General features: G+C 41.3%; 5 protein-coding genes across 5 annotated transcripts in view; 2 read left to right on the top strand and 3 right to left on the bottom strand.

The window, feature by feature from the left end:
• Positions 1 to 4,018, bottom strand: part of LOC140341004 (urokinase plasminogen activator surface receptor-like) — a 13,931-nt gene extending 9,913 nt beyond the window's left edge. Inside the window, exon 1 of the mRNA XM_072426491.1 lies at positions 3,881 to 4,018. Within this exon, the coding sequence (XP_072282592.1) occupies positions 3,881 to 3,929 (49 nt within the window). The 5' untranslated portion in view covers positions 3,930 to 4,018. The remainder of the gene's footprint in view (positions 1 to 3,880) is intronic.
• A 10,221-nt stretch (positions 4,019 to 14,239) lies between these two features.
• On the bottom strand, positions 14,240 to 24,003 carry LOC140341429 (interferon-inducible GTPase 5-like). Its single transcript, XM_072427204.1, has 3 exons — positions 23,849 to 24,003; positions 17,521 to 18,176; positions 14,240 to 17,118 (listed from the first exon to the last, which is right to left on the bottom strand). Exons 2-3 carry the CDS (start codon positions 18,171 to 18,173, stop codon positions 16,005 to 16,007), a joined length of 1,767 nt encoding a protein of 588 aa, XP_072283305.1. The 5' UTR covers positions 18,174 to 18,176; positions 23,849 to 24,003; the 3' UTR covers positions 14,240 to 16,004.
• On the top strand, positions 23,869 to 30,722 carry LOC140341428 (uncharacterized). The gene is made up of 3 exons (XM_072427203.1): positions 23,869 to 24,089; positions 25,904 to 26,553; positions 27,752 to 30,722. Exons 1-3 carry the CDS (start codon positions 23,886 to 23,888, stop codon positions 28,797 to 28,799), a joined length of 1,902 nt encoding a protein of 633 aa, XP_072283304.1. The 5' UTR covers positions 23,869 to 23,885; the 3' UTR covers positions 28,800 to 30,722.
• A 1,886-nt stretch (positions 30,723 to 32,608) lies between these two features.
• On the top strand, positions 32,609 to 46,378 carry LOC140340746 (uncharacterized). The gene is made up of 3 exons (XM_072426116.1): positions 32,609 to 32,687; positions 39,968 to 40,072; positions 43,675 to 46,378. Exons 2-3 carry the CDS (start codon positions 39,997 to 39,999, stop codon positions 44,643 to 44,645), a joined length of 1,047 nt encoding a protein of 348 aa, XP_072282217.1. The 5' UTR covers positions 32,609 to 32,687; positions 39,968 to 39,996; the 3' UTR covers positions 44,646 to 46,378.
• A 14,311-nt stretch (positions 46,379 to 60,689) lies between these two features.
• FAM187B (family with sequence similarity 187 member B) lies at positions 60,690 to 62,377 on the bottom strand. The gene is made up of 2 exons (XM_072426844.1): positions 61,433 to 62,377; positions 60,690 to 61,311 (listed from the first exon to the last, which is right to left on the bottom strand). The coding sequence occupies exons 1-2, from the start codon at positions 62,329 to 62,331 to the stop codon at positions 60,984 to 60,986; spliced, it is 1,227 nt and encodes a 408-aa protein (XP_072282945.1). The 5' UTR covers positions 62,332 to 62,377; the 3' UTR covers positions 60,690 to 60,983.
• Positions 62,378 to 72,089: the final 9,712 nt, after the last annotated feature.

Below are 72,089 nucleotides of genomic sequence, written 5' to 3'. Positions count from 1 at the left end.
TAGCAAGGAAAAGTACAGCTGAGGCGGAATGCTGAAAATGCCAAACGCGACCATTGCGGAGCTAAATCTAATGAGTGGCCCACCGGTGAAACCCCCTCTTCATTGAAATAGCGCTGCTACTACAATTTTGTGCGTCTTTAAAACTGTCCAATGTGGGGCCACACATCGGCAGAGAGCCCACTGGTCAATAGACGCAAGTGATGCCGGGAATTGTAGTAGCGGCGCTATTTCAATGCAACGGCGGTCCAGCTGCAGTTCATATTTTGGATTCCTTTGGGGGCCAAAAAAAAGCCGTTGGGGGGCCATATTTGGCCCCCGGGCCAGAGTTTGACACCCTTGCTGTAGGGCTTTGCTCAGATTGACAGTGAGGTTGCAGTTTGGTTACAACTTCCTTACCCCCCCTGGACTGGGAATCGGAGCCCATTGAGAATGAATTTGGCACGGGGCAGTGATTGGCTCAGTACCCTCTGCTGCCACCTGCTGTATAATGTGCAAATAGAGGTTCTTTGGGAACCAGGAGGGCGATTGGCTGCAAGGGGATGCCTTATAATACCATGAGGATTTTCTAAATGCTGGAGGACTGCATATGGCACCTGGGCTACAGATTGGGCACAGAGTAGACAGAGGGATCTTTGCCAATGACCAGAACCTTTTATAAGGCGATGAATGGTAAAAATTTAAGTGCTGCCCCCTTTAGGCAAGGGGGAATGCTGTGCTTTTTTGGGGTGCACAGTATGGACTATTACTACCGCCCCTGCGGGGATTATTGATGTCATATACTTATATACAACACCAAATTTAGTTTCTACTGGCAGGTGATTGTTCATCAACTTTTCCCCAGGTTGCTCTGCGTTATTCAAGGTTTAACCCCCTTACAGATCTGAGAATCTATAAACATTGTACAGAGACATTCTTCATATTTAAAGGATATAATAGCTGCCCAGTGATTTCTCTATAAACGCCACCATTTTATTCAAACATGAGCTGGATAATTGTCTTCCTGGCAGCAGTAAGCAGTGCAAGCTTTCACAAACCGCAGATTGCTTTGCAGATCTTCAATGTAGGAAAGCAGAGAAGGAAATGTGTGCTGAGAGATGCCTGGGAGTGTCCGCTGCTTCTGTAAATCTCAGCTGCCTGGCTTTTATTCTGATCCAATTACCTTTGTTGCTGATATTGCATTGACTTTGTTAGCAGCAACCTTGTTCTGTGTCAGGCAGGCAGCTAGCATTTTCAGGAAGGTGATGGCTGCCTACATACTCCGGTCAAAACAAGGTTCCTATAAAGTGACAGGCATGAGAAAGTAATGGAGTTGCTATTGTTGGCCTTCTTGTTCTGTGTATGGAATCAGTGGTCACTCTTGGAAGGTCAAACACGCCCCCTGCTGAGTCAGAGCCAAAGCTCTCCAATCAACAGAGAGTGTGAGTTTTGACGATTGTAGCTATTGGTCTGATTCAGTAAGGGGAGTGTCATATCTCTGCAGAGAGACCTCTGCTTGCACACAGAGAGAAGGAATCCTTCTCTGCAGCATATTGACAATGGACAAGCTGTTCCACTTGGACTGTGGCAGTCCTCGTAATTTTCTCAATAAACATTCATTTTTGAACGGTCAAATATGTTTGTTCTATAAAGTATTGGGGTAGAGCACTCTGGCTTTTGCTCACAAATAAAAAATCAAAAGCAATTCACCAGAAACCATCAAATTAAGGATCCATTTCTAAAGCTCTGAATCCAACATTCACCGAAGAATTCCCTGGTGGAGAATCAATCAATGCCATTGAAACACATTCTTCATCAGGTTTCAGTGAATGTCAGATTCACTGTTTTATGAATTGACCCCTTAGGGCTCTTTTTATAAATTGTTTTAACGAGTCATTGTTTTAATAGGAGACCTGTAGAGAGATAAGACTATCAGCAAATTGCAGAGGAATTGACGGGGGGAATTATTTTTTATAATAATTATAATTAATTTTATGAACAGAGCCTTTAGTGTGAATTTACATGTGGTATACATGAAAGAAATGAAATATTATTTCTATTATTATTATTATTATTATTATTAATAATAATAATAATAATATTCTGTTTGTGTTGCAACATATAATATCAGATTGCAACATTTCCTGATAGTGGCTGACTGAGCAATCAAGGTGTCCCAACATGTTCCAATCCAAATATTAGGCAATCTGTCTGTGAAATCAAACCTTGGGTGAAAATGTATTACTTTTAATTGGAAATTATCAAACAGGTAAAAAAAATTTAGATAATTTTCAACAGAGTTGCAATGTTCGTGGTTTTATTATTTTTTCGTTCTTTTTTCTCTTTGATCTTGCGTGCAAAACAAATATTGCATGATGATTTATTGAGAACAGGTAAAAGGCGGATTGTCATTACAACATATCCAGATTGAATGTAAAAAATGCAAGACGAGCCAAATGAAAAAATCTTCAAAATATGTAAATATATGTAGAGTAGAACCATAACAAACCCTCAACTCCAACCCCCACCCTCCTCTGTATTCTGCAGTTCAGCTTTAACAGGGCATCAATGTAAAGGGACCCTTCTCCCAATGACTACCAATGTAAGGGGACCCTTTTTCCGATTATAACTGATCTAAGGGGACCCTTTTCCCAATTTACCACCAATCTAAGGGGAACATTTTTCCCATTGACCACAAAAGTAAAGAAGCCTTTCTCACACTGACCACTAAATGTAAGGAGACCATTCTCCCAATGACTAACAATGTAAGGGAACCCTTCTACCAATTACTACCAATGTAAGGGGGGCCTTCTCTGAATTACCTCCAATCTAAGGGGACCCTTTTCCCAATTACCATTAATGTAAAAGAACCCTTTTCCCAATGATTACCAATGTAAGAGTACCCTTTTTCCAATGATTACCAATGTAAGGGAACCCTTCTTCCAATGATTACCAATGTAAGGGGACCCTTTTCCCAATGATTACCAATATAAGGGAACCCTTTTTCCAATGGTTACCAATGTAATGGGACCCTTTTCCCAATGATTACCAATGTAGGGGAAACCTTTTCCCAATTATTACAAATAAAAGGGAACCCTTCTCCTAATGATTATCAATGTAAGGGGACCCTTTTTCCATTAACCACCAGTGTAGGGTGATCCTTCTTTGACTGGCCACGAATGTAAGGGGATCTCCCGCCATTGAAAGGGATCCTTCTCCCACTGAACTTCAATAAAAGGGGACCTTTTTTCCACTGAACACAAATGCAAGGGGAACATTCTCCCACTAACCACCAACGTAAGGGGGCCCTTCTTCCTCTGAACACTTTTGTAACGGGATCCTTCTGCCATGGAACCCAGAAATAGGAGACACCTTTCCCACTGAACACCAATGTAAGAAACCCCTTGAACAATGTAAGGGGAAGTATTTTCCACCAACTATGGATAAATAGGGTGATCCATGTGCACTGACCACAAAAGTAGAGGGACCATCGCTCACAGACTACCAAAGTAAAGGAACCTTCTCCAACTGGCCACCCATGTAAAATGATCCTTCTTCCACTCACTACTGATATAAGGGGATCCTTCTCCTCCTGGCCACCAGTGAAAGAATGGCCTTCTCCAACTAGACATCGATAAAAAGAGATCCCTTTTCTAAGTGATGGCCAATGAAAGGCAGACCATCTTCCATTGACCACCAGCGTGTTTGGATCTTTTTTCAGATGGGCAGTATTGTAAAAATCCTAAAACAAAGAAAGGGGGCCAACGCCAATGCTTGCAGTGAAATACGGATACTGCCGGGGCACACTTAGTGCACTGGGGTAGAATACAATAGCCAAGGTTACTTTTAAATAGAAGCATTGGACACCCTCAATACATTAAATAGAATGCATAGAGTTACTTACCTAAACACAGAAGGGCGCTGTAGAGCACAGTGTGGAGAAGTAGTCTCATGGTGCCGTGAAATCTGTATGACTGCGGAAGATGTGTGTGTCAGCTTTACAGAGGTGATGCTGCATATAAACAGGTCCTTCTGCTCCTTGTTTGGGAGGACCTGGGAGGGGTGACAACGAGGGCGATGGTTTTTCTACTGATACCTGCATGTCCAGGCTTGATAACCATATTGCAAGACTATTTCCTAAATGGCACCCTAATATTTAAATGTGGATTGTATCCTAAAGTCTTGTTTTTTTAGGTGGACCATAAACCCTTCTTTTAGCGGGGGTAGAACTAGGCTACCAGAGCCACATGCACAAACTTGTGGGGTAAATATATATATAATTGATAAAAGAATATCTGCTTACATATGAACATGACATACACAGTACAAAATAGCATATTTGCTACTAAATGCTATCAATTTATGGGTGAGTGTATCATCCATCAACTGATTAGGAATTATTACATTAATGCCCCCCCTTCAAATTTATACAACAGGTTGGAAAGAACTAAACTCGGCTATAGAATGGGCCCAAAGCTTGCAGCTCATGGCACCAATTATTGTGTCCTTGCTGCACCTGTACAATGTTACCTGCCAGTTACCGGCAGATCACATGACATTACCTGAGTCATCCCCACCGCCGCCTTAATCTTGTCTCTGAGAGATGCGGGGATAGAGGAAATGTTTTTATTCAACACCGAAACTCCTGATCATTAAATTATAGACTTATATCGAAGGGGATACCTGGGATTACCTGTTAGACAGCTTTATAGTTTAAGGGAATATCTAATAATTTAATATCTTTTCATGATATGAAGGTTGCTATTGCTAAACTTTCCTTTATAGGTTGATAATTACCTAGCTGTCGTAATCTTACTTTAATAATTGACCCAGAACCAATTTCTGAATTTGGCTTGACTTTACGGGTCATTGGTAAAGTACTGAAGGTATTGGATCAGTAGGGCACTAGTTGGCATGAACCTTTCCCTTGACCTAACACCAGTTGATCCATCCATTCCCAAGCAAGACAAGTACTTGTCTGCCAGTACTAGTTAGGGGTGGACATAGAATTGTGAAAAGTGTGCCACTACATGACGGGCCCTGACACTCCTTAGACAGAAGGGGCCCCCACAGCCGCTTATATGGTCCTAAATCTGCCTGCATGCCCATCATTACTCCCTAAGTGTTTGGCTTGTATGCCCACAGCCCAGCTATCCATAACTTGGCACGGGGCTGGGGAAACAATGTAAACCATAAACCCCCAGCCACTTCTTCCTTAAAGGACTGTTCAAGTTTGCACCTTTTGCTTTGCTGCTCACCACAGTGAGGTGTTAGGGGGGTCCTGGCCAGTTCTGCACATGAGCTCCACTGGTCGGTTTAGCACAAGGGTCAACTGTTGGTTGCGTCCACTACTGACTGAACTTGTACTCTCCTACCTTTTCCTTGTCAACTTGTATCCCCCACCTTCCCACCATCATCTTGTCATCCCTCACCAGTCTTCCCTTCTCTAGTCAACTTGCATTTCACCCACCGTTACCTCTCCTACCCTGTCAATTTGTACTGCCCTTACTAAAAACTTCCCCCCTTTATCTTGGACTACCTTCACCATTACCTCTGCTACATTACCATTACCACTATTACCATAGTGCTAGGTTCAAATCTCGTCCAGGACACTCTCTGCATGTTCTCCCCGTGTTTGTGTGGGCTTCCTCCTGGTACTCCAGTTTCCTCCCACAATCCAAAAACATGCAGTTAGGTTATTTGGCTTTCCCCAAAAATTGACCTTAGACTGTGTTAAAAACACATGACTGAGGTAGGAACATTAGATTGTGAGCCCCTTTGAGGGACAGCTAGTGTCATGACTATGGAATTTGTGCAGTGCTACATAATATATTGGCGCTATAAAAATAATACCTTGTACTCTCCTCTGAGTAATAAATCCATAACTATACCATCCATATATCCAATACCCAACTTCTCTGCTTCTTGGCCAGTAACCTCCCATCACCTCTGAAAATAAAAACCCAATAAACACCAGGATAAGGGAAAGATGCACCAATGCTGTAATCTGCTTGGAGAGAAAAACACGTTCTTTTTCAGAAAATGTATACATAGAAAAAAAAACATCAAATGTCCCATTGGAATGAAACCTACGAATGGCACTCCTGGGTATATCTAACCTAAGCCTTAAAGAACGTGTGTGCAGCTGTGAAAAGATTCTTGTAAGAAAAAAAAACTGATGTGAGTGCTAACCTCTGAGATTTCTGAACCAGGTGTTGGTTGCATGCTGTGGTTTTATGTCTAAGAAATTCTTACTTTTTTGAAAATACAGAAAAAGAGCACAAACTGCTGAAAAACGTAATGCCGGCAGAGAGAGAAAGGAATTAGTGCGTTACAGGTTGTTGCCTATGGAGCTGTATAACCCTAGACCAGTTGGAGCACCCAGGTTGACCCTTCTCTACCTACAATGAGCACCAGAACTAGACCAATGAAAGGAGGTGGACTGGTCTGATGAATAATGTTTTATTTTAGATCAGGAGAATGACCTACCTAATTTACCTAGGGAAGAGGTGGCAGCAGGTTGCACTATGGGAAGACGGAAGGCTGACCGAGGCAATCCAGTGTCCAGGTAAGCCATTCTCAACCATGGGTTCCTCCAAACGTTGGCAAAGGTTCCTTTAGCTTTGGCTGATTGACATCCCATAAGGTGCTGGCATGGTTCTGGAGCCAACACCACTTGGCAGAACCAGCTCCGTAAAACCAAAGACCTAATGTGCGGGGCATTCTTACCACTGGAATCCAACATTTTCCCCACTCATTGATTATAGTATGGGTCCCTGACACCTGAAACTTATTTTAAGGGTTCCTTAGGGGTAAAAAGATTGAAAAAGACTGGTCTAGGTGCTGGATACCACGGGACACCTTTCTGGAGCCATGGGCATGATTTATTAAAGCTCTTTGAGACTGGAGAAGATAGACTATTATGGTAAAAGATTATTTGCTATTAGTTTTCAATCCTGGTCCATTCCAGGTTTGCTGGATCACCCAGAATCATCAATGATAGTCTACCTTCTCCAGTCTTGAAAAACTTTATTAAAACAGACCATCTGGTCAGAGCTGCTTTGGTGGCACAAGGAGTAAGGTAGGTGATTTTAATAATTTGGCTGATCAGTAGATTTTTTAAAAATGGGAGGCTTTAGCTCTTCTATTTGGTGGGGTGGGGAAGAATCTTGCACTCCACAATCAGGTGTGGGGTATGGAAGCTGACCATTTTGAAGGCTCAAGGACACTATAGAAGAGTCACAGAGACCCCAAAAGCACAACAAAACCTCTCCATTGCCATGGTGTGTGCTATGTATACATGCAAATTGTTTTAGCAGAGCTCTAGACATTTTCTGCCTCCTATAAGTATAACTAAGGATAAATATTTTAAAACTTCATACAATTTCTGTCTAATGAGCCTCTTCTGGTAAAGAGAATATATTATCATCTCACTGGAGGTTTTCGCTGGGGAATACTTGTTTGCCTGGATCCATTCCTAGGCTTATTTTAATGTTAAGGCTTGAGATATTCCATATATCTGCACAGAGACATATCCGTTCTTCAGCAGTAAACACATTTTCTTTGGGGTTATTAAAAACACGTTTCTGACGTTTATCACAGTATGAATTTCAGATAAAGTTCTAATACACAAAGGGGATATTTTTCTGAACACATTTGACTTCCTCTCCAGTAATCCCAATAAAAGCAGTGACGGCTCCTTCTTCATATGTCGTGCTGAGCTACACTCAGAGGAACTACAATGACAAATGTTTTGTTTGAAGGTCTTAGATCTTTTAAAAAGGTAAATGTAACGGTTTGGAATTTTTAAGCTGTTACATTTCTTATGATCTTGTATATTGTTGTTTTCTTTCTTTTTTGTTTTGTATGAAAACAATTGTGCACCATGACATTAGCACGGCTGTTACATAGTTACATAGAAGATTAGGTTGAAAACAGACATAAGTCCATCCAGTTCAATCACTAGGGAAATAAACATATCCCAGATATAAAACCTTATAAGACATAGTTGATCCTGAGGAAGGCAAAAAAAACCCCGGGTACAATTTGCTTTAACAGGGAAAAATTCTTTCCCGATTCCATGAGGCAATTGGATGTTCCCTAGATCAATGGTCACTGTTATTTTTACTTTAAAGCCTTAATCCCCAGTTATATTCTGTGCTTCTAGAAAAACATCCAGCTTTTTCTTAAAGCAATCTATAGTAGTTGCCAGAAACTACTTCCTGGGCTTGGTTTTCTAAAGAGATTTCGTAGCAGGAGATGTTTGACTTCAGATGATTATTCTGTGTAGGGTGCAGAGATGGTAGATATCTGATTTCCCCTATTAACCCCCATAGCGGGTATTCCGAGCGTGAATTTACTTGCAAATAGCGGTATTTCCTGGTCACACTTGGGGTTGCTTTAACCTAAAAAAAACACTTACCTTGCTCTGTGGATGTCCCTAGGCATCCTGCTTGTCCCCGCAGGTCCTGGGGTCACGTCCGTCCTCTTCGATCACCAGCCGCGAAGTGCAGAGACGTTCTTTGGGGTTTCCTGGTGACATCGGTGCATGCGTAAGTGCGGGAGGAGTGGCGGGAAGTTTAAATAACTTTGTATTGGATTTAATACAAAATAGCTGTATTGAGTCCAATACAAAGAAATCTTCAAATAACAAATATATAATTTTATATATATATATATATATATATATATATATATAAATATGTATATATGTATATATCTATATATTTATATATATATAAATATATATAGAACGCTAGGGGGGTTAAAGAAGGCTTCCAAATTTCACCATAAACCCCCAGGAAAGGTGGGGAGTAATCCAGTGAGCTCCAACCTTCATGTGTGCCAGAGACAAGTGCCATCTAAAACATGTTGGACCATCGGTGTCCCTATGACCCCTGGTAGGCCAGAGATATTGTAGGGGAACTTTGCTCCTTTGGGGTAGATTCATGGATCCGAAGACCAGAACTTTCTTGAGATAGTAATTCTGTTCCAATTTCAATTTGCTAAAATGAATGTGTCATCTGCAAATTGTCACAGAAACCTTGAATTCTCAGAGGAATACAATAAAGTTAGTTCTTTTTGGGGGGCTAATAAGCTGCCTTCAGCCAAAAAAAGTTACGGAGAACAAGTCATTGCCATGTGCCATGGGTCCTCAAGCACAACGTTTGATACAGAAACCCTTAAAAACATGTCTAGGGGGTGCCTAAAATTTGTGAAAAAAGTGTTGGGTTCAACTTTAATTTCAGCCAGACCTTTATCTGGTCATAAAGTCCAGGTAGCTAGGAAAGAGGGGGCAGAAAGTGTGTGTACTCTTTCCCACAGGAGGGAAGGCTTGTTGGAGGGTTTAGGGTAGAATTTGAGGCCCTCTTTATTAAAGGACAATCAGATATCCACCCCTCACAGGGAAATAGAGGTACATAACCCCTTACCCATTCTCACAAAAATGTAAATGTAAGTTTTGCACACTGAAAAGATCTGTAAATGAAAACCTGGCATGTGTACAGACCTTTAAGGTCCTTACAGACAATGCAGAAAATCCATACAGACAATTGATAAATGTTGTACAAAAAGAACAATTTCCAATCCAATCTCAGATGTCCGTTTCGTTCAAAATCTGCCCAACAACATATAAGAATGACCCATGATGATTCAAGAAATTCAGCCAAACAGATTTGTTTTGATGATGATCATTCCCTTTCAAGCATGTGTACAAGTGAATGAGCATATACACATGCGCGACTGTTAATCATGTGTGCCATCTGTAATTAGTACAGCTAAGCTCTACGAATGCACACGTCACTGCAATAAGTATAGAATCATTGGGCCTGATTTAATAAAGCTGTCCAAGGCTGGAAAGGATACACTTTAATCAGTGAAGCTGGGTGGTCCAGCAAACCTGGAATGGATTTCTTAACAGTCATTTGCTATTTGTTAGCAGTCCTGGATCGGATCCATTCCAGGTTTTCTGGATCACCCAGCTTCACTAATGAAAGTGTATCCTCTCCAGCCTTAGGGAGCTTTAATAATCCGGGCCCATTGGATGTGATATGAGACTTCATCAGGAATCATTTATTCAAAAAGACTTTTATCTAACTTCTGTACAAAGCCGAAGTCCGCATCAAAATCATCACGACAGCCACAACAGGAAATCTCAGCAACAGCAACTTCTATTTCTATTTCAGCAAACAAATAAAAGAAAATCCATACAAAAACACAATCCATTCTCCTTAAATCCATCGCATTAGAAAAAAAATCCTCAGTCAATACCGCAAATGTTTCATTTGAAGAGAAAATGTATTATTTTATTATCATCTTCCACCGTTTTTATTGAAAGAATAAAAAGCAAGATGGATAAAATGTTTGTAAAAAGGAAAATAAAGTGTTTGGGTGACATAACAATCATGATGGATTGACGGTTCTATGTTTATAAAGGATTGCACCGTACATGGAGGTTGCCGGTTCTACATCGCCCCGATCTCAGAAATCTTAGTAACCTTTCCGCAAAGTCAATAAGTAAATATCATGTTGAGAATTCCGCTCCCGATGCCTTTATTTGCTTGATTTTGTTTTTATTTCGTTGCGGATTTGCTCTAGTCTGTCGGCTTATTGGTATTTATTCAGCTTGATCCCAGCAGCACTTACACGCTGTTATATCTTCCATGATAAAAAGTGAATCAGTGATTCTGGAGAATGGAACATGTCTGGATAATGAGGAAATATAGATACAAGTCTGGCTATTGTTTTCTACAATTAGATTAAAAACAATGCACTGCGCATGCAAGCAAAGCTGAAGTTGGAGCTGAACTAGAAGCCGAGTGCAGACAAAAGTCAAGCTTTTCTGATTCCAGGGAAACTCCGATTGCGTCATGGCATCATGAAGGTTTTTTTTTGCCTTCCTCTGGACCAACTATGTCTTATAGGGTTTTATATCTGAGATATGTTTATTTCCCAAGTGGTTGAACTTGATGGACTTATGTCTTTTTTCAACCTAACCTACTATGTAACTGAAGGAAACATTCCTATTTCCCTTATCTCTTTTCTGGAAAGTTGTATCTTTTACTAAGTCTCTATTCACTTAATAATCACACAGATCTTAAATATTTATTAACATAGAACAAGATTTAACGACTCTCTTCTCTACAATCTATCATGAATGCTGCAGCCAGACTCATCCATCCTTCCCTCCGCTCCTCTTCCGCTGCATCTCTTTGTAGTTCTCTCCATTGGCTTCCATTTCACCTTAGAATCAAATTCATCTCCTGTGCTTTGCCTTCAAATCCCTCCACAGTTCTTGTCCCACTTACATTTCCGACTTTGTAAAAAAATACTCCACTAGCTGCACTCTCTGCTCCTCCATTGACCTACTACTGACTTCCTCACTCATAACCTCATCACATGCACGGCTCCAAGACTACTCGACTACTAGAGCTGCCCCAACTCTCTGGAATGGTCTTCCTCCTACTTTCTGCTCATTTAAAAGAGCACTCAAAACCCATGTTTTCAAACTTGCCTACCCATCTTCTTCTGTCTTTTGAAACCATCACTACTTCCCACCACTAAATATCTCCCATCCTATTGTGTGTGAAATTCCCCCACCTCCTAGGGTCCTCTCCTCCTATATCACTGTCTATATTATTCTGTCATTTGCAATCCCTATTTAATGTACAGCGCTGCGTAATATGTTGGCGCTATATAAATCCTGTTTATTATTAATAACAAATAATCCCCAATCATTCAAATAAGCTAAATAATAATCACATAAAAAAAGCAAAATGATACATTACTCAGATTCCGTCGTCTATATCCTGTACCCTGGCTGGGTTCCATGAAGTTTGGAGAGAGAAAGAGTAAGTAAGAGAAAGAGATTTGGGAGAAGAGAGGTTTAAGCGGCATAGGATGTATATAAGAGGGAGAATTGTGGCTGTTGACCCTTTCTATATATCTCCAGGACCCCTGGTCACATCCAGCCTCACCCATGCATCCACCCCTTACTTGGGTGTCCTCCCACTTCCCGAAATACACTGCTCACAGGTGCCCGCTGATATTCTCCAATAGGTGTCACTGTTGCATTGGGGGCAAGTCCTCTGGCTTCTTTGGGGGTCATCAGATAGCAGGTATGTTTTTACACCAGGCAGGATGATTGGAGAAGTCTTTGGAGTAGATGCTTCCATGCACAACCCCCATACCTCACATTTGGTATGGTATGATCTTTCTGTTCAAGGAGGTGTTATCTTTCCTTCCAGTTCCTTGGATCCAAACCCCAGCTGGAGTCATCCTGCTAGATTTGTCTGCATTGACATTTCAACGGCAACCCCCATTAAGGCTGATTTTATATCATTCATGTTGCGCACTCCAACAGTAACTAAATAACGCTTGCAGTACAGTTCAGCTGGTCTTATAGTGAAGGTTCTTCAGCCTAACAGCACAGCTGGGTTGGTGACTTTATTATTTTGCTTTGAAGGCAAGTAATATAGCTTGGTCACCCACCCTCCATCTTCTGTGCAGACTATCACCCCACTTATGGTATTGCCATTGTTCAGAGGTGGACATAGTCAACAGTGGGCAGAATGGACTTGAGGACCCCCTGTTGAATTGAATTGGGGTCCTGGTTGGCTGGGGATGGTCCCACGTAACACAGCACACTTTGCACCTCAATATACCCACCATTGTCACTGTGCCCTCCCTGCCCTCTCCTTGGCTGCACTGTGCAATGCAGAAGAGCCTAAATGACCTCAATGGACCTTCCTTTCCTAAAGTCATGCTGCACGGATTACATTACATTACTTCTATTTTCATGTATTGAGCTGATAAAAGGTTTCTCTGCTTCACTGAAAGTGTTCTTTGAATGTCCTGCCTGAGTTCTCCCTAGCTTACTTTGTAAGGGGGAAATGTTTTGCAGTCTGGAATTGCAGAACTCAAAGATTAACAACAACAAAACATTTTGATTTTAGTGCAGCAGAGGCAGTGTAGTCAGTTTATTACAGAAATTATTACAGAGAAATTATTACAGCGTTCACCAGACTTCAGACGTATTTTCTAGATTTTTGGAAGATTCGGGATTTCTCTGTACTTGCAGTTGGGAAGCTTGAACTTTCTCACCGCCTTTTTAGTTTATAAATGAGAGGTTAATACGTTGACAATCATTTAATGAAAGTGTAATTTTGGTGTTTATATTACATTTCGGACATCTTTAAAATAATATTTAGATTTTTTTTTTGCAGTATTCAGAAGAAGGGGAACAACGGCCTCTTGATGAGCAGACTTCCTTTAAAAGGTATGCCCCAATCAAATATGAGTCTGCTTTTCATTGGCAAAAGCCTTCTCCTCTAGGGTGGTTTTAGGATAAAAGGCTGCATTTTATTGGTGGATGCTTCCTCCTCCTGGGTGGGTATAGGTTTATCTTCAAATTCCTCTACAGTCTTTTTTTGCCTTCACTGTTAGATTTGTATATCTAAACCCAAGTACAACACTGTAATATATTGCAGCTTACCAGTCCTGAAATGTAGTGGTTGCAAGTTTTCTATTTTCAGGATTTTTTCCCCTTTATTTCATCCTGACAATCCTTCCATAAACCCTTTTCTGTGTAACAATGCTCTCACTGTACAGAGCCGGATTTATGCTTCCTTCACCCCTGGGCCAGATAGCTACCTGTGGGATTGAGCACAGCCCTGCAGCAGGAATTTGAGGCTTTTTTGTATTTTTTCTGCACCTCCCACGGGTTTGAAGATGGCTGGATGCTCTATTTCCTCCTTTTGATAAAATCCAGGGCATATGGCCAGGGCATTGAAAGCAATGGACTGTGAGAGGGCATGGCTACATTGGTTTGTAGAGGTCCATGATGATAGCAGACAAAAGCTGCATAAGAGCTGGTGGAAATGCCACCCCAGTGGGCATTGCACCCCAGGCTATAGCCTTGGTGGCCTTGTAAGATATGTGTCCCTGACTGTACAATATTAATCATGCACAGGAGCTACATAATACCGGCCTGACCAATCAATATGGGCGAAGACATTGAACCCGTAATATCTGGTGGAGCATTGGAGTTGTGGACATTGGAGTGCTGAAGTGGACATGAATGTGTTTCATATTAGGGGTCAGATTTTGTTTTGTGTTGAGGGAAGGTTAGGTGTTCTGTCAAGATAAGAGGTCAGGGGATTTTGGGTCCAGGTTTTTGGTGACTGGTTCTCTTTAAACTAAATGATCCACAGCATAATTATGTATTCTAATCTGGACTTCGAAGAAAACAAAAAAAAAAAAACGATTTCTTGTATCATTTTCAGGTTTATTAGCTTTAACATTTACACAGCTTGCAATTTCATTTTACTATAGATATTGCATACATAAATAAGTTAACACATAATGGGCTTGTCAGACCCATTAAAATAGACAGTGCTGTGTTATATGGAAGGAAAGGCGAGTCTGTGCTGCACGGTGGAGGGAGGCAGTTAAGTGAACCATTTTTGGGCCCTTAACAGGCAAATCAAGTTTACTTTATGTTGATAAATAAGTAATAAAGAAGAAGCAACCAATGAATCCAGCTGCCAGATACAGACACCTTTACCACGGCCCTGTGCGAAGGGACTCAAACTACGGGCCGCTGGAGTCACTAAGATGCTGGCTGGCTATATAACCAACCAAAACCCACTTAAAATTTACACCTCAGTGCTCGGAACTTCTTCTTTCCATCCAGACATTACTTTTGTGCCGCAATCCACCCCCAACTCCCTTTATGGTCAGCAATCTAGTAATCTAAGTACACCCGTTAGCTATGCGGGAAAATGATTCTCAACCACACCTCGTTCAGGCTACTCCTTGTCTGAAAACCTAATAATATAATAAAAATAAATATACAGCACTCTGACAAAAGTCAGAATAAATATTACCCTGGAAATTTAAATGTGATTAGTAAAAGAGGAAGCTGAGAAAAGGTAGAATTTTGGAAAATACACCCCTAAGGGAGGTTCTCTGGGTATTGCCACTATGGGTCATAAAAAATTTAAATCAAAGAAACTGAAGAAATATTTTGGGCCCCAGCTAAAGAATCAATCAATACCCTAATTGCTTTTCATTGTTCCCTGCAATTACTCTTTAGGAGATCAGCTATGTCAAATATAATTGTAGAGCAAGGTGGTGTTGGTGGTGCCCAATGTCAGTGCCATCAAGGCCAATGTGCAGTCATACAAATTTCACTGTACCAAAATTCAGATATTGTCTGAATGGTGGTATTGCACTTTGAATACACATTATAGACCCCAAAATTAAGACAGATGGTATTAGCAGCAATACTGACTGTATATATGAGCAATGCTTTTCATAAATGCAACAAATAGCAACTCTGACTTATACCCTTCAGTCTGTGTTGGGTAAAGTTGGGCAGAGCTCAACCCCGATCAACCAATTTTATGGCTTTGATAAGCAATGTTCTTCATATATTACTATGGAGAATGCAACAGACAACCAGAGTACAGTGGGCATCTTCTGGTGGATTGTCCAGCCAACTCAATGCCGGTGATATGAGCAGCTCAGCTGAAAAAATTATTTAGGCAGCATGAAGTGATGAAAGATTTATTTTTGAACTCTTAGGTTGGCTACATAACAGCAGATCAGAAGAGCGAAATATTGTACACATGTCAGCAGTATTCTAGAACATGTTTAAATTATCAGATTGGTCTACTGAACACAAAATCTGCCTGTATGTACTAGCCCTTAGATAGGAGTGAAGCACAGTGAGGAATAATCACACCTTGCCCCACTCCAGACACTCAGCCAGCCCATCCAAAACGAATCTTTTGGATTTTATTACTGGGGATTTAAACCACTATAATTTCTTGGATACTTCATTGGTTTGGATGTTGGTTTTACACATTTGCTGCACCTAATATGAGGACTCCCTACTTTCTTGCTATATGTTTTACATTATATAGGAGCTGGAACACACAAATATAGACAGGAGCAGATGTTGTTAGAGTATGCTGGATTCAAAAAACCCAAAGTATCACTTTTGAGTGGACTAAAGTTTCAATAAACTAAGCAGATGATTGTGCTCTGGCAAGTACCCGCTGGGCATCTTCTGACATGGCCTTCAAGCAGCGGGTAAGTACTAAGTAACTGGCATGGAAAGCTATTCCTCCAGTGGCCAAAGGGCCCAACAGAGGGAATCTGTGCAAGAAAACTCCTGCAACTTCCAACCCAATACCTGTGGAAGAGCCAAGCATTTTCCCAACAAGCTCCCTTGTCACTCCTTTCCCAGCGGGGCTCTGAATCTCTAACATTAGTTTGGGCACTGGAACCCCTGACTTATGAGACAAAATAGCTAAAGAATCAGCGTCTAGGCCCAATTCTTGACGATAAGTGTCCAGGCGTGCAGTCAGTAAAGATAGATCACATGCAACTGCCACTCCAGGGACCGGTACGCTAGCCACCAGGCTGGACAGCAAAGCCACTTTCCATACTTCTTGGGAAAGCGCCTCCATTTTTTTCTGAATTACTTCTGCAGAGAGGTTTGGAAGTGAAAGCATGAAAGCCCGAAACTTCTGGCTGGAGAGCTTCTTCTCCAGAAAACCTAAAAACCTATGGAATTCAGGACCAGGAATTTCATCAGGAGACAGGACAAAAACATCACTATCCTTTGCTCCTTGCTGGCTATCATCTTCCCCACAGTCCTGGACAAAAGCACTTTTCCTTCCTTCCTTCTTCAGCTCAAGAACTAAGGATTTGTAACTACTTGAAGCCTCTTGCCATGGTGTAAGGAACAGAAGAATGAAGTCATAGTGGTTCATGTGAACACTTTCTAGGTATTTCTTCGGCTGTGACTCCAAACTCTCCATCCCGGGGAGGTCCCACAGGCTGGCCTTGGGGTATTTAAGACAAGGATATTCTATAGGGTTTTCGGGGTTTCCACCATGAGCTGCTCCATCTTCTCTATCAATCAGTCCCCGAAGGGTGTTTAAAATTGAGTGACGGAAAGCAGGGTTACCACCCATCATGGCAAGTTCAAATCTAGTGTCCAGCAGAGAGTCCAGGCTGCTTTGGATGAACCTAACCATCTCTGAAATCCCTCCTCTCTCCAACGCAGACTGCAACTCTGCTATTTCTTCATAGCCAATTACTTCATACCCTTGCTGGGCAAGACAAAGGGGTCTGTGGGGAAAAGAATGTTGATGGAGATTAGTAGGGTGTTTTTTTTAAATTTTCCAGGCGATACATGGGGCAAACTGGAAAAATGTAATACAATTTACAAAATGTAATACAATACCAAGAAGAGTTTTGGAGACACTTGCTTACCATAGAATTGTGGTTGTCACTTTGCTTCCCTAAAGTGGTGGGGTCATGAATGTATGAAAAGGATTGCTGCTGGCATTAAAGTGGACAAAGCACAAGGAAACTTAAAAAAATGACCTTTAATGTTGATTGTTTATTGTAAGTAATCAATGGTAAAGCCTATATCAGGCAAAAATTGATCTGTAGGGCATGTTTGTTTGACCTTTGACGTGTGATTTAATTGTAAATTCAGATTTAAAATGTAGCTAAACAGCTTCTTACCTGCCACACTCTCTTGATGTCTTTTCAACCTCTGCCTTCAGCTTTGATATGTCCAGTTTATTTTGCTCAAAACCTGACACCAAGAACAATGGTGAAGCCTCTTCCCTGTTCATTTTGCTGAATGGCTGTATGGTGATCATTCGTAATGCAGACAACACTTCCACCCGATTGTATTCTTCCTTCATCCTCCTCTTCAGGGTATGCAAGTTGCAATCCACTTTTGTGCGTACAAGACAAAGCTTTTTGCCCTGGTTCAAAGCACTGCTAGCCAGATCGACATGAGCTTGTGAGAATTGCCTATCGGTAACCAGAAGAAGAAGGTCTGCTTCGGAGATCCACTTTTCAGGAGAGCCATCTTCTAGAGGAAGCTCCCAGAGAGTCAGACCCGGGTGGGAAGGATGAAGGTACAGTAACGGTCCATCAGGTTTGGTAGGATGCAGAAAAGCTGCTCTTGAATGTTGACCATTCTCATTGAAGCCAAGAAGAGCCTGTATCAAGACTGTTTTGCCCACACCAGGACCACCGGCAACCGCCACTGAAAAGTCCCAGCAATCTTCAGGAGGAGAGCCATCAGGATCATCAGATTCTTCTCTGTTAGCCACGACTATCTCCACTTCGTGTTCTGTAAGGCTGAGCTCAGTGAAAGTTTCCATAACCTGCGGAAAAAAGTTCAAAAAAACAATATTTTGGAATTAAAACACACTGCAGCAAGTCTGGACAAAGCAACTCATTAAGTAGTCAGTCCACTGTAAAAGCCATTAGGAAGCTAATAGGTATGTGTTCCGAAGACTAAAATGGAATATACATGTGTTGATTTTGCACAATATTCGCTTATCCCGTCCACTGGTGAACAAACCTCCTATATGGCTGCTAGGATTCATTTGGCAAGGAGTATATTTTCTTTCCAGAAATCAGTAACCAGTAACCAAAACAGTAACCAGTAATCAGTAGTAACATCTGCATCCATTGAAAGCTCTACCATAAAATGAAACTAGTAAACCAATATCATTGTGAATGTCATGTGAATAACATACCATGGAAGGTAAATAAAAACAGCAATTTGCTCCTTTTGTCACCTTCTTGAGGGATTTTTCCAGCCCTGTCTTACACAAGCTGTGTTTCATGACTGGTAGAGCTCAATAGGCTCAGAATCCCCTGAGGTTTTGGCTAATAGTCTGTACGGTCTATGAAAGAAATCAGAAGCACTTGTATATTCTATAATATTCTGTCCAGACTTGGACAAATCCCAGGATTCTGGCAAGCAAAGCAAAAAGCAAAGCAAAAAAATAAATGCCATAACCTTATGATTTTTTTAGTATTTCCTATTGGTACCAATGGTCGTTTTGAGTATACCTGCCTGCTGGGTAATCATCTCCACTAAATGGTTCCTGCATTCTGTATTCTCTTTTCTGGAATGTTTTGGTGCATCTTACAGGATAGCAGCTCAAGCAGACAATTTTTTTTTGTTTTAGATCTATAAAGTTGGAAAAGGCCAGGCTTTATTTTTCATGTGTCATTCTTATTAGAGAGACCACCAAACTCCTTGTACGCGCTCTTATCATCTCTCGTTTGGACTACTGTAACCTCCTTCTCTCTGGTATTCCACTAACTCGACTCTTTCCTCTACAGTCTATTATGAATGCTGCAGCCAGACTCATCCATCCTTCCCACCTACCTACCTATCTGATACACAGCCTTCTACCGCTCCTCTTCTTCTGCATCTCTTTGTAGTTCTCGTTGGCTTCCATTTCACCTTAGAATCAAATTCATGCTCCTGTGCTTTGCCTTCAAATCCCTCCACAGTTCTTGTCCCACTTACCTTTCTGGCCTGATAGAAAAATACTCCCCTTCGCTCCTCCGATGATCTACTAATGACATCCTCACTCATAACCTCATCACACGCACCGCTCCACGACTTTTCAAGAGCAGCCCCGACTCTCTGGAATGGTTGTCCCCATCCTATTCGGCTTGCTCCTACTTTCTGCTCCTTTGAAAGAGCCCTTAAAACCCATCTTTTCTGTCTAGAAACCCTCACTACTTACCCACCATTCCATATCCCCCCTCCTATTGTATGCTGCTTCCCCACCTCTTAGATTGTTAACTCTTCGGGTCAGGGTCCTCTTCTCTTCCTGTTTTACTGTCTGGGTCTGTCATTTGCAACCCCTGCATAATATGTTAGCACTATATAAATACTGTTTTATTATTATTATTATTATTATTAAGGAAGCATTAGAAACCGTGTCAATGTATTTTATGTTGTTTTTTGCCTTCTAGCGCCTTTGTCCAGTGGCACCACCAGTGGGTTGTGGTCTGTATTGGTTAACACAATCAGAGGGGGGTGACACCAAAATGACTGTCACCCTATCCACTGGGCACCTATCGGTAGTCTGCCTAGTGTCAGCAGAGTGCTGAAACGTTCTCTACATTCCAGAACAAGTGGAAAAGCAAAAATCATCCAGTGGGGGAAATTGTTCCAGAATCAACTATGATGAGAATTTTCTTCAGGATGTGAAAAAATTTCCCCAGCTAGGCACAGACAGTTATACAAAAAAATCTGATTGGGCGTTTAACCCTTTCCTACTCTGTCAAAAGCTAAAGTTTATGTTTCCCTTACATACACACTTTAATGAAAGGGTGCGGGATGTCGTTATATGATATAAACCTGATCATTGTGTACATAATGGGGGCCTGAATTATTAAAGGTCTGGCTCTTCACCTGTCACCCTTTGCAGGATTTGCACAGAGAAATCAATATATATTAACACAAAGGATCTTTTTTTCTTCTATAACCACCCAATGTCACCCAACTGTAATAGATTTTTCCAGTAGCATCCAATTAGAACAAATCCCAATCCTGGGTAAAAGCCCTGAAAAAAAATTATAAAGAGATCTGTAGTATGAGTTTCAAAGCAAGTATCTATAGTTAGCAATGCAATAAATCTAGGAGTCTATTTATCTGACTTTCACTGGAACATTCCCTAGTGGAGAATCAATTATTGGCATTGAAACACATAGACCTCTTTATATATATAAAATGTATTATAATATAGTATGTTGTACTATTATTATGGGCTGAAGGGCAGAAATGGAACATATGCAATACTAATCAGAATACAGGAGAATATCACAGGATGGATGCAGGGATATCGGGAACTAAATCAGGGTAATATTAGATTGTGGGGAATGAAAAATTCATATACAAGCTTGTTACATAACACTGCAGAGTAATCAGTATGTGCAATCATAATAGGCCGGGATCACTTAAATAATCAGAGCCATCTACAGTATATATATTTGTGATCTGAGCAGCTGAGATGGAAAGGGATTTATGCTCCATAGTGTAATCAGAGAAAATATTACCGGCTGGGTACAGGGTTATATCAAATATATCAGAGTAATATGTACATATGTGAGGTTATGGATCATACATAGGTCGGTAATCAGAGCCTAAAAAACATCCAAATTACATGCAATAGGCCTGATGTATTAAAGCTCTCCAAGACCAGAGAAGAGAGACTATCATGGGAGAACCTGGGTGATCCAACAAATCTGAAAAGGATTTCCTAAAAATCATGTTGGCAAATGTTTTCAATCCTTGACCACAGGTCTGTTTCAGGTTTGCCATATTGGTCTATCTTCTTGGAGAGCTTTAATACGTCAGACCCAATATTCAAATAATGCATATAGATATGAAACTATAGAATGCAGAACAAGTAACAGTGAATATACAAAACCATAATCAATGTATAGAGCAGTCTTTCTCCACTGAGGATCCATTTGAATAATTTTAGGAACCTCTGCTAAAACCAATTTATTAGAGGGGAAAAAGCATGAGTAGAAAGAGTTCCCCCTTATAGTGGTGGATACAATACCACCTTTATAGCCAACTAAATACCTACATTAAGGGGGGTGAACTGGCATACTTCTTTTATATTCTCAGTACTTATGAATACATTATTAGATGTAATAACATCATGTAGCTGACTCTACTAAGTGGGGTTGGCTCCAGAACTATGCAGATATCATCAAATGGGGGGTCAGTCAGCCACAGTTCAAGGAACTTCTAGAAACCTCTGGAGGAACCTTAGCTGAGAATGGCTTCTCTATATTATTACAAACTAGATGCAGGAATTATATGAAATATAACAGTAATGCTGCTTATCCAGGGTCCTGTGAGCTGTGGATATAGTAATTATAGAAGGGGTTCCCTAAAGACCTGAAAATTATTTCAAGGGTTTCCCCCTTGTGCAAAAGGTTGAGAATTACTGTATCAGAGTAATAGATATAGAAATGAGATTACAGGGTCCCATGGAGAAAATAAGCATATAGAATGAATTAGAATCCAGATCATTACAAGCTGGGTGCAGGATTACATGACATAGATTAATGGGTATAATAGATATGAGAAAGGAAATATACATATATGAGAGAATTACAGGACATAAAATGGGTTTTATAGGATGAAAGAGACATATTTCCTAATGTACAATTGTGGGATATGCAGAGTAAGAAATGTGTATATATAACATTGTAATCAGGGTACAGGGGAGGATTAAAGGGCAGGAGCAGGGTTATGGAAAATATATTATGGGATATGGAGGATGAAAAAGAAATATATCATATTGTAAAAGTGTTGGGTGCAGAGGAAAAAATGTGCATATATAACATTGTAATCAGGGTACAGGGGAGGATTAAAGGCCAGGCGCAGGATTACAGGAATATATATAATATAATATATAAATTATTATGTATAAAGGGTTAGAGTATAGAGAAAGAGACATATATCATACTGTAAAAGTTTTGATTGTAAAGATAGAAAAAAAGGAAGAAATGTGCATGCATAACCTGTATATTATAAAATAATGTACAATAAAAGTACAGGAGTAAATTACAGATTGGATTGCAGGAAATATCTGATTATGGGATGCATTAGAAAAAATGGACATATATAATACTATAAAAGGAATATAGGAGAAAATACAGGCTGGGTTCAGGAGTATAAAAAATATATCAGATTATAGCATGCATGGTAGAAATAAAAACATTTGCAATACAATGTTATGACAGTGTACAGGAGATTATTACAGGCTGTGTGCAGAACAAAAATTTCTTAACTTCTTAACATGGGGGAACCCTTAAAATAATTTCAGGTCTTTGGGAACCCCTTCTATAATTACTATATCCATAGCTCACAGTATATTAGTGAGGCGTTCAGTAGGAAGAATGCCTCTTACATTGCTGGCCATTGGGAAAAATGTTACCCTTACAGATAGACAAAAAGACCATTGGGGTCACCTAAACTGAGAGATCATAATTGCTCAAAGAACCCCTGGTGAACCTATGGAGGAACCCTGGTTGAGAACCCTGCATTAGAGTAATGAATAAAGCTATAAGAATATGAAATACAGAGCATTAAGGATGAATTTATACCGCTGTAATTACAATATAGGGATTAATACAGGCTTGTGCAGGATTGATATCCTAGTAATGAATATAAATATAAAAAAATAGAAAGTGGACGAACATGGGGATAATCTGCGTAAAGGCTGGGTGGAGGAATACATAAAGTTAATAAATAAACATTTCAGATTACTAGATGCAATGGAGGAAATGGAAAATAACATTGTAATCAGAGCACTGTACAGACGGGTGTTATAGGTCGGGTGCACAATTACATGAAATATAACAGATTATAGAATGTGGAGGAGAAAAGGATAGATCTAACATTCTAATCAGCCTACAGAAGATTCTTGCATGCAGGAGAAGAAATACATAACATATAACAGATTATATCATGCAAGGGTGAAAACAATATATATATATATATATATATATATATATATATATATATACATATATATATTCAGTGTACAGAAGATTCCTGCAGACAGGAGAAGAAATACATAACATATAACAGATTATATCATGCAAGGGTGAAAACAATATATATGTATTCAGTGTACAGAAGATTCTTGCAGACAGAAGAAATACATAACATGGAACAGATATGTGGAAAGAATATATATATATATATATATATATATATATAATCAGAATACTGGAGATTCTTGCAGGCAGGAGAGGAAAAGCATAATATATTATATATAACAGATATATCTGTTATATATATATATATATATATATATATAACAGATTATAATATGTGGAGGAGAAAAGATAATATATATATAAATCAGAATACAGGAGATTATTGCAGGCTGGTGCAGAATATAAAGGATGGGGGGGGGGGAGACAGGAAGAAGCAGGGGCTATTACTGATCAGGGTGGGGTACACAAATACATCAGAGTCCCCCCCTCCCCTCCTCACTGGTCATAGGGTGCAGCAGCAGCAGGTCTCCTGATGGATGGAGTGGCCCCTGGATTTTAGGGCCCAGATTTCCTCTGCAGGCAGCTCATACACAGATTTGCTGTTTGTGTATTTCTCTCCTCCTCTCACATGTTCCTGTTTTGCTCCCTCCTCTCTGCAGTGTCATTGTATCTCCTCCCAGGCCAGGCCTGTCTGCTTCTCTCTCCCCATCCAGGCATTGTATAGCAGCTGTGCTCAGCAGGCGAGTATATACCTCCTGTGCCTATCCTTTGCTGCATGCCAGGGTGTGTATAATATTATCATCATCCTGCTGTCTCAATGTCTTCCTCATCCCTACTGTTGTAGCATTGCTTGCAGGTTTATTGTGGCCCTTTTCAGTTGCAGATAGGGCCCCTGGTCTCATACAATAATTCCCCTTGCATTTTGCTGTTTCACCCTCTCATTATTAGAGCAAGGAGTTGTCATAGCATTCAGATTGCAGCTTGGGGTTTTGTTATCTTTGAAGATTTATTGTATTTGTTTGTTTTTGGGTGTTTTTTTTCAGTGTTCTAATGTTTATATTACCAAAAATATTTGTTTTGTTATCTCACTATACACAATGCTTTTAGGCATTCAAAGCAACTCGGTCTGTTTATGTCAATAACAAGATCAATTGCCTTGTCTGCTTGCAGAATCACTAAGGTGAGGCCTTTATTACCTGGAATGGCCAATGCCTAGGCTTGTGTATCTTGCCTTGAGATCCCCGTAAACCTGAAACCCGAGCAGCTTTTCTAATTGCAGCCTTGAACCCACCCAATGGTATATTTTACAGATGACCAATCAGGCTGCCCAGGACAGTTTGGGGCAAATTCTAAGGCATGGTGGGGTATCTTAGCTGATGCCCACAGGGGCTGGTCAAGATTTGCTCAAGAGCTTGTGTAACACAGAACTGAATTGCAGTTGTTTGGATACAAAATACAGCAGGAGCTGCCTTTGACCTACTTCTTCTGCTATGTGAATGGATCTCCATGGGGTCTGTTGCCTCCAAGGAAACACAAAGCGGGTTAAATGCAGCTTCGCAGACATCAACATTACAGACTTGTGTTCAAATGCACAATTCAAAGCTAATGTAACGTTTTAGTGATTGGGTTTGTATACACTTTATCAGGGATCTATCCACCTTTTCGCTGTGCTAATTTCCAGGCAGCACCGAGTGTATTTATATCAGTGTAAACACATATAATACATATAACTGCCTCCACCCCTAGCTGTGCTTTTTCATTTTCTCTTTGCTTCTGCACCCCTCTAAAAGCAAAGAAAGACACTCAGTGCTTCCAGGTATGGGTAGCATGTGACCTGCTTACCCTCATGGGTCAACTCCAGTGCATGGTGATTGGCAAGGACAATTTTAGACAAACTGGTGCCCTGGGCAGATATGAAGGGGGGATCTCAAGTGCACAGCATTCCAGCTCCTTGTCTTCCTGAAAGCTAGGGCCCTGGGTAATTGTTCAATTTGCTTCACCCTAAAACCATCCCTGGTGATTGGCCAGTAAGGGACTGAGCACCATCACATGGGTTCTTCTAATTCTTGTTTGGTGATGGCAGTCAATATGTCCTTACCCCTGAATATGTAGGTGACGCTTGGTGCAACAGTATTGTGAGACCAGGCTTGTGTGGTGGCTTTTCCCTGTGGGATGTGTCCATTAAAGTTGGAGCGCAAAAGATTGGGTTAAATGACAACCAGTAAATGTAAGTTATTTGCAGATAATAATGCAGAGGGCTACGCTAAAGCACTGAGTCTCATATATGAAAGCTCCCCAAGGCTGGAGAGGATACACTTTCATTAGTGAAGCTGAGTGATCCAGCAAACCTGGAATGGATCTGATCCAGGATTGAAAACATATGCTAACAAATAGCAAATAACTTTACTGATGAAAGTGTATCCTCTCCAGCCTTGGAGAGTATTAATAAATCAGGCCCATTGGCCTGATTAATAAATCAGGCCCACTACATATGATTAATGCCTGTAGACGTTCCTCTAATTTATCTGTACCTTACCATCTTTTTATCTTCCAGAAAGGAGTAGACATGGCTGAAGTGGAGATAGCTACAGAAGCTTTGTCTGGAGCTCTGGACTCGGCTGCTCCAGAATCGCTGAGTTTTAATATTGCCATCATCGGACCTCGAGGATCAGGAAAAACCACACTAGTCCGATCTCTTTGTCACCAAACAGAACACTTTGGTCCTAAGTTCTTGGACTCGTATTTTAGAGGAGAAGAAGGCTCCAATGAAGTCGCATGCCATTCTTACCCTTCTCTACCCAATGTAACTCTTCTAGACTATCCAGGGTACAACCCTGACGATTCTCCTACTGCGTATCTGGATGGCGTTAAACCTGAAAATGTCCACTTCCTGGTATTGACGGTCGGGGAGGTCATCACCGATTTTGACCTGCAACTTTTAGGAGCCCTCAAACATTTAGGGAAGCCCTATTGTGTGGTGCAGACCCATATTGATCTTACTCTGCATACAGAGAAGAGGCAGCAAGGGAAGAATTACTGGAGAGGCCAGACACTTTTGGACTTAAGGGGGAAAACAGAAGAGCGGCTGGGTGGAAGCGGGCCTCAGGGTGCTCACATTTTCTTGGTCGCCTGCCTGGAACCCCAGAACTTTGACTTTGTGGAGATGGTGGATTATATTGAGAGGGAGCTGCTTCAGTGGAAAAGGTGAGAGATGAGGGCCACACATAAGACATGTTTATCTATTTGTTTCCAAAACTTAGAGGAAAGAGCAGATCTAAAATCCTCAGTGCAGGCAAGGTCCCGGCAAGCATTGTTTCGTCATTGACTAGGGGGTGGTAATTGAAAGCAGCAGTTTGGTGCTCATTTCAAAAAGTCTGCTTCTTCAATGGGTGAAACCATCATAATTTGTAACTTCCTTGACTTCAAGTGGGAAGGTCATAGCCCACGATGCAGACCGACACGTTCACATATGTTGGCAAATATTTTGGGCAAGTTAGCAGGTGCTGAAACTACCATTCTAGATATGAAAGTCCTGCCATTCTTTTCATCATTCCAAGGCCGTGGTTTTTGGGCACTTCTTGTTCGAAGGTATTGTTTTATTATAACTTCTTTTTAGATAACTATGGTCACCAGTTCAGGACAGATCTTCTTCCTCCATGTTTTTCATGGTACTCTATGGAGGGAATACCCAACGTGGATCTCATGTGCTCCAACATAGATCTCACGTACCATTGCCATCTCTTACATAGAGGAACATATGCCCATCATTTATTATTTTCACCTACTTGTCTCGGAAATTTAAAATCATACCTGTAATATCTTTAAAGCTCCAGTCCCTATTATTATAGAGTCATATCACATCATGCAGGAAACTGATCCTTTGCTTGCAAGGTGATACAAAAAGTGTCAGATCTTGGCCAGCAGTTGGATTTAGGCTGCGTACACACGCTCAATATTTGTTTTTGGAAAGGATCTTTCACGATCCTTTCCAATGACAAAAGACTGGACGAGTGCTGTACAAACAGCATTGTTCTGCTCTGTGGAGAGGGAAGGGGGAGAACGACGGGGCAGCACCCCGCTGTGTTCTCTCCTTTTCTTGTACTACGATCGTTCGTGGACGGATCCATGAACGACAACGGACGAGCGCTGTGCACACGTCAGATTCTCATCCGATACTAGCCCCGAGGTGATTATTGGACGAGAATCATCTGAAGTGTGTACGTAGCCTTAGACTTTGGGCTGCCATTGCCTGACCAGACCTATGGAAATCAGGGGAAATGTTGAAATCAAAGTGTGGCAAGAAATTTAGCATGCTATAACATTTTAGGTTTGTAATGTGGACTATCTTGCTTTTTGTGAGTTCTTTGCATTGGAAAGTGAATATATCTGCTTTTGTTTCCAGGCCAAGTAGTCACAGAGCAGATCCTCAAACTCAAGAACTAGCGTCGGTCTTTGAAGTACAGTGTGATCAAGAGGGACTGTCTGAATTCTGCTCTCTCCTCAGCATCTTTATAGACAATCCTCCTCCAGTGTCGGCTGTGGTTGGTATAACTGGCAATGATAAAGGTTGGATTCTTAGTGCCCTCTGTGAACCTCCACTTTCGGGACTTGTCGTTAGATCCCTTCCAGGTCCAGGTACCCCACCCATGTCTGTGGAGCAGTACTTACAGAACTTGCAGACAGAAGCTTGTGATGTCTACTTGATTGTAGGCTCGGGGATGGACAATAGTTCTCGTGCCACCTTGGTTGAAGCCCTGGTTGCAGCTGGCAAACACTGTATGCTGATTGGTGGGGATGAAGAGAGGAAACATAGGTTGGAGACCAAAGGGCATGTGGAAGGTGGGAAAAAATCAGAACGCCATGGGACTGATTTTCCTGGTTTGAGGGTAGCTTTAGAAAAGGGAGCTCCTCAGTTAGTCAGAGAGAGGCTTCTGCATTCCATCCCGTCCATCATTGTTCAGTTGGTAAGGAGAGAGCGAAGAAGGCTCATGATGGGCATCTACGACCTCTGCCTGGACATATGCGCCAAGTCATCTGAAGGTGAGCTTCCTGAAGCTTTGGCCAAACTTTTATCTGCTCTTACATCATTCTGTTCCCGCTACGGACTAGATGACGACTCGCTAACGCTAATATCCCAAGTGACTGGCTGCAGCTCCGAGGATTTACGCACCGAGATTCAATGCCCCCTGGCCCAAGACCCAAGTGCAGAACAACTGCTGCAGATGGCATCTCAGCCCCTTTCTATATCTGAGCTGGTCTGGAGTTACATCCCACACTGGGGAGGAGGAGAAGAGGCCCCTACCAAATTATCCTACGAACGCACCTACCGACTTCTGGTGGAAGCCATTTGGGGGATGGCGGAAGATGCAGAGCGGGTGCTGCTTCACGGATGCACCAATCAGAAAGTGGCCAAAGAACGGACTGCTTTCTGCCACTGGCCTTGTGTGTGATCTTCGGGATCCCTCCGGGACCTCCTTAATGGAAGGTCCATGCACTAGCACACCATTATACATATATGCTTTGGTGCATCTTTGTCTAGGTGGGAAGCATGGCGCTGTCCTTCACCCCAGTGGTAGTTCAAATATATCAAATAATCTGCAGTTTTTTGGGTGCGGATTGCTTTCTCAACCTAAAAGTATATAGTGACAAATGTTGATGTATCAAATCCATGGTCTATTGTAGAATTTCTGTTAGAATAAGTGACTCTTTGTGTAAGCTATAGGCAAGGAGAAAGCAAGAGGGGTTGCTCTTGGTGGTGAAGAGGCCCTGTCTGTGAGCAAGAGGAATAGGATATAATACCTGTAAATAGAGTATTCCTGTAGGCAAGGTAGCTCTTCAGGAGGTCAGCATGCCTGAAATAAAACTATATAATTGTAGTTAGGGATATTCCTATTAAGGCTTGTGATACAAAGTAGATGGATGGAGCTTGGCCTACACTATCCAAGCTTCCAATCTCTTGTCTTAAAATCTGATTGGTTTTTGATATAATTATGGCCCCTGATAGGTGGAGAAAACACGATTTGGTATAGCTTGCAGTACCCCTTTAAATCTTTATGTGTGGGTAAGATAAAGACCCAGCTTATCTTTAATTTGCACCTGAGCATGTATGACAATGGTTATATTTTTGCACTTTCTGCCTGTAAATAATAATTCTGCAATACCCTGTGATTGGAATAATTGATGAAGGAGAACTGCAGATGGAAAAGATCATATTTATTTTCCCAAAAGGCATCCTCAGCCTATTGGCTACAACAGTATTGGAATCTATAGATAGAAATGGTATGATCTGCCTGACAATTGCTTTACATTCACGTTTATACACCCTGCCTATCAGAACATGGAACTGACACGCCCATTGCAAGCCAAATGCCAGCTTCCAGCAGGTGTGTGCAAGTACAAACTCACATTTGAATGCCATAGTTAAACCAAATGATATATTTGGATGATATCTGAGTGATATCTTTTATATATTGTTTTTCAACCTGATATATGCTTCATTTTATTAGATTCCCATTACCTACAAACCAGGTTGGTGAAACATAGAGGGCACAAACTCCAGCCCGCCATTGTTCCTGGATGTGGATTTATCTGTCCTTAGGCTTCAGGGAAATATAAAAAAGTCACAATGAAGGATATATTTTTATAGGCAAAAGATGAACCGGCTGATAAATTATTGTTATGAACGCTGCCACATTTTCATGTGCATTTCTCCTCCTTATCACCCATCGCCAAAAAACACTAGAAGGCGACCAGATCTGAAAAATGTGCCTCAATTAACTGCTAAGCTTAATATTTATTTAAAGCTGTCCCCCAGACTTCCCTCCATTCTTGCACTGTTAGAGGCTCTTGAAAATAAATTGTTTATTCTGATTTCTCTGTACACTGTGAGCTTCCCACGATGCATTAGAAGCTGGAGCAAGTCTGATAGACCCCGCCTCATTTTCTGGTTGGAGGACATTTATCATCATCGAGCTCCCCCCTTTTATCACGGAACCCTAGCATCACATGCAGGCGTTACCTAGGACATTTTGCATGCACACATGCCACCTTTAAACCACCTGACGATGCACAGAGAAAGGCACAAGTATAATAAAGTGCATGTTTTTTAAATCCAGAAGTGTAAATGGGCCCTAAAGATTTTTATTATGAGATTTCCTGTGTGACATGCTGATCCCAGCTCTTTCAATATGCGTCGCTGTGTTTTCTATATTAAAGATTGTCTCTTGACAACAGCATGTCCTTGTAGAGGGGGTGGGGGTATCGCTAGCAAACAGATGTGCGCTGTTGTGAGCACGCCTGTGACACGGCTGTCTGGTTCTCTTCATGTTTCTCGTCATAGTAATTTGCTCAATAAAGAAGCTGCTGGTAAAATATGACGTGAGTGCTGTGATTACATTCTATGTGGATGTGTAGGGGTGTGACTGAGAAAAAAGGCGTCCATGTGCAGCGAATGTCATCATGTGTTGGATTCTATGATGGAATGGATGAAAGCCGGAGTGCAAGCCTCACCCCTGAACCCATATGAGGCCCTGACATTTGTTGGCCATATTTAAATGCCTGGTCAGGCTGGTCAGTATTGAAGAAAGGGACGTTGCCTATCCCTTCTGCAATATTAGGCCTAATTTGTTAAAGCTCTCCAAGGCTGGAGAGGATACACTTTCATCAGTGAAGCTGGGTGATCCAGCAAACCTGGAATGGATTTGGTCCAGGATTCAAAATATTTGCTAGAAAATAGCAAATAACTTTGAAGGAACCCATTCCAGGTTTGCAGGATCACTCAGGTTCACTTATAAAAGTGTATCCTCTTCAGCCTTGGAGAGCGTTAATAAATCAGGCTCATTGTGTCTTAGCTACTCCATGGCTCTGGAATTCTGGTGCATGCACAGCATCAACTTTGGCTGCCAGGTAAACCCAGCAATTCCCTTACAAGTGCCGGGGATGAACAAACTCCCCCCTGCCCGCATGGGAGTAACGATATCCTGGCACGGTCAATCGTGATGGCTGGAGATCGTCTGCTTGAAGAAGAGGAAGAATATGGCGGCGCCCTGCGATTAAACGTTTATAGGTGAGTCAGGCAGGGTGGACGGGAGAATCATTCTGATTGGACATGTTGGCATGCAATGATTTTGATTGGTTGCATTTGCTGATGTATAAGATGAGAAGACAGCGATGAGAGCCATAGGAAGCTTCAACCGGCAGCCCAGGAAAATGACTGAACCCTACAAAAATGTGTCCCTCTGGCAGTTCCTAAATGGCCCCTTTTTTTCTACCGGTCCCATCTAAAATAGGTCAATTTGCCTCTACATAAATTATTTCCACCTACAAATTCTACTAAAACTGTGGAACAGCCAAAGCTGCTGTAGTCAATTTTTAAAGCAATTATGCTGATCAGTGTGAATCACTGAACTGAATTTTATAAATTAAATTTCATTTTGTATTCAAAATGTATTCATTTTGTAGCTGTGCACTTGTTTTTTATGGAGGTCGTACCATAGCTCACCACCTACTTCCTGTGCCTATGATGACTACAAGTGCTGCCTCACATAGAGACGCATGGCTTTCACAGTAAGGCAGGGATGATGAGAATTGTAGTCTAGCATTTATATTTTGGGTGTCACATGATCCCATCTGATAGACCCTTCCATTGGTTAAATCCAAAGATGGAGGAAAGGAGATGTAGGGTAGTGTGCAAGCACATTTGACCTGCAGGATTTAGGTCATCCTGGCCCAGCCAATCAAGATGGCTGAAGATGCGAATAAGGAAGAGAAGAGGATGGCGGCACCTGTTGGAAGAGGGACAGGTGAGTGGGTTTGGCCCCAATTTAAAAGGGGTTGCAGGACTGGAACACTGAGGACATCTATTGGTGGGACATTATTACTGCAGCTTTCTAACCATGGTGAACAGAAAGTGGGGGGAAATGGCTCAAATATTGTACCCAACAAAGATGGCTGGAGTTACGCTTTTAAAGAATGCCATATTTTGACTTATTACAGTGTTCTGTGGTCCCTTGAGGCAGCCATTTTATTTCAGGGCACTTATCCAGCCTTTAGCTATTTTAGTAAGGTACTTTAAGTCCCACAGGCCCCGGAATTAAAAAACTGACAGCGCTGCACGATACACTGGCCAATGCCATAATTCTGCTTTTATTTCGTCTGCATTTACTCAAAGCTACGGTCTATGTATCAGATCTTCCACAACCAAGATGGCCACCGCAGCCGGACAGTCACGTGACACGGATCTTCCTGGCTGCGGTAGCAACCTCGACCTGACGTCACAGGCGCTGGCAGCACGACCCCGCCCACCGTCGGAGACAGCTGTCTAAAGGAGCTTGGAGAAGGTGAGAGGGGTGGGGTCACGTGATCTCTCAAGCACTGGGATAATGAAGGGCGCGAGGCAATTAAAAAGAAAGGAGGGGTGCGTGGGCGGGGCTACGCTGCTCCTCTGCACCAGGTGCTATGGACTGAGGACCAGTCACGTGATCCCTGGAAAGGTGAGCCTGGACACTGCATGATGTGATTGGACAGGACTCCCAGCCTATTGCATGCTGTATAATAACAGCACTGGTGGGGTCCCATAGACCTGTATGTGATGCCTGCTACTGTACAGGGGGGCAGCCAGGGCTATATCTACCCCCTACACCTGGCAGGTGGCCTGCTGGGACTTGTAGCCTCCTCTTAGCACATGTGTGGGTAGCATAGCTTGATTGGCACCCAGTGCAGCCCTTCCCCCTAGTAGTATACCTGTCCATGTAATAACAGGAGGCTGATACAGATTTCTGCTAGCTGTATGTGAAATACAAATATTTGTTATTAAAGAGGACCTGTCATCAGATATTAGGTGCAGCTGGCTGAGAAAGGTACTGGTGTAACACATATTTATTACATCTCATAGAGATCACAGTAATGGTGCCTTCATCTGCTCTTCTCTCCAGAATGATGGCACCATCTTTGTTCAGGCATCAGCCAGGCTCACTACTAATTAGCCTGGATCAGAGATCCGATCATATGAATCCTGGAGTTTGTGTAATTGTTGGCTGTGTTCACAAATGCCTGACACAGATCAGCCCCTGCTGTAGCCTCTCGCGCACTGATTTGATAGATAATGTTGCAGTGGGAGGAGGAGACTGGGGAAATGCTTTAATTGTCTGCAGCAGAATTATCTCAGCCTTGCTGTGTGTCATGATTGAATGCTCATTGATATGAGAGGGGTCAGGTAAGTTCACCAATTCCAACCTACCTACTAGAATGCGGAGAGGTGTCTCTGGCCTAAAGGGATACTCCCGCTATCCCGATATTACTTAGCCATGGCATTCCTGTACAAGAAGCCTGTATGTAAGTATTTATCAGGGACAATAAATCCTGCCTGACCCTAAGAAATCCTCTTATGAAGTGACACTTCCTGGAGTGTCTTGGAGTGTGCTCATTGGCTGCTCCTCCTGAACTCCACACCCCTTATTGTATTCATATTAGAGGAGGAGGGAATGTCAGTCACATGAACAGCTCTTATCCAATCTACTTACATTAATCAGAGGGAACTCTACTGTATTCATATTAGAGGAGGACCACAACAGAATGTCAGTCACATGACCAACTCTTACCCAATCACCTTGCATTAGGCAGAGAACTCTACTGTATTCATAATGTGGGGGGGATGTCAGTCACATGACCATCTTATCCAATCACCTAGCATTAAGCAAAGGGAACCCTACTGAATTCATAATGAAAGAAGTGGGAATGTCAGTCACATGACCAGCTGTTATCCAATCGTCTTGCATTAAGCAGAGGAAACTCTACTTTATTGAAAAAGAAGATGAAGAGGAGGGGATGTCAGTCACATGACCAGCTCCTATCCAATCCTCTTGCATTAGGCAGAGGGAACTCTACTGTATTCATAATAGAAGAGGAGGAGGAGGAGGGGGACGTCAGTCACATGACCAGCTCTTATCCAATCACCTTGCATTAAGCAGAGGGAACTCTGTTTTACTTTGAAGTTGCCATGATCTGGCAGGCCATTATTAAAAACAGGACAGCATCAACTTTGGTTGCCAGGGAAACCCGGCAATCCCAGCTTCCCTTGCGGGTGCCAGGGGATTAATGAATTTATACGCAGGAGTTACATCATCCCGGCACAGCCAATCAAATTTATTCTGTAAATCCGACTTCACTGGCTGCCTGCTTGTTACCAATCATTCCACTGGATCCTATTGCCGGCCCAGTTCTAGAATCTGGCCAGCACTGCACATTTGCATCATAGCTGTTTGCCATCCCGCCCGGATCGTTGTAATGTTATCGATGCATTTTTTTGTTTTCCATAAAACATCAAATTAAAAATCTCCCCTGAATGCAACAATCCGGCGTTTACAGCCGCTCTTAAATATCCATACAATTCCCATCGGAGGCTCCTTATAAAAGCAGAATGTCGATTTCAGGCGCTTTGTCTGGCGATTGTATAAAAGATTTATGCGGATACTTACATTCCTTATGTCCTCGCATCAAACCGGAGCGGCGGCGGCACCACCGCGCCCGCAGCGCCAACAGCCGAGTCTAATTACAGCGAATGGGAGACGGAGAGGAATTGTTGTGCGGCATTAACATTCTGGGGAAATTTTGCCAGCTGTCTGCCGCTTGTCAATATACAGATCACACGGCCTGCGCTAAGCAAATGTTATTTTACTAAATGGGAGGCGGCATCATTAGCGGGCAAAAACATCTTCTATAAATGGAACGTACGTGAGATAATAAATATAAAAACCATCGCCACCAGTTCTGGGGATTAAAGGGGAAGCTGAAGCTGTGGTTATGTGCTATTGGGGGTCCCAAATATGGGAGTAAAGAGACCCTGTCATCAATGGAAAATCGTAGGAAGATCTAGAATTTTAAACGAATTATAAAACAGAATCAGACATTCCCTTGTGGGAATCTTCCAGGTCTCTGTATTTCAATGTCAGTAATTGATTCCCTGCAGGGAATGTCAGATTCACTCTTTTGTAAATAGAGCCCTTGCAGTATTTTCTATTTAATTTGATGATTTCTCAGTGCTCCTCCTCCCCTTCAGGTTTTTGGACAGATATAGGGAGGTTCAAGGTGTGGCCCCAGACCATTCACAACTAACAGGACCCCTCTACAGGGGACCCAAGCCAGTTTTGCACAGGGGCCCATTGTTGACTAAATCCACCATTGCTCGGGGCATTTGGACATCTACACAGAGGAATCTTTTTAGGCTGCTCCGATTCAACCAAAAGAGAGAGCTGGGAACCATTATTCTGCATACACTTGCACGCAGTTGCAGCACAGTTCTGGACAAGGTGTGTAGCTTTTAGCCACACTGCAACAGGTACAAATGCATTGGCGGTTAGCCACACCTGGGCGCATAACAGCAGTTTGCCCTGCACCTGGAGCAGCAGCCAACCGCAGAGGTCTGAAAGTAGCCTAGAAAGAAACCAGACGTTAATATTAAAAAGCAATCTGCAATTCCAGTCTGGGGACTTTGTCTAGGCTAGGATGAATTCCTCAGTCTACTGCAGGCAGGTGGAGCATTTCCTCAGTCTCTTCTTCCACAACAATCAGACTGCAGCATTGCACAGTGAGAGGATGAGAGTCTGCAGCAATGGCTGATCTGTGTGTTACATTCATTAACATCATTATTCTCACCTCTGAGCCAGCATCTCTGCAGGAAAGTGATGGGGACTCCGAACGATGCCTGAACAAAAATGACCCTATCCTTCTGGAGGACAAAGTAGATAAAGGGTTGTACTGTGATCTCTGTGAGATATTACATACTTGGAAATGTTACATATACTTTTTATGAAAATCTGAATTCTTTAACACATGGGGCATCAATCTAAGGCTATATACATGTTAGATTTTTGTAGTTGGAAATGACCTTTCACAATCATTTCCAATGACAAAAGACTGAAAGATGAATGAATGAGTGCTGTACATACAGTGCCATTCTCTTCTATGGAGAAGGGAGTGGGGAGAACAAGTGAGCGCACCCTGCTGTGCTCTCTCCTCTTCACTTCCATTGCTGTCGTTCATCTTCTGTCGTTTGTGGATCTGCCAGGATGGATCCATGAATGATGTCAGCCAGCCGCTGTACACGTCCGATGTGGAGAATCGTCTGACATATCTACATACAGCAGTAGGTGGTTAAATATGCAGATTTGCTGATAAGCCACTAGAGGGAGCTCTTCATCTGACTTGGCCTTAGTAAACCACACAAGGAGAGTATTGGCTTTATTGAGTTGATTGGTGGATTTCTGTGAAAAAGTGACAATCAGATCACTTTTCTTTTGTTTTTGTTTTTTTTTGTTTTTATATTGGTGATGACTGTACTGTAATGAACAAATCAGAAGCTCCATTTACCTTGAGTGGGGGCTCCAAGTCACAGGGGCCCACTGATGGCTACATCCACCACTGCATTGTAATAACTTTGTAACCTGTGCCTAGGTGAGTGTTTAAAGCCCCCTTTGCTTCTTGATAGGCTGCATTTTCCGAATCTGCATAAAACCCGAATACACGTGTCAGAATAACACGTAGGCCCGCAAAGATTATATGCCGCTGCCTGCCAACTACTGTACTCGAGCCGAGCGCTGTCACTCACAGCGTGATCACTCCATTAAAGAACTGCGAAATCAATACTCTTGTGTTTGAATATGGTCTTCATTAAGTTCAGCGTGAGACAGTGGTGAGCTGGAAAATGAATGGTTCCACCACTCTTTAAAATTCCCTTTTAAGCCCCAGCGCAGGTGAACGCCGCTGTTTGAAATGGAGGTGATCACCGTTTTAATGATAACGAAGTAAAGGCTAATTGGCCGGAATTTCTTGTAGGACAAGATCTGCTTTGTAACTAATCGCTTTATAAAATATTGATTTTTTTTTTCTTTTTGTTCAAGCATTTCTGCTACCTGGTTGGGGCCCATTAGCACATTTGTATTTGTCTGTATTTTAAATAAAGTTTTTCTGTGCTTCAATTAGGTAACACTTACAGGTCTTGTCCCTCTTCCAGCCTGTAACTGGCCAGTAAAAGGAGAAGTGGCAGACTGATGAGCTCATCTCCTTGACACTTTGCTCTCTCCTAGTCAGACAGCTGGGTGGGAAATCTTTGGCGGCTGTGGGGGACACCACAAGTAGTCAGAGGGACATCACAGACCACCAGAACAGCCAAAAGGACATTGCAGACTACCAGGAGGACATCTCAGACCACCAGGAGGAAGGACATCCCAGACAACCAGGAGAACATCTCAAGAAGCTGGGTGGGACAACTCAGGTGGCCATGGGGGACATTTTAGGCAATCAGGGGACTTGTCAGACAGTTGGGGGATATCTCCGGTAGTCCGAGAGACATCGGACCACCTCTCAGACAGCTGGGTGAGAGATCTCAGGGGACATCTGAGACAGCTGGGTGGGACATCTCAGGCAGTCAGAAGAAACATCTCAGGCAGCAAGGGGACATCATGAGCAGTGGATGAGACATCCCAAACAACTGGGGAGACATCTCAGACAGCTGGGTGGGAAATCTCTGGCGGCTGTGGGGGACACCACAAGTAGTCAGAGGGACATCGCAGACCACCAGAACCACCAAAAAGAAATTGCAGACTACCAGGAGGACATCTCAGACCACCAGGAGGAGGACATCTTAGACAACCGGGAGAACATCTCAGGAAGCTGGGTGGGACAACTCAGGTGGCCATGGGGGACATTTTAGGCAACCAGGGGACTTGTCAGACAGTTGGGGGATATCTCCGGTAGTCCGAGAGACATCTCGGACAGCTGGGTGAGAGATCTCAGGTTGCCATGGGGGACATCTGATGTAATCAGAGGGACATCTCAGACAACTAGGGGGACATCTGAGACAGCTGGGTGGGACATCCCAGGCAGTCAGAAGAAACATCTTAGGTAGCAAGGGGACATCTTGAGCAGTGGATGAGACATCCCAAACAACTGGGGAGACATCCCAGACAGCTGGGTGGGACATCTCAGGTAATCTCAAGCAGTAAAGGAAAGCTCAGACAGCCGGGGGGACATCTCATATCTCTGAATGGTAAAACTTTCCAACCAGTGTAATAAATAAAAGTAATTTTAGATTTTTACAATGTATTTAAAGTCTGATATAATTTTTAAATAGGGTTTAATACTACTTTAATAAGGTAAAAGTCCACGCTTTATGGACAGCTAAAAAACCCGACACGTTTGGTGATTGTTAAAAAATTCAGATTCATGAGACTTTTTCATTCCACGGAAAATATACGACATGAATTATAATCCGGTTATTGTGTCGCTGAAAGAAAATCTAAAACAGGCAAATCTTCCCCTTTCTCTCTGTGCTGGTGAACATTTGTTAAAATCTAATATTCTTCAACGATTCACACATTTGCTTCAGTCCCTCCTCTTTTTGATTTCTCCGTTACATTTTATTGAAATTCAATAAAGCAATTTCTCTTCTTTTACGGCAGGCGAGACGGATGAGAGTCCTTCTGAGGATCCCTCTAGCTAGAACAGTACGAGGTTGGAGCATTGGCTGGCGTTGGCGGAGCCATGGTAGAAATGCTTGTTTTTGGGGAATAGCAGATCTGTGCGGTAAGATGCACAGCGATGAGCCATCCCTGGAACTGGAATACCTTCTAGGGGGTTACAATAAAAAGCAGTGACATTGTGCTCTTTGCTGTGGCACCTTTGGGTGCAGCAGGTTCCAAATAAAAATTATTACTTTTTAAAAAAACTTGAACAGAAGAACCTAGTCATGTGACAGGTGATATTATATATAGATTGTAAGCTCTTTGGGGCATTGGTCTGTCATTTGCAACCCCTATTTATTGTACAACGCTGCGTAATATGTTGGCGCTATATAATCCTGTTTATTATTATTATTAATAATAATAATAATAATAATAATGATCATCTCTTCTTCAATTAAAGAGTACTCCATGAGGTTTCACCACCTGTGTGCAGCTCATTCTTGGCAGAGATTATTCTGGCAATGTTGTATTTTCATAGCCATATGTGGATCTTGTATCCCTTCTTCTTCCCTTTACCGCTCCTTTTGTTTTATATTCACCTCCCTGCGGAGTCTGCTCCCCACCTGGGGTATATACCTGGGGGAACTGAGCAAATATTATTAGCCGTCTGTGTGCATACAACATGCACATAGCATTGCTGCACACAGGAAGCTGCTTTAAACGTGTTAACGGAGATTTTGTGACAACGCAATGAGAATGAGGATTGCCTGAACTGTATACAATACAAAGCTGAATTTACCTCTTCTGGTGCCATGGCTGCCCGATACAAAGAAGAGAAATGTGGAGTGATTTGGCCTCAATGTATTGGTTGGTGCTAGAATACAAGGCCTGTCCAGTATTGAATAGAATATTGAAATCTTGGCATGGGGTATTGGGATGGGCAATGAGGTGAAATGACAACCAGGTATCTAGCAGTTGCTACAAGTCCAACAGTGACACCTATGTCTTTCTCTCATTGGCAGATTTATTTTAAAGACCAAAAACCATGGCGAGAGGCTTTTGAATATGAACAAGAGCAACCTTACTATTCGGCTCCCATGTGCTTTTGTAGTGTTAGATTGCTAATAAAGGAAATTTCATATAAATCTTTTTTTTTCCAGGTGTCCCCCTGGTGATAAGAATCGTCAGGATGTCCTTATCATTGGAAGATGTTTCAGAATCCTGCTGGGATGAGAAGTCGGATGGAAACAGAGACACCACACCAGGTGATTCTGTATGATTGTGTATATGTCAGGGGTCAGAACCAGGTCCACATGTGCAGGCTGCGTGAATGGTTGAGATGATCAGAAGAATTCTCATTTTGGAGGAAGTGAAAAGTATTGCATTCACTCAGTAAAACGCAGGCAACTTCCTTTAAATATTGGGAATACATGGTCACATCTTATGGATTTGCAGTATTATTTATTATTAATATTTTTATTATTAATAACAATAAACCATATTCTAACATTTCCAACATATTACTTAGCACTGTACATAAATAGGGTTACAAATGACAGACAGATACAAACAATGACACTGGAAGAGGAGAGGACCTCTAGAGGTGGGGTAAGTATCACACAATAACAGGGGAGATATGAAATGGTGGGAAGTAGTGAGGGTAGTGAGACAAAAAAAGATGAGTAGGCAATATTGGGCTTTAAGGTTTTAAGGGCTCTTTTATTTGTAGAGAAAATAGGAGCAAGCTGAATAGGACGAGGAAGACCATTCCTGAGAGTGGGGGCAGCTCTAGAAAAGTCCTAGAGCCGTGCGTGTGATGAGGTTATGAGTGAGGATGTCATTAGTAGGTCATTGGAGGAGCGAAGAGAGCGGCTGGGGGGGTTTTATCAGGTCACAAATGTAAGTGGGACAATAATTGTGGAGGGATTTGAAGGCAAAGCACAGGAGATGAATTTGTTTCTAAGGTGAAATGGAAGCCAATGAAGAGAACTACAAAGAGATGCAGCAGAAGAGGAGCGGTAGGAAGGATGGATGAGTCTGGCTCCAGCATTCATAATAGATTGTAGAGAAGAGAGTCGGGTTAGTGCAATACCAGAGAGGAGGAGGTTACAGTAGTCCAGACCAGAGATGATAGGAGTGTGTACAAGGAGTTGGGTGGTCTCTGGGGACAGGTAGGGGCAGATTTTTGAGATGTTGTACAGGTGAATGTTGCAGGACTTGGAGATCTTTTGAACATGAAGGAGATTACAGAACTGTGACACCAAGTCAATGGAAATACTGGGGCAAAATTACTGGTGTTCTATGGAGAAAATGCTGCTTTATGCTCCCATTAGTGTCCTTTACATGACCCAAAACATAGGAAAATAATCACATGACCATTGCTCATGAGAAAGTTGATCCAGACTTTAGGTATCTAAACTACAGAGGTTATATGACTTTAGTCACAACATCTAACTGAGCCTGGTGCAGCATTTGTGCCTGGAAGGGGATTCCAGTTATTAGCCCATTAGTCTGAAAATATCACAGAGAGTCTTATAAAGGATCCAGATGACTTTGCTGCACTGTGGACAGTCTGGCTGATGATCTTAAGGGTAGTTTTTTATCAAAGCTGTTCACCTGCCAAGGGATTTAACCCAGCCAGTGTAAAGGGCATTTGTTTGCATCAGACTGTGTTATTTTTTTCCTCATTTATGTGAATGCTAAAGCAGGTCAGAAACAGATCAGAAGGTAAAATGCTAGCTGGATGGACCTGAAATCATGCTACAGTTGCCAAACCACACAGATCTTATCAGATTTGTCCAGTCCTATGATTTACACAGCCCTGTTACACTGTTGACCTGGCTTTGAGCTACTGAAAGCCAAACAGCTTGGTCACCTCCCTGCCCTCCTGTGTTTATGATAGGACAATGAAATAGTAGCAGAAGATTGATGAGATCATCTCTCGTCTAATGTCAGCATTTGCATTCGCTTGATTGACTTTTTATGTTGCCCCTACCTCTCCCACCCATAACTAGTACTGTGTTGCCAAAAATATTGCAGGTCAACTTTTCTATGTGTTAGGATGCTCTACCAGCCCATGAACAGACAGCCTTAAAGCGCTTTAGGTGTGAAGGAACACTTAGTATATACCTGAATATAAACCTATCCAAATATAAACCGTTATGCCTATTTAAAAAAAAAACAGGAAAACGATATTGATTTAGGTATAAACTTAGGATACAAAATGTGGAACCACTGCTAACATTTAAAACAAAAATCATCAGAAAGGCCAACAAAATGAACATGAATAAATACATACATATTGTGTTATTTTTAAAACTTAATGGTGAGGCTAGGGGGAATTGAAACTGAAACCCATGGGCTTAGTCTGTATGTTCTTTTGACCTTATTCCAGGTTTAGGTATTTTTACATTTTCGATGGTTACGATGAGTTATTTACTGATCTTTTGTGCATTATTGTTGGCCACCAGTAGATGGTGCAGTGTCCTCCTGTATGTGCACAACAAAACCCAATGTCTCAGACCTCAAGAGTTTGTTAAACACTTTAAATGAGGACACAGCGCCATGTAGTGGTGTGACCCATGTATAAACCAAAATTCTTTTGCTAAAAAACATTTTCAGGACAAAACATTATGGTTTATACTGGAAAATATACAAATTGTTTTTTAAAAATAATTTTTTAGGGTGTACGCGCTGTATATTCAGTAAATGTGTTATATGATTTGAGATGAGTAAACACACAGGGAGGGACTGGGGCTGGACATTTGTCTATGAAGCTATGTCATTCGCTATAGTTGTACAGGTTAGTTTGCTGCTAACTGTAGTTCCTCAGCTACTAGGCAGCTTGCAGGTTCCCTTTGCCTGATTTACAGTACAAGAAAATATCCTCTAATTAGCATTAATGAATTCAGTTTCTTGCAGCATTCCACATTCTGATGAGCATAATTGCAATCTGTTCTTATTATCGACTGCTAAATTCTGCTTGACTGCAGATCTCAACGGAGGGCCTTGTTAATTCCACCGAGTGACATTTAAACAAAGAAGTAGTTTTAAATAATTGATGTCTTTGTTTATAAAGTTTATCCTGGGTAACAATGTCACGAGACACATTGTTAATCGCCACCTGAAATATGAAGTTACGGCATTCAGGTTGAGGAACTCTGCTGTAATTACTGTACACAGCAGGATATTGTTTTAATATAGAGGCTGCTCAGATTGCCAAAATAGAAGCGACTAATAGTTTTGTCTACTTTCTTTGCAATGTCAGAGCGGCGTATGTGAAAAACTGACATCCTTACTTATGATTAGGGCATAAGCAGGTAATTTTCCTGGACAAATAGCTCCTTTTCCTTTTTCAAAATGTAATTTTTTTTAAAGGGTGCACTAGGTGTTAAATAAAGCAGGTGTCTGCAATACCATTTTTGCCCACAAGATGTCCCCTGTCTTCTAGGTTGAATAGAGGGCTGTGTCACTAAAGGGGGAAGACTGAGGTCTTTACTGTGAGTGCAGTGTGAACCTTGTTACCTTTTATTTACAGCGGAATAGTACATAAAGCTGCACTCTCGTCATTATATCAGCACCACTCTAAGTAGTGACTAGTAGGGACCGCCCAGCCAGGAAAAGATAGAAAGCTAAAAAGGACCCAGTAGCTTTAGGTGACCCACCTAAAGACTTCATAAAGGGATATTCTAAAACATAAAATACAGTCAGTAGGAGAGTTAAAAGGGGCAGAGGGGTAAAAAAGGTGGGGGTGCAGGGGGGGGGGGGGGGGCTTGGCTCAGAGTTGAACTTCAAACTGTTTTTGGACCTTCTCTTGTTTTGGTCTTAAAAGGTGTAATTTGACTTATTTGTATGTTTTGTGTTGTAGAACTAATAATGGAGCATCCAGATGGCCATTTGGCATCAGAAGACTCCCCACCTCCTTGCCCTGATTGTGGTCGAACTTTTCAAACTCTTCGGGCCCATAACCTGCATCGGCGCAACCACTCTACCGACCTTTCCTACAACTGCAAGGACTGTGAAAAAGCGCGTGCCGGCGCTACAGAAGGCAGCGAGAAGCCCTATTCCTGCTCTCATTGTGGACGACGTTTCTGCTGGTTGTTAGCTCTACACAACCATCACGAACAGCAACACACAGGGCAGAGAGGCTACCAATGTTCGCAGTGCGGCAAACAGCTTCCCAGCCAGCCAGCATTCCGTAGACACCAGCAATCTCACCGCAAAGACAGGACATGCATCTGGTGTGGCAAAGCTTTCAGCTGTTCGGCAAAACTGTCACGGCATGTGCGTATTCACACAGGGGAGCGTCCCTATCAGTGTCCAGATTGCCCTCAGGCATTTACACAGCTTGAAACTCTCCGCGTCCACCAGTGGACTCATGAGGACCCCAAACCGTACCAGTGCAAGGATTGTGGGAGAAGGTTTCGGGCCCAATGCACCTTCGAGAAGCACAGAAAGTTGCACTCTTCCCGCAAACCGCATGCTTGCCCTGTGTGTGGCAAAACTTTTTTTTTCTCTTCCCGCTATAAGCGGCACTTGCGTGTTCATACAGGTGAAAAACCTTTTCAGTGCCAGCAGTGCGGGAAACGCTTTAACCAGCGGTCCAATTATCAGCGGCACTGGGCTATTCATATAGGCAAGAGGCCTTTTCCATGTGACTTATGTGAAAAGAGTTTCAGCCAGGCATCAAATTATCGGCGGCATCTGAGAACTCACCGTAAGGAAACGGATAGGTGGGAGGAAAAGGGGCACTTTAAATGTATTGAATGTGGGGTTCAGTTCCAGAATGAAAGTAGTCTGCATGAGCACTACATACAACATGCCAGAGGTGAGGTGTAATCAGTGCTGTAAATCATGGTCACTTCTTGTACACTTTATTTAAATTGTCTGTACCACCCAGAAAAATATTTCAGTTATAGTGACACAGACTTCAAATAATCAACTGTGTCCCTAGGGTCAGTAGCCACCTGACAGACCGGGTGGATTGCATAACACTGTAAGTCCTTTAAATGATAGTAGGAGTAGGCAAATACAAACCTGATCCCAAATCCATTCCAGACAGGTAGACAGGGTACAAACTGGCAATACCAGAAATACTAAGCCAATGATTAAGTTCAGCAAATATATGCTAAGTACAAAGGTAATCCAATTACTATAGCATTCCAGGGCATGAATGTACCTCATTCCAGATGATGAACAGAAACCCTGACCTGCCGATAAGACGCAGGCTAAATGTCCAGGACACTGCTTGAGCTTTCCTACGTAGAGGCCTATGTTTGCAGTGCTGAGTAACAGCCAGCAGATAATGAAGCTTATATTTGGTATTGAGTATCTGGGTAGCTATCAACAACCCACAGGGTGAAAGATTATGTGGTTGCCCATTACCCAAATTTGGAGAGGAAAGTCTACGTGGTTGCCACACCTCAATATTTAAGTTGCAGGGTTTAGGTAATTGTCTACCACCTATATTCAAGTTGGAGGGACTTGGAAGTTTCCAACCATTCATATTCTGGTTGGAAGGTCTTGGTAATTGAAAATTTCCCAAATTTAGGTTAGATGGTCTTCATAGCTGCCAACCACCGATATTTGGGATCAAAGATCTGTGTGGTTTTTAACTACCCATATTCTTTGTAGAAGATCTGGGTGATGGCCAACTACCCATATTGCTTGTAGAAGATCTGGTTGATGGCCATTCCACCCATATTCTTTGTAGACAATCTGATTGATAAGCAATAACCCATATTCTTGGTAGTAGATCTGGGTGATAGCCAACCACCCATATTCTTGATAGAGGTTCTGGGTGATGGCCAACCACCTATGTTCTTGGTAGAGGTTCTGGTTGATGGTCAACCACCCATGTTCTCGATAGAGGGTCTGGCTGATGGCCAACCACCAATATTCATGATGAAAGCTCTAGGTGGGTGACCAGTTATATTTTTTAGGAAATTGTAAAAAAATATTTGTCTGGGGGCCACATTTAAGCACCAGTGCTGACATTCTTGTCCACCCATGTAAAATGGACAACAGGAAAGGTAGAGTGTTACACCCTTAGGCTGGGTAGACATGGGCAGATCTGCTTCCAGTTTTAAACATGGCCTTCAGATCAGTTATTCAGCATGCCAGTCGTATGTTTTTGATCACGGGTACACATGGTACAACTTGTTTTCTTTTATTTGATATTTACCAATATGTCTAATCCATCCATGATTAATAAAGGGCAGGAAAATTGGTTAGGAGTACACCACTGAAAAGTATAATATCTGCCCATGTGTACCTCTGGTTATGATGGCAGAACCAGCTGGTTAGACTGAGAAACCCAAACCTTCCGCCTAAGAAATAAAGGAAGCAGTAGGTGATTTGTTGCCCCGCTATTGACCAAAAAACTGAAATGTCATCCCTGGGTGGACTGATCATTCCAAAAGGCACTACCACTCCTACCTAATCTGCACCTCCTCGATGTAAAGAAGATGCACATAAAGCACACTGTGTCAGGTGAAATTTGCACTGCTATTGCCTGTATGGTTTACTGTATTTCTATTGACACAAAATAAAAAATGTAATCTGAAAGAAAACATCAGATATCTAAATCAATGATTTTTTTAATCTAATCGATGCATGCCATAATTCCCTGCTCCTTGAAATAGGCTGATTATATTATGGCTTTCATGTCCTAAAGCAGGAATCTTCAATAACAAACTCCAGGTGGATTCTGCATTTAGTAATACAACATCACATTTTCAAAATGCAAGATTGTACCTGAATTGACTAATTCAGGTACAGACTAAAGACTAAAGACTAAAAAAGCATTTTAGATTTCTGTACAGCAGAGCTCAGGGAGAGAGAGATAAAAGCAGCATGGGTGGGGCATTTAGACATGCTGCAGTGCAAGAAAAGTTTTTGTTCCTAATTAGGGATCACAAATAAAATCTATCTGGTGGTCAACTATGTGATCTAGTCCGCCTAGGCCTCATTTTCTTTATACAATGTTGGATTTTGACTTATTGATTTATAAGGCTGACATTCAAGTTTGCCCCAATTTGGGGTTCTGCCAGAATTTAAGTATTTGCCGCTCATAATCAATGGCAAACCTGAAGGTGGTTGTCATGGTAACAGCTGGGGGAGAGATAGTTGTTTACGTTAGTGAATGGCGGTTTTCAGGGGTAAATAGGCCCACTGGATTCTGGATAAAAAAAGTTAATCAATAATAATGAAAAGTTGTTTTTATTATTCCAGTGCAGATGGACGAAACACCACATAACATTCCTCCTAATCAGTTCAGTGTTGAACAGGGACGGACAGTAAAAGGATTTTCAAAACAGAAATATCAATCATTCACCAAATTACCTACACCTACCTAACATAACAGAGATTTAAAGATGGATGCTGAACAACCAGATGCTTGTTATTTACTTAGTGGCATTGGTTGTTTTGGGCACCGCATCTATTCTACCCCATCTTGGTGTGCCAAAGCCCTCACATATGGGATTTTGCTGAAAATGGAGGCCATTTAGGTTAACGGACATTCCAGGACACCCCAGAATCTCTGTATACTTCTGGAAATGGCCTCTATGGGGTTTGGCATGGTACCTGGTCACCCATGGCAACACAGGCCTGGTCAACAGTGAGGCCTTCCACCTTGGCTAGGTCACCATAGCACTTTCACCATCTGTATCCCCGGAATCTCTACTTCTATGAACACCTCAAGATGCCAATAGACGGCCGCCAAGTCCCAGCCTTTAAAGGGGATGGATTCCAATGCTGCAGGCCTAACTTCTGCACATCAGCACCTAAGAGAACCTGTCACCACTATCCATACCGGAAATGGAGACGAATGTATGTAAAAGGCTGGTAGAATTGTTACATTGACATCGAAACCTGCTAATTAAAACAATATACTTTGATTTCTAAACTCAGAATTATTATATGTCAAAGCCGAGTGACTCTCAGGGCCATTTGCACAGGTATGGTTATATGGCAGCTTGGCCAATTCAGAGCACAATTGTTTATTGAGCTTCACATGGATCTTCCTAAATGACCATTTAGATACAAATGTTATTTTTAACAAGTCCCAAAAATCTGACATATACACTGCCCCCCCAAACAACATCTATCAATGCGCTATGGTCGAATAGCATTCACATTGGCTGCATTCACACAATTTGCTATGGAGTTGTTCTGTGTTTATGAATATTTTTGTTACTTTCATCACAACTATGCAGAGTGCTGCGTTTCAATTCAGAATGAATCATTTACACCCAAGACACCAACGCTTCTGGGCCTATTGAAAATACCTTGTTTAAACATTTCTATGGCCTTCAGCGTTCTTCATGTTCAAATAATTCATAAATGCCAAAGAAGGTCAAAGTAGTACCACCTTTGGTAACTACTAATAATCACCAATTCATTCAATACATGATGTATAAAAGTGGCGATTGTGTGAGTTGATCCTCATATTGCACATCAGTTTTATAAGTGATCTTTTTACGTATAAAATCCAACACAAATTTTTAATGTTCACGCTGTAGATTGGTAACATCTGATTGGCTGGTATATTGGGCTCCTGCAAGTTTCATGACATTGTGTGATCACCTGATTTCCTACACCTGAGCAAACCAGGCTGGATACTGCACTTCTCTGGCTAGCAAGTCATCAAAAGGGTAATAAAATGATTTTCATTTCCTAATCCTAATGTTTGCAGTCACAGAGTTTGGATTTACTCTTTGGCATATCAAAATGATATATTCGCATTCATTTGCAAGCAGCCTGCTTGTTGCATGGGGTATAGAGATGGTCAGCCGCTAATTTGGTGTATGCTGCTTCCCCATTTTATGGATTGTAAGCTCTTGGGGGGCCCTTGGGGTCCTCTCCTCCTCCTGTGTCACTGTCTGTTTTTTGCAACCCCTATTTAACGTACAGCGCTGCATAATATTTTGGCGCTATATAAATACTGTTTAATAATAATATTAAAAGGACACACATTACCAAAAGTACACAAGCTGCTGATGACCTTCTGAAAACGTAAGCCGTCTGGCTGACTTTCTATTTTAAAGTTTCCATGTCCTGGAGCAAGCATACAGGTCATAGCTCCTTCACGCTTAGTGAAACCTGTGAATAAGTATAATGAAACAAAATAGCATTTTTAAATATTTAATTTTTCCAATAAAATATGTTGCAGGCAATTAATGTGCGATATTGCAAACTCTGGACAGCGCAGGGTGCTCTAAAGCTTGCATATGTGGACTGAAGATGCAGAAGTGACATTGGAGAAGTTTTATCAAGCTTTAATTTATTTAAATCAGCCATGACATGAACTAAAAAGTGCCTGCACTTGTTCTGAGGTTCCTGTTATCATTTGCCCCATTTTGTGCCCAGGTGAGCAATGCTGCAATCACGTAACAACATTTGCTGTAAAATTATATATACAATGACTTATTGCAACAATTCCTGTACAGCTGTAGCCATTTTTTGAGCAGCTTTTGCTACTGGCAAATTGTAATTGGAAAATAATTGGCTGTAAAGGTCGGACTGCAAACCTGAAATATTTCTGGCTATACACATGTATGTGCGTTCAGTAATACACATTTGCACCATGTGTCCGGACATATGTGTATCCAAATTATTTAGGTGAATCTGAACTTTTCCACTTGATTCACTGCTTACTGATACTTCCCCTCCATCCTGTTCACCTACAAAAAGATCATGTGACTCTCTCCCCTGCCTTCCTATGAAGCAGTGCTATGCGATTCTGTAAGATTCACCAGGCTTGAGCCCCTTTACATAGCGGTGGGGGGAGAAGTCTTAGGGCTTGTTCTCACTGCCATCTATTTTGATGGTTCCCTGAGAGCCTGCCAACTGCTAATTAGCTGCCACTGCACCGCAAATGAGCTCCTCCATAGGGCCAGATACTGCTTGCATCGGCTGGCATGGTGCCACATAGGTATAAGCGGTAACTGGGCCTCTTCACAGTCACTAAATCCTTATTCTTATTTAGAATAATATTTAGCCATCAATGGATTATTCAGTTATCCAGTTAGTTTTTTTTAATAAATTCATGCTGAAACATTACTTTCAAAAACTATAATAAGCATCTCATTCTGTACTTTTTGGCACCATTTTCCATTGGGGAGCATGCGCCAGTTAAGTTAATGACTGGTCATGTGTTTCATAAGTGCTTGCGTTGCCCCCTGTCATGGTAGCTGCTGTCAATCAATCCCTCAGAAGTAGACTGGGGACAGGTTTTTGGTATGGTTTTCTGGTGCATTGAGCAGCCAGGATTGTTCTACAGCTGCAAGGTTGTCTACACCGAGTCTCCTGGGGGACCTTGTACAGTGGCCTAGCTACACTACAAATGGAGACATTGAATCTTTCATACCAGATGTTGCCGCTGCAAAAACCTTTGAAGAAGAACAAGGCAGCAAATAAACACGTATGGTAGTGGTATGGGAGTATTTCTTAATGAAGGTTTTATTACAACCGTAAGGGCTTGTTCACCTGGATACTCAAGTCGCAATTTGGGTGCAAATTTCATTTGCAAGAAACCACAGCCATGCACACTTTAAGCAGGTCCAAGGGGATTTCGGGGAGGTGGTTGGTGGGGGTGTTTGTCAATCACCCCCAAACTGCCCCTCTAAATTCCTATTAAGGGAGGCTAAACGCTACTTGAAGCATCAAAATCACAGTGTACGCAATTTGAATGAGCATAGCAATGCCCACTGGTGGTCGGGCAACTTCCCAGAAAACTGCTTTAAAACCATTTAACAAGCCCAGCCAATATGGTTAACTTGGAGCTTCCACAGGGATTTTTTAGTAGGCTCCGGTGGGCATACAAGGCAGCCCACATTGTTTTTTTTTATAACTGAACCCAGGCTTCCTCTTAAAGGGCTACATATGGGGACACATGTACATGTCGGATTGGACTCTTAAATGCCAATGCCATTCTGCCTGAAGGCACCACCAGCACTAGATCAAGGAGCAAGTTGGGGACAACGCTGGAGTGTGGGGCAAAATTACAAATCTACAAAAAATATCTTTTGGTGTCCTACTTTATTATTTGAATTTTTCGTCCATAATCCCAGTGTTACCTTAAAGCTACTCCACTTGGTTCAGAGAAGCACACCATGGAGGGGTTTCATATGCTGGTTAATATTTCTAATCTGTCTATAAGAAAACAAGACATTCGTGATCAGTGTTTGATCACTATATTGATGGACCATTGATCAGGAATCCCTGATCTGATAATGCAGCTCCTGGTGCTGTGATCACTAATAAAATAACTCAGGAACTCTCTACACTGTTGGTTATCAGAGCAATGGGTGTTGGCATCTATCAGGCAAAGAACGAGGCAGGTGGATAGGTACATGGTGGTAACCAGGTGAACAAACAATATTGATTGATTATTGACTTGGTCATACACTTATTGACCCACATATGGGCATGTCAGGAAAACATCTGATGGATTTGATTAAAGGTTCACATTGGCTGTATCGCATTCTGCCGGTGATAAGCGGCGGAGGCTCCAATGTTTTTTCCTCCCTCCCGTGTGCTTCATTTGAATTCAGCTATGTGATCGCCTGGTGGCTCGCCGTGCCGGCAGTTACCTTGGTCTGATGCTTCTGTATTTGGGGAAGAAAATTACACAGTTTTATTTGGCTTTCATTTCTGTTCTCTGAAGAGTCAGGACATTGCTTTTTGCACGGCGGCTTCACTTCAAAGGCTGCGCTTGTTTTGGGCAAAAGAAATATGTGATTTAAAATAATATTTTTTTTCCCAGTGATTTACCGGTAAACACTTCAGAGGGTGTAGTATTCCATAACTTGCTTGGTATAAATTGCATTTTTCGGTGTGGTAAAGAAATCTTGAGGCCTCCAGTGATGACTGAGTGTATGTGGCTTCTTCTATGAACAATGCTGAGTAAATCCAAGGTGAGTAAATCCATGGCACAGTGGTGCCATTTACCCTGAATGCCACCCCAGCATACCTTGCCATCTGCCTCGCAGTGTAACACAATGCAACATGGTGTCACATGTATTCAGCATTGTGGTGTAAATAATGTAAGCCAAAGAAAAAGAATTATATGCACTTTTTGTGTGGTGGGCAACCCACTGCATCGCATGGTTGCATAAATGTGAACCCATCCTAAAAGAAAATGTAGTATTGTATTGAACAAACAAAAATTGCCCACACCCTCACGATAAAAAAACCCTCCTTTATTTTCACATTTGGCAACTTTACTGAACATTATGCCTTCAAATTGGATTTCTTGCTCACGGCAAACTCTGACAGTTCACAAGGCCGCCGAACGTTGGAAAAACGAAGAGGCATCTGCTCACGATCTCATTTGGTATATGAAATTCCGTTTTGGTTTTTTACCCTCGCAATGACCTCTGCAGCTGCAACCAGAGACCCCCAGAGCCGCGCGGTCACTGGCGAACCCGATGCCTCATTGTTAATAAGGCGCAGACAGAAAAACAAGTTCTTTGTTTCATAAAAAAGCCCTGTGCTTGCTAGCGTTCCACTATAGATGCCAACAGCCTTATAATAACCCAAACTTCCATGAGCACAGAGCTGAATGTCAGGGGTGACTCGGGCTGCTTCCACAATCCGCTCTATAATTAATGCTGAATGAACTGTGAATCCCTCTCTGCGCTGACCTCTCGGTGCCGCAAAGGATTCTGGGAGATGGGTGTGCTGACCTCGCTATGTTAATCCAGCGTTGCATGAAAGCAAGCGAGAAAGTTTCAGCCAGTCTGCCCGAGTTATTTAAATATTGCGTGCGTCAAACCCCACAACGTCTTCAAGGTGTGAGGGACCAGTAGGGATCATTGATCCGACGTATGAATGGACCCCCTTGGCAGTTGCAGAATCCCAAAACATTAATTATTCTACTTCTGGCTGTGTTGTGTGTCTAGAAAGTGCCAAGAAAAAGCAACAAATGAAAAATAAAACATGCATTAAAAAAATATGCAGACATGTCAAGTCCCAAGCTAGAGCTGGGTGGTACAGCATTTAAAGCTATACACCAAGCAGATATAAGAGATGCAAAATTACCGCAGCGCTATAATTATTTGCGCCATTTTTAAATGCAAACAGTGTAACTACCTAGGCTTGATATTGGTCTGACAAGTGCTACAAAAAATTGGGTCCCCTTCCCTACCAGACTGGGCAGAATTGCATGGATAGAAATACAATTGCTTTGGCAGGAAAGCCAAATTTATATGTATTTAGCTGTTTGGCTGGAGTCCAGTTTTAAGAGAACCAGTCATGTAATGAATTATAATATGGTCTGAATATTCAGCATGAAATTATTATGACTGTGCAGGTTTGCCAATCCCATCCATATCTGTAGATACCTTGGGCCTGATTTACTAAAGCTCTCAAAGGCTGGAGAGGATACAGTTTCATGGGTGAAGCTGGGTCATCTAGAAAACCAGTCATTTCATATTTGTTAGCAAAGGTTTTCAGTCCTGGACTAGATCTATTCCAGGTTTGCTGGATCACCCAGCTTCACTGATGAAAGTGTATCCTGTCTAGCATTGGAGAGCTTTAATAAATCAGGCAATTGAGTCTATCTTGTATTAGATGTCACCTAAAAGTTGTTCTTGATGGGACCTGGAGCTAGACATAGACCCAACCCAGTAGTGTGCTGCTGCTGTTACTAACAGGCCCTTTATTGCAGGTCAGACAATGTTCCTTTTTGCTATAAAATAAACTTACCTGCCTGAGCACAATTCTTTTTAATTACACTCACCTGTACTTGATCCATCACAGACACCACCAATTTCCTCCATTGTTTTTCCAGGTTCCAAATCTTCATCGGTCAAGCCAGAATGAAGCAAGCTGCACATACAATCAGAAATGTATTCGTTCCTGGCATCCAGGGATACTGCAAGATACTCGGGATCAGAAGCCGAGCTGTGCATGCATGAGAAAAAGTTGGCGGACAGGTAATTTTTTTTTATTGCTGAAGATATATCACTTGTCCCTTCCTAAAAAATATACCTGCCTGTTCACATTTATTTTCCAAATAGTTTAGTTCTCCTTTAAGCATTTTCTGCCATATTTAGGTGCAAACAATGGTATGTTCTACACTTATACAGGTGTATGTATTAGAAGCTCAAATGCGACTCCCAAAAACACTTCTTGGGGGTATCGTCACGTTAACATAAAGATAAATATTTCTTGTATTGGACCTTTAAATGCAGCTAAGTGGATTTTGAGCATCTGTCACTGGAACATGTGTCCCATTATTAATACCAATGATTTTTGATCTTGTGCTGTTTGATCTCAGTGCAATTCCAGGATTTAGCACAGGGGGGCGATGGATGCCGGCTGTTAGCCTTCCTACATTGCAGCAGAGCTGGAACTCCTGCAGAAGAAAAGTTCTTAATGATAAGGGTTTAATAATGAAGTCTTTTTGTTTTAATGTTATTGGTAAATGGAACATTTGCAGTTAAATGCAACATAATGTAATGCATTAGACCAAAAAATAAAATAACAAGGCAGCGAAAGTATGCACATTAAAGTAATAGATTGTAAGCTCTTCAGGGCAGGGTCCTCTCCTCCCCTTTTTAATGTACAGCTCTACGTAATATGTTGGTGCTAAATAAATCCTGTTTATTAATATTAATAACCATAATACTAATGCAGTAAAAAAAGCATGTCAATGCATACCTAAGTGTCTCTAATCCTTGCTACCTGCGATGTCGTAAATCTAGCTAAAAAGCAGCTGGTGGGCTATCGTGAGTTGAAATTTTTATATTTGGGCACCTGTGTGAGATCTGCAAAGGTTATAATCAACCTCACCTGCTCATCTGCTTCATGATTCATGGCAGAGAACCAGCAGCAACAGAAATTGGAAGTTTTAGCATCATACTGTGATTAGAGCTTTGATTGGGAGTGAGAAGTTTTTGAAACTTCAAAATAGACATATGCTACTTGGAGATGCTACTTGGAGCTACCACTTTAACATTTAGCCAAGTCCAAGTCACCCTCCTTGTAAATGTTACAATTTTGCTAATATTTGGGAGCAAGTTGACTTGTGGGCCTCAGCTATAGCTCAGGCTGCATATAATAATCTGTATTTGCAATGCTTATAGAAGACCATCTGTGACTGCAGACATAATGGAAGAAGTGACGATTGGAGACTATGGCCATGCATCATGTTTGGTTGGAGTAATGCTCTGGAAGATGGTGAAAACCCGGGGACATGTTGGATAAGGCAAGTGATGATCAATGTTATTACCAATTTTTAAATCCATATTGCCATTATGGACAGGGGTCTAAGAGTCCCCCAAGTACCAAAAAGCTACAGGTTGTGCATTATGGCCTTTAATCCAGGGATGCCCCCCTAATTAGAGTCCAGCAAACACAGATTTGGCGCAGTCTATAGTTAGGTACAGAAGTGAGTAATACAAACCTTGGTCATAAAGTAATTAACACACTTGCCGTGTAGCCCCAATAGTGAAGGAGACTTGCAAGGCCATGGCATTTGTTGCAGGTGTTGCCATTTAGGGGAATCTAAAAGTTTGCTTTGATCCTCCACTCCACAAAGATCCACTTTATAAAGACTCACTGGCTTTAAAAAGTAATCAGAAGGTATTCCTTCAAAGAAGAGGATGTATACTCATGCCTCCTGCCACCCACAATGCCGATCTCTGTTGTCTAGAGAAGATATGTTGGCTTAAGCATTTTCAGCATCCAACACTTCAATTGGTGCCGGGTGCCTGGTCCTCTTTGCAATTGGCTATATCATTCACAGGCTGAGGACACAGCAAGAAGCAGAGGACCAATGCACCCAGTATAGTATATATATAGTATATTGGATGCAGAAGATATATTTGAAAAAAGTTTTGAAAGCAACAGAGAATTGCAGCATGCAAAGCTTGACAGGCCTTTTGTTTGCATGGGGACCTTGTGCAAAACTTTGTTCAACTTTATATTGTTTGGCCTTATTGCCTGCAACTAGCATTTTCTGAAGGGAGGGGGTCCTAAATAACCACTTTCATACTCACTCAGTACAAGCATATTTTAAAGTCTGCTTTAAAAATCTTCAGTCTGTAGAAATGCGTTGCAAAACCACAGCATTAAACCCCATGAGTAAAAACCCCACACTATGACAAGGACAGTGGCTTATGCATTGATTAATACACTGCTTGGTTAATAAGGAAAGTCATCCGCAGATTTGTAATTGTGCGTTCAGCCTTCCCTGGCTGCTGAAGATGCTTATAAGGAATTAAGTCATCCGCAAATGCACCCCTTGCCAATGATTCAATTGTTTTCTTTAGAAGACGATTATCTTGAATGTCATTTATTTACAATAACACAACATTATAATCTAGTAAAGTGCCAGATTGTAATGTATAGGCAAATAGGCCTGTGGGAAAATCCATAAAGAAGAGGGACAAAGACATATGGTAGGTTTAACATAATTTATTTTATAAGACGGCCTTGATTTCTGTGATATAGAGATAGAGGACACTGCAGTGTCTTTTAAAGTAGACCTATCACCCTGTTAATAACCAGATTTCATTGTGGGCTATTGATTTGCTGCTATTGTTTTTTTCCTGTTGGTAATCCTGCTTATTGTTGCATCCATCCATGTTTTGCTGACCCCCTTACTGCCACGGATGTGACCTTCGTCATACTTCTGTGCATGCTGGGTAATGTGTTACCCAACAGTTCATGCGGGATTTTCAGATGCATGCATGCACATCCCAGAGGCCTAGGAAAAGATTTGCAAAAACTCACATGGGTATAAAGTCCAGTGGGGTTCTGTATTGTAGCTTCTCTTCCTGTGGGGTCAACAAGACTTGAAGAAGTCCTCTCATGATGGTCAATACCCTCCAAGAGGTTATTGACCATAATAAAACTTTTTTAAATAAAAATATTATGTTTCTGGATTGGAGAGATCATCCTCTGTGGTCATCAGGACAGAAAGTGCGGTGAAATATTTCCAAAAGTGGCAAGCACTACAAAAAAAAAAAAAAAAAAAGCCCTGGTGAAAGTTTAAACTCTTCCCCACTGTCACCTAAACTTTAAGATAAGATGTGGTTTGAGTTGAGAACATTTTATAGGTTATTGTATTGTTAATTGTATTATTCATTCCTATTCATGTGACTTCGCCAACTTGTAGATTTCCTTTGTAGTGCAGGGTTATTCACCTTTATGATTACAGATCTCCAACAGATTGCATGTGTCCCCATACCCCCCCCCCCCCCCTCACCAAAATGTCAAAATCTCTACCATCACAGCCCATTAGCTGCCACTGACTTCAAATGATGTCTATAGTTTGTTCCAATTGTATTTTAGCTCATGTATGTAGACCCAAAATTGGATGGAATATGAACAGGTTTAAACCGTTGTCAGCTTCATATTTGATATCTGTACCGCTTAGGTGATTTCACTTCCTGTTGTGAAGATGGAACAGAAAGTGAGAATAAATCTCTACAAAGTCATCCGCAGAATAGAGTCTCCTTTGGAAGATTTCTTTTTCCTATACTTCTATTTTGGAGACAAATTTTTGTTTTTATTTCCTGTTTCACCAATTCCGAACAGGGTAACCAACCTGAAAAGTGGGACAGTAATAAAAACCGAAGATGTGTAATAGATGTGCCAACTGGTAGGCAATGAAGTCAGATTGGCTGTACTGATTTGATTTTGGTACCTTTCCGAAGACAATATGATATTGAGGAAAGTTGAATTCCTGTTTATATGCTCATCTGTTCCCTTAAGCCCTGATAAGGGGAGCATTGTTGCCCTCTGTTTAGGGTTTCTTGTTATATATCAATGCAACTATTAAAGGTTTTGGACTTTTTTTGTTCTGGCACTCATGTGATTTTTATATATATCAATATAAACCTGACAGATCCGTATCTACCCAAAACCAAAAATGTATTTGGTCTTTTGTGTAACATTGGTGTGCATCATGCTAGGGTGGCCTGTTCACCATAACTGATTCCCTCTTTTTGGCAAAATGCAATAGAAATATTACAGCTGCCATCACATTGATTGATAAATGAGATATCGCAGACAGAAAACTTCCTCTTTGACCATTCTTCAGACTTGATACAGAGCAACCTACAAATATTACTTAAAATGATCAACCAAACGATCCCTAATGAGCATGGAGCCATTTAGTTCTTCTTTACTGCTCAAGCAGCTCTCTGAAATTATATTCTAATGAGAATGTATTGCTTCATTAGATATCTGGATGATTTGTTGAAATTACCACTCAAGTAAATTAGCATACTGAAACTTCTGCATGTTTTGTGGCTGTATCTACGTGTGGACCATACCAAGACAGGTTTGGGGATTGTTCCTACTACATGTAGTAGCAGACCATAAGGAATGCATAAAGGTGGGCCCAGTTAAGTGGCTCAGTACCTCCGGTTGCTGCCTGATTAAAAATTTTTAAACACTAAGAACCAGTGCAGGTGACTGAGCGGCCAGCAAGGTGCCAGGAGCCACATTAGAGTGCCCATTCTCACCTCCTGTCTGAACATAGCCTTCATATATCAATACATTTGTTGTAGCATGCAGTGTAGGTACCTGAATCTGCTTATTAGCAGACTTGTTTAATTCCCTGTACAGCAGATCTCACTTATGAAAAGTTAAGAAGCAGTTTAGCAAGCCAATCATTTGCGCCGTAATACTCATGTGCTGACCTGTGATATACTGATTATGCCAAGAAAATGTGCTCATCAGTCATCTGCATGTCCTTCAATTATCCAGTGATTGGCTGGGGAGGCACAAGACCAGTACAAGTTCACAAAATGCTGCAACTCAGGTCTCCTCCCATGCCAGACAGGTCTGTAATGTGTTTTTAGCATTGTGTGTACAGAAAACAGCACTTTCAAGGCATGTTATAAAATCAAGCAATATTTTATTTCCACATATAAAAACTAGACCTGTCTAATAGTAAGATATATCAATATTACATGTTTATATATGCATATATCATCTCACGTAGTCTCATAACAGTACATAGTTTTGACGCATATGTAAATATATAATACAAAATTTCATATAATTTTATCTATGTTAATATTACCTTGGATACAATTATATGAAATTATGTATTATATATTTCATGTTTCTAATATAAACTCAAACTATGATGTATTTGTTATAATTTAGGTCTCATAATGCTGTTTCCTGAAAAAGCCGATATAACCGCGAAACGTGTCGAAACTATGTACTGTTATGAGACTATATGAGATGCTATATGCATATATAAACATGTACTATTGATATATCTTATGTAGATGTCTTACTATTGGACAGCTCGGTTTAGTTTTTATCTTGTTTTAAATGTGGAAATAAAAATGTTGCTTGATTTTATAACATGCCTTAAAAGTCCCTTTTTCTGTACACACAATGCTAAAATTTGATGATTTGGGATGTAGCATGCATTTTGGAATTTTATAGGAATTCTCTAAAATCTGACCAGCAATAATCTGTCCTGCTATATAGGTCTGCATTGTGTGTCAGAGATATGCAAATCATACAACTGAATAAACAGGAATACAAATACTTGGAAGTTGAAGAAGCTCCCTTTTAATATTTTCTAGCAGATTGCCTGTCCCTTCAACACGCTTGTGTTTATTTTTTTTTTAACACTATAATCAGGCTTTATCTTTGACCCAATCATCTTATCTTATTAGGGGTTCAGAAATGTCATACTTCTTATGTCGGGGTGATATTGTGTCATTTATTTGACTTCTAAATATTTATGAAATGATTGCCTATAACAATATGGTTTTGCTGTTGGCTGATTAATCATTTACTCTTTCAGCTATGGCAGGTATTTTTTTGATGAATATAAATTCTAAAATCAATGGCAGAAAGCCAAACTTCCGGTGAAGGATCTCCAATCATCCAGCAGGCTAAGGGAATGTTATGTTCTGCAGTTTTATGTAGTTTGGATTACAATAGCAGATTTCGGTGGTAATCTTTCTGTATCAACAAAATAATACTGATGTCATCAATGTGGAAAGATTCTTGTAGGTCAGATCACACTTGATCTTGTGACTCCTGATCTCCTTGATCCTTTCAACTAACATCTAACTTGTTTGATGGTCTTACGGCCTTGCCATGTTGGGTGCACTACGGCTTTTCACCCATGTTGAGACACAGCTTTGGAGCCCCCCTTCCCATTTGTTGTACAATTTCCTAATCTAAATACCCTTGCATGATTGTTGTACCCTTACCCCACCTAATGAAGTCTTCCTCTCTCACTCTACCTCCTCCCTTCTTTTCCTTATTACAGGAATTGTTTTATTATTGCATGTTTTTATTTTTTGCACGACCTGTTATCAACCTTGTCCAAATTTTGGAACATTTTGCACACTTTTGTACCATCTATATTGTATACTTTTATTTATTTCTTTCAATAAAAACAAATTGACCTATATAAGCGGTTTATGAAGCAACCCTAAATGATTATGGGTGAGGTGATCTGTAGGAAGGGTCATCTGGTCTTCAGAGGCTCAGCATTTGGATCATTCCATACTGAACTTGATTTGTGACCTTGTGCTGTGTTGGCCTATACTTTTGTTTTTTTGTCTTGCTTTCAGTAACCTGCTGGTCTTACCCAAGTATAGTTTGTGCTTCGTACCTAAATATGGTTTGTGAATTTAGTAAAAGGTCACAACAGGGAAACAAATAGTTGTTTAAGACCACGACACAGGAAACAAGACAGAAACCAAAAGGTAAAGATTGCCTGCTTTGTTTTTTTTTTTCGAGTTCACAAACTGCATTTTGCCTGTTTCCTGCCCTATAGCTTGAACCCGATGATCCAATCATTCCAAAGAATCTTTTACAATGAAGAAATACAGAAAACAATATTTTTTTATTATTTATTTAGTTGGTATTGTGTGGTTTTTTTTTTTTTCGCCTCAATATTGTTATGGATGCTTATATTTTTACTAATTAGAAGGTCAGTTTCTGAGGGGAGCCAATTAACCTAACTGCATGTTTTGGGGGATGTGGGAGGAAATCCACGCAAACACGGGGATAACATACAAACTCCATGCAGGTAGTGTCCTGGCTGATGATACCTAGGACACCAGCCCTGCAAGGCAACTGTGCTAGCCACAGTACCGCTGTGCCGCCCAGTGGGGCTATCAGATTTTTTTTTCGTTTGGGCACCACACTAGAAGATTAGGTGGCATGTCATTGTTAATGTATAACACGCTGTGTTGTCTTGTAGCACGCCAGAGCAATCTCGATAAACACAGAGGCTATCAGGAATGCTCCGACTCCCATTAAAATGTATTGATGCCAGGAATTTGTCTCTGGTTCTGTGATGACATTCGGGAAGATTATATTAAAACGTGCTTTTAGTTGGCGTTCCACATAGCATTCGAAAGTCCCTTGTTCTGTCTTGTTTAGCATATGGATAGACAAGGTTCCGCCACCGGTTGTGTCGTCCATGATGTAAGTTGTCGTCTTTAGCATCTGCTTCAGTCTGGTGGTTGATTCTCCTTCATGCATCCAATATACAGGTCTGTAAGAGGGAATATTTTGGGTTAGTTGAGCATGTCATAACATTTATGTGTCACAAATCCTAAAACAAATTTTGTACATTTAGTATAGGAATATTTATTCTCTTGTTGAAGTTTACTTACCTGTAGATGGAAGATCCTGGGCATGTAAATGATGCATCTGCATGGAGCAATGTATGATAGTTAGTTATTTCGATGGTCAAGATCAAATTGGCCTGTTTTGGCAGTTTGGCTACACAGGCCTCCTGACATATCTTAATTTGTAATTCTGGTGGACGGGTTAGGACTTCTTTGAAGCTTGTTCGTAACAGGCCACATGGAACAGGTCCTGTTAGTATCACGGCATCTTTAGAGACTTCAGCATAGCAATAGCCAATTCTTTTTCTTTCTCCTGGAGATCTGCACCGATCACAGGGCTGCCATTCACTCCAGACGGTGAACATCTCCAATGTACCTTCTTCATCAAGGTCAATGATAGTGTTTAGTTGGCCATTCTGCATTAGGCTAGAATGGAAGATATGAAGGCAATTGGCATCCTGAAAGTCCACCTCATAGCTGGCCAGGGTTTTTTCCCCATCCTTACATATATACAAGCCTGTGTCCTCAACTCTAGGAGAAAGGATGGTAAGATCTCCTGAGGTCAGTTGGGCACGGGACACCAAACTGGAGATAGTCATTTGCTGACCTTGGTTTAGGCCTTCAATGATGTTCACAGGTCCGCTGCTTGATATGAAAGTCACAGCTTCGGTGTATGGGTCTCTGGCATCCAAAAACTGCCAGGTGATGGGAGCATCCCCTGTTTGGTTCCCACATTTAAGTGACATAGGGTTACTCGTTAAAAAAGCCTTACGGCAAGGTCCAAAAGCTGGGCACTGAAGGATGTTGTCATCAGCCCTCCCAGAGGAAATTATGCTCACAAAAAGCACAAGAAAAAATGCAAAGCGCACCATAAACATCATGTCGCTGTCTCTTGGGTTCCTTGAAGGGGATTGATCATGAACCACTGAAGTTCCCATTGCCATTTTCTGATTCTCATAGTGTGTCTGTCCTGTGTAAAAGCTCAGATGGGACTTTGCAGACAAGGACAGCACCACCCTCAGAGTTTGGCAGTTGAGCCCATTCAGGGCTGGTAAACACACCAATTGCTTCAGATTGGGAGTGGATGGTTAAGGCTCTCAGGTTAAAGTGGTTTCAAAGCAGCCTTTTAAAGTGAATATTGCTCAGTTTTAGCCCTTTAGTAACCTGTTAGGCTTATGGAAAGCCTAAGAATGGACCTCAGTTTGTTGGCTATCCGCAGTGGTGATAAAAGCCCTTTCTGATCGCTTATCTCTCTCCATTAAAAGCAGCAGAATTTGGTGGGGGTATAAGATAAGGCAAGCCAGAGAATGGCTAAAACATGCTGATAACACATTCGCTGTGCTAAAATGACCCACCCATTTCAACAGTAACATTTTCCAATTACAGAACCCCTAGTGCCATCCCCAATTGAGAGAATGACAAGGGGTGTAGGGAGCAAGTGTTTTAAGATTACTGAGCACCTCCCCTTGGTATTTCTGTGCCCTGTTCTGTAATCTGAGGGCTGTGAACAATCTAATTAATAGAGGCGTGGCAAAAGCAGAAAGTGCAGGTGGTTATCTGCTTAAAAGATTTATGATGGATCAACAAGTATTTTTTGCACTTATCCAACAGATATACCAAAACCTATTCAATTTAATATCCAAAAGACAAAAAGGCACAAATAAAGTTCATAATTGGGGTTTACATCCCCTTTAAATGCCCAATTTTAAAGCATTTTGTATATTCCTAATGTGGATGCTATGGGGTCACTATACTCCAAATGGACAGATTATCAGGTAAGCGGAGTGTGCTGAGTAATGTGTCAGTGTACCTTGTCCAGGTATTTCTTACCTTTTATAGAGCCCATTGTACCCATCCCTGACAATGTCTTCCCACTTTTTTCAAAAACGGGTCCCCCAGTGGTAACGCAAAGCAAATAAACAGTGAAAGGACCCCTAATGATAACCCCAGGCACATTTTCCATTAACAGTTCCCCCAAGCAAGTTCTAGTCGTGGCCAGGGTCCTTCTGAAGGCCCTCAATCAAGAGAATGAAAGGGGGCATAAGGAGCTGGAATGAAGTACATTCCACTTTATTTTTGCCCAGGGCCCCAGCTCTGTTGGTGGCACATCTTGATTCTGAGAACTCTACTATCTTCCCCAGCCTTCCTGTCCTCTATCTGCTCTCTGAATGGCCCCCGAATGCTATTGTCACGTCAGCCTACGTGCCTATATAACAGCACAACATGTGCTAATGCTCTAACAAGGAGTGGCACCTCACAACAAACATCTGCAGCAGAATAATGTACATGGGCCTTCAAAAATGTCAATTTGTCTGGTGGACATTACTTTGTTGTTCTAAGCCTGGACATTTGCCTGGTTTGAGTTGCTTTAACCTCCTGAGTGGTAACCCGGAGTCGCACTCAGGGTAGGTAAACCTATGGAAACAATAGTAAATAAAGCACTTACCTGATCCGCCGGTATCCAACGTCTTTTTTTTCCTCCTCCGGCCGGCTTTCTTTGCACCCGATGAGTCACTGGGGAGTTTCCAGTGACGTCTGTGCGTTCGGGGCGGGAAATTCAAATTCATTTGTATTGCGTTCAATACAAAATAACTGTATTGAATGCAAGACAGTGGATTTACATGTGTAAAAGCAGTACATTGTCTTTCATGAACATTATTTTACAGTATGATATATTAGTATTTTTTTTTTAATTAAAAATGTAAAATTTTTTTATTTACTTTATTATTTTGACATGATTTTGTTTCAAACTTTTTTTATACTCATACTATTATATTATACTGTAAAATAAACTGTTTTTTACTGTACAATGTACTGCTTTTAGACATAAAACTGGACCAAAATAAACCGCCCAAGTGGTTAAGGCTCCAATGAGTTCTGATTCATTTATTGGTGAAATCAGTGCTTCTGCATGTTGCTCAGTTATTTTGGTTGGACCAAATTTTAGATAACATTTTTTTAATACCAGAATTGGTGTAGGAGGCCAGAGATTATAAATTGGTTTGCTATGTCTTTTCTGTTTTAGAAAGTATTTACCATTATGATCTCTAATTTGAACTGTTGTGTTTGTGGCTTGGTGGTGGCGTAATGCTTTGGCTAAAAATTTTCCACTGTGTTAATACAAAAATCTGGATGTCAATGTAAAAGAATGTTTTAATCTGTAATTCCAAAAAATCTTTAAGCTGTTGTTTTTTAAAGATTTTTGTCTGTTCAATTATGGTCTTTTCAGCTTGTGTTCGTTTGTGGGCTAGTTCTCAAATCTAGTGAGTGAGTTGATTTATGTCCTTTTTGTTTTTAAAATATGCTGTCCATTTCAGAAATACTCCCCTCACTAGACCTTTATGTGCGGCCCAATAAATTAGATTGGCAAATAGAATGACATGTCTCTGTTCCCTGCGCGTTTCGCCTTGAAGGCTTCCTCAGGGGATTATGGAAACATTAACAGGTTGAATTTGTCAATACACTTTGTGTTAAAACATTAAGTAGAAACTTTATGTAAGGGTCCACTATAGGGTAATGAAATCCATCCAGGTAATTTATTTAAAACTTGGTAATGACTGGAATCTTAGGAGCTACTAGTGGACTGTGGGCTAAATATGCATTGCCCTCTTCTCACATATAAATGACGAGAAAAATAAAGATGGTAAGATAAGATCTTGATTAAATATTGTTGTGGGGAATGAATATTGTGACGAGTGTCAATTTATGCACCACTGGATGATGATTCATAGGAGGGAATAAGGTCCATATCCACAGTATTATCTATATATGTTGAAATTAGTAATCCAGGGTATTGTTCTTTTAGAGGGAAGGTTCTGAGTCTTCAAAGAACGATGTTTAAATAATTAAAGGCTTTAAGATTTTGTTCATGTATCCGGTGGTGATATAGTGAAGGATGGGATGCCTGCAGCCGGACTATTTTGGAAAAAATTTTTAGTTGATCCGTATTGGGACAATGCATGTCAGCCAGTGTTATTGGTCTGTGATTCATTTAGTCTTTCAAAAATAGATATTTCCCTTCTGAGTCTACTACATTGTCTTCTAGGATAAAGTTTGTCAAACAATTAGAATAGAGACTCTTTTTGCCTTTTGAGGGGATTTGTAGCATGATATACTACTAGAAATTTCAGATTAGTTATCTTTTGTATACGATCACTACAAAACTGAGTTTCTTGAAAGCACGCCATGTGCGGTTTATGTTGTTGACATGTACGAAGCACTATAGACCTTTTAGCCAGTAAAATTGAACCTTTCACATTGAATGACATACGAGGGGGTGCTGAGAAGTTCCTGGTTTTGCCCAGAAAGAAGAGAGCCCGAGTTATGAAATAACACATTTATTCAACATATTCCCCCCTGAAACTGATGCACTTGGTACAGCGTAGTTGCATCTTTTCTAGACCGCTCAAATAAAAGTTCTTTGGTTGGGCCCCAAACCAGCACTCAGCAGCATCCTTGATGTCAGAAATGTCCTCAAAGTGTTTCCTTCAGGTGTTTCTTCAAATTCAGGAACAGATAATATTCCAAAGGGGCCAGGTTAGGCGAGTAGGGCGGTGGTGGACCAATTGGAAACCCATGGTGTTTCATTTGGCAGCCACAATGTTGGACGTGTGTGCGGGTGCATTGTCCTGCAAAAAAAGGATCCCTTTGGTCAACTTTCCACAATGTTTCGTCTTAATCGCCTTTTTCAGCTGGTCCAGGAGGTTAGCATAATACTGTCCGGTGATACTAGAGCCCTGAGGTAGGTAGTCCACCAACAGAATACCGTCTTTGTCCCAGAAAATGGACGCCATGACTTTTTTTGGCCGATTTCTGGGTTCGGAACTTCTTTGGCCGCGGGGACCCGCTGTGGCACCATTCCTTTGACTGTTCCTTATTCTCAGGATCATAGATGTGAAGCCTGGTCTCATCCTCAGTCACTAACCTAGCCAAAAAGTCCTGTGCAGCTTCAAAATGGGCCAAAATGGCTTTGGATGCTTCAACTCGTTCCTTCTTCTGACCACTGCTCAAAACATTTCGGCACCCACTTCGCTGAAAGCTTGTGCATGTCTAGGATAGTGGTGATAACAAACCCAACTTGCTCCCGTGAGATGTTAAGTATCTGGGCTATCTCTTTTGTGGATGTTCGCCGGTTCTCAATGATCGGCTCATGGACAGCATCGCAGGTTGCCGGGTCGGTTGAGGTTGCGGGGCACCCACTGCGGGGTTCATCTCCAACGGTGAAATGCCGGGTCTTGAAACGAGATATCTAGGGTTTGACATTGCTGTAGGAAGGACACTTCTCCCCCAGTGTTTGTGACATCTCAGTGTGAATGTCCTTTGCCGACTTTCCCTGGAGAAACAAAAACTTCATGTCGGCCCGTAACTCCAACGACGTGAAACTTGCTTGTGCCTCTGCCATCACAGCTTCTCACTAAAAGAAAAAACAGTTTTAAGAATCACAAAGACCTGATATTTGCAGAGTTACATACTAAGATATTAGGCTGTCATATGTCCCCACACTCATTTTTCTATTTCATCTGGAAGGGGGCAAAGCCAGGAACCTCTCGGCACCCCCTCAAAAATTTCAGTTTTGATCTATCGTCACCTTCATATCTACCACAATCACAAACTAAATTAGAAAATATCAGTGTTTTTTTAATTTAATAGGAGATTCTGTTACTTATGTCAGTCAACTGAACTTCTTAACATGTATATCTACCCACTTAAGGAAGGGTTGTAACGCAGATACTGATTGATCATTGCACTGCAAATCAGGTGCCAGATCTGTATCGGCTCCCGCACTCACTTCTGATACAGACGCCAGTGGTTGTTTTTATCAGAAGGGTTTTTGTTTAGTTCTCAATCTCGCTTATTTGTTTGAAATTATAATCACTTTTATTGTTACATGGTGATTTATTATTGTTTAATTTTTATTTAAATATTTTGCTGAATAGATGTTTGAAAAAATATTCTTTGAATATTCATACCATTTCTTTGCTGTTTTGCACAGTGACGGAAAGGAACACGACCCTTCTGTTGGGTTTGTCCTGTTGTCTGGGGCTCTAATAAAGTAATTTCCCCTCATTTATTGTCATGGGGAACTTGCATGAAGAATTCCAAACTGCCCCTACTCTGCTGCTTACTGGGCATATTTTTTCATTTTTATGATTTGCTCAGACAATTCTCAGCTTCCTTGCATTAGTGGTCAACCATTCGGTATTTTATATGCTGAAGTCAAAAGGTGGCTTCTGGTTGGTTGTTGTGGACCTTATGATACAAAGTAAGCTTATACGATGATACTTGGCTACCATAATATTATAGTACTTTAGCACTGTTTCTCAACCAGAGTTCCTCGAGAGGTTTCTATGGGTTTCTAGAACCATAAACAGTTTGTGAATCCCAGGTCAGTGACATTCTTCCCAAATGGCCAGCAATGTAAGAAGTAATCTCCCACTGACAATTAACTACTATTAGCTGTGGAATTAGTAGTTATAGAAGGAGTTCCCTGAAAAGTTTAGGTATTTCAAGGGTTCCCTAGTGTTAAAAGGGTCGCAAAAGGCCACCCTATAGTGTCAGTCCCGGGAATTATGGCACGTATAACTATAAGCTGATTCTCCCCTTACCCCACATACTTTTTCTTTAATTAAAATTAATTTAAACACCTAGAGCTCCATTTATAAAATGTGAAATTGGACATTCCCTCAAACATTCTTTGGTGGGAATAAGTTACTACCACTGAAACACATTAGGCTCGAAATTTCCCACCAGGGAATGTTTGGGAGAATGTCAGATTCCCCATTTTTTAAATGGAACCCTATTTTATAAATTAAAAATTGACTGGCAGTTTAAAGGAACCAGATTCCAATTCAGTATCCTACTGTATACGTTTGACTCGGATTTGCTGATGGGAAGCAATGAACACCATACATAGGGAAAATATTTAAGCGGGAGCTATTTGCTTAAATATCTTCCCTATGTATGGTGTTCATTGCTTCCCATCAGCAAATCTGAGTCAAACCTTTACAGTAGAATACTGAATTGGAATCTGGTTCCTTTAAACTGCCAGTCAAGTTTTAATTCTTCATACTTGACTTTAAATGTGAAAAATAATTATAGAGAAGATTGGTGGATGGTACCCACAGGCATCAATCAGATTGTTTTATTTTCTCAGCATCCATAAGTCAGCCCCCAAATATCTGAAACAACCAGTCTTCCGTTGTATATCCATAACAAAGAAAATGGAATGATGTCATTGACAGGACAATAATAATAAAGCTGGAATAAAACAATTAAGAAATTAATTTATTAATAAGAAAGATCTGCTTGTCAATCCTCCAAGTTACAGCATAACATATTTTTCTCTGGTGTTAATAAATCACATATCTTTATTTTTTTTTTTCTATTTTTTTCATACTTTTTTCATAATTAGTTTGTAGGGACCGTGGATGAAACGAATATAAATGGATGCACATAGTTAAAAACAATTTTCCGCAAAACTGGCCATGGCGAGCTCAGTTATCCATCCTGCCATCCAAGTCGTCTGATTAAGGGCGGCTGACGTATTAAAACGGAGCCAAATATTAATGAACGTCTATAGATCGCCTGTCTGGGGGCATGACAAATGTGTCCTGAATATATGCCTTTTTATTTCTATAAATCAGGTGCTTTTTACATTAGGAAAAGGCACTTTTCATTTGGATTCGGATGCTACCAGTACCTATTTAACGCCGAACTCCAAAGCAAATCTAAAGGGCACATAATAATGCAGCTCTGTATATTTGAATTTCATTAGTTATATGTCCATAAATGTAAATGGTGCCCATACCCCAGATGGACCTGGTACTAGGTTCTACGCAGTCTCTGCAGCATATCTGAGAAAAGAAAAGCCATACAAGGAGCCAATCAGTGTGCCTAAAAGGGGCTTCTGATGGGTAATAAGATAAATGAGCCCATCAGTCTGATTCTTTGTTATTGGATGGACAAGGAAACTTATCCTAGGAACCTCCAAGTAGAGTTAGGTCCATAAATATTTGGACAGAGACAACTTTTTTCTATTTTTGTTTCTGTGACTGAAAATGAAGTGATTGTGTTAAAAAGGGCTTTAGTTCCCCACATTTTTATGCAATCGTTTTGTTCAAACCACTGAATTAAAGCTGAAAGTCTGCAGTTCAACTGCATCTGAGTTGTTTCATTTAAAATTAATTGTGGTAATGTACAGAACCAAAATTTGAAAAAAATTGTCTAAGTATTTATGGACCTAACTGTAAATACAGGGGGTGGCACTAGTCAAGGTGATGCAGTGAACATTGTGAAATGAGAAGACGGGTATATGTGGATTTTTGTACTGCTGCTCCATCCTTCTTTCCTTGATGATAGATAATGGGAAAGTGCATCAGCATTGCCGGTATGGCAGTACATCTTATAGAGGCCAACCAAGGGACATGGAAACATTTTGGGAGGAGGAGTTTCTTTCATTGTGGAATATAGACTATGCACTAATTAGCCAATGACCAGAGTTGGTGGAAATGTTGACACTGATTTAAGAATTGCTAGATGTCTATCATATTTTGATCACTGCAGGCAATATATATGCCCAATTGATAGCTGAGTTAAAGGAACCAATATGTGCAGCACAGTGGCTGAGGAGTTAGCACTCTGGCCTTTGCAGCACTAGGTCCCAGGTTTGAATCGCGGCCAGGACACTATCTGCATGGAGTTTGCAGGTTTTCCCCGTGTCTGCGTGGGTTTCCTCCCACATCCCAAAAACATGCAGTGAGGTTATTGGCTTCCCCCAAAAAATTGACCTTAGACTACATTGATGGCATATAACTATGGTAGGGACATTAGTTTGTGAGCTCCCTTGAGGGACAGTTAGTGACACAACTATGGGCTTTGTACAGCGCTGCGTAATATGATGGCGCTATATAAATACTGTGTAATAATAATAATAATATGTGAGCTGTCACTGCGGACTTGCTGCTTTTATGTATACATTGAGTTGTTGAGAAGGCAGCCAGTGAAATATTAAGGCGTTTGCTATACCCATAATCATTCTAGAAGTTTGGTGATTCCATAGGGAGTGATAGCTGTACACAGTGCTGGAGCAGCTTAAAAAAGAGCAATCAAAATAAGCAAAAGGGTAAGCAAGGGGGTATGTTACCACTCTACCCTAAGATCTTCTGTTTAGCAACTTGCAGCATCACCTGCACTCCTTTAGCCATGAAATTTTACAATTCTTGGCATCTTCTGCACAGAAGCTGAAAGGGATCCTGAAATCAGTCCAGCTATTGACTGCTAGGCCTTTTTAAACCTTCCCAGTTTCAGGTTGCTGCTCATTTCCTGCCAGCTAGTTCTCTGGATTCTCTGAATTTGAACCCAACTCTGCCTTGTCTTTCTGCCCTGACCTCTACCTGCTTAACTACCTCGCCTGCTGTGTTCCAGCCTGATAGCCATTTCTTCACCTAGTAGGAATGATATCTAATACTTGTCATAGCCTGGTGGGGAGAGCCTGGGGGCTGCTACCTTGTGACCTCCTTGCAGCAAAGTAATCTGGTCTCACCAGCCCATCACTTCTTGCAGGGTGCGCTGGTGAAGACCAGGGGGTCACAGATTCTGCGCCTCAGATAATTCCGTATCACCTTCCAGGGATTGGCAACCCGTAACAAAGTGAAATGTTGACTAAAGAACACTTTTCCTAGCTGGTATTAAAAGAATAAAAATTCTTCTTGGCAGCTGGAGAATATCACAGTGGCAGCAGCTAAGAAATGAAAAGGTAATTTTTATTAAAATAAATTGAAAACTGGCTTGTGCAGCAATTATGTTGTATTAGCTTATATTAACGTTTAACAAAGCTCCACTTTTCTTTTTGAAGTGATTGGGACAATATAGTGATTGGAAATCCTGCCAGGCTTCCAATAAGGGGCCTTAATGGCGGGTCAGTAAACTTCAGTGATGGCATCTTGGCGAGGTATCTTTTCAGCAAGGTACTGCTGGCTCCAGAGGAGATGTCTGGTATAGTAAAGAACGGGGTAAAGTATTATTGAAGATTAGGATATTGTTGGAGCCATGGGTTGGAGGGTTTAGATTTAGTTAGGGTTTACTGGAATTAGGCATTCTGGGTAGGCTGTGGGAAGCGGGTACTGCTGCAAGTTAAAAAGCACAATGGCAGCATTTTCAGCATTGTAAATCCCTACTCAATATCAGCATGCCTAGAAAAGAGTAGGTTGATGATGATGATGTAATTTCTTGGTTTATGTCTAGGAGATACATCGTCAATAGCCAAAAAGATATTGTTGGGGTAATGGCTGTGGCATTGGATGGAGTGGCATAGGAGAAGGGCATGCCATGAGATAAATGTGTGCAACTATGTTGAGGATCCTTCAAATGCCAAACCTGCAGATCAGAATTTAGTCCCACTTTCCTGTTTTAGGCAGGAGGGCTGTGTTAGGATCTGTTTTAATATTACAGATGGCATAAGGTAAGAACGTGTTTTGCTTATACTTGTTTTTAACACCAAAATCCTTTCGCAGGGAAGCCTTATGGCAGGATCTGAAAGGTAATGTACTACCATTATGGAAAATGAAGATATCAACATATGCCTGCAGACATGTTCCCTGTGTTGTAGCCAGAGGGAAATGCTAAAAGACTAAAATCTAAACATTGGGAAGCAAATCATGCCTCTTTTTTCTGATTGGATGTCAGGAGAATACAACAGCAGCAA

Source organism: Pyxicephalus adspersus, chromosome 11 (genome assembly GCF_032062135.1).
Source record: "Pyxicephalus adspersus chromosome 11, UCB_Pads_2.0, whole genome shotgun sequence".
NCBI lineage: Eukaryota > Metazoa > Chordata > Amphibia > Anura > Pyxicephalidae > Pyxicephalus > Pyxicephalus adspersus.
Note: the sequence above shows the minus strand (reverse complement) of the source record. Positions and strands in the feature narration are given on the sequence as shown.

Bases quoted from the DNA above. Each gene is read 5' to 3' on its own strand.
- LOC140341429 (XM_072427204.1), bottom strand. From the start codon at position 18,173: ATGGAAACTTTCACTGAGCTCAGCCTTACAGAACACGAAGTGGAGATA. The intron at 17,119-17,520 runs GTAAGAAGCTGT...TTTTCCCCACAG, and splicing joins ACATCAAGAGAGTGTGGCAG to ACCCCTTTGTCTTGCCCAGC.
- LOC140341428 (XM_072427203.1), top strand. From the start codon at position 23,886: ATGGAGTGGCCCCTGGATTTTAGGGCCCAGATTTCCTCTGCAGGCAGC. The intron at 24,090-25,903 runs GCGAGTATATAC...TTTATCTTCCAG, and splicing joins ATAGCAGCTGTGCTCAGCAG to AAAGGAGTAGACATGGCTGA. The intron at 26,554-27,751 runs GTGAGAGATGAG...TTTTGTTTCCAG, and splicing joins GAGCTGCTTCAGTGGAAAAG to GCCAAGTAGTCACAGAGCAG.
- LOC140340746 (XM_072426116.1), top strand. From the start codon at position 39,997: ATGTCCTTATCATTGGAAGATGTTTCAGAATCCTGCTGGGATGAGAAG. The intron at 40,073-43,674 runs GTGATTCTGTAT...TTTGTGTTGTAG, and splicing joins AAACAGAGACACCACACCAG to AACTAATAATGGAGCATCCA.
- FAM187B (XM_072426844.1), bottom strand. From the start codon at position 62,331: ATGGCAATGGGAACTTCAGTGGTTCATGATCAATCCCCTTCAAGGAAC. The intron at 61,312-61,432 runs GTAAGTAAACTT...TCCCTCTTACAG, and splicing joins CCAGGATCTTCCATCTACAG to ACCTGTATATTGGATGCATG.